Source organism: Onychomys torridus, chromosome 21, assembly GCF_903995425.1.
Source record: "Onychomys torridus chromosome 21, mOncTor1.1, whole genome shotgun sequence".
NCBI lineage: Eukaryota > Metazoa > Chordata > Mammalia > Rodentia > Cricetidae > Onychomys > Onychomys torridus.
Window position 1 is genome coordinate 40,666,146 of NC_050463.1, and position 72,089 is coordinate 40,738,234.

Here is a 72,089-nt window from a genome sequence, read left to right on the forward strand (position 1 = left end):
TGCCCATGAAAACCCTAACTGGAAATGTGACATTTTAGGACAGCCTAAATTCAAAGAAATCCCGAGTCCTTAAGGACCTATAAACAAACATTTGAACTAAAAAGTGAAGGAAGAGAGCACAGCAGAAATTCCACAGAATATGCACAAAGGGCAAAAGCAGGGGTGAGCTTTTATCTTAGAGACAGAGTATCCCAGTTTGCTTCCTGTTGCTGTGGTAAACACTGACCACAGACAATGTGGGGAAGAACAGGTTCATCTGACTTACACCTGGTAAGTCACCAACTAGAAGGTAAAGACCAGAACCCAGGCAGGAACAGAGGAAGGAACCATGGAAGATTACCCATTACTGGTTACTCCGAGCAGATAACTCAGCTTGCTTTTTTATAAAAACCAGGACCTCCTCCTGTTCAGGCATGGTGCAGCCCATAGTTGTCTCTCCCACATCAATAATCAAGAACTTACACACACACACACACACACACACACACACACACACACACACACACACACACACACAAAAAAAAAAAAAAAAAAAAAACTTGCTTACAAGCAAATCTGATGAGGGGAATTTTCTCAATTGTTATTCCTTCTTCCCAAATGACTCCTGTCTATGTTAAGTTGACAGACAGAAAGAAGGAAGGAAGGAAAGAAGGAAGGAAGGGAGGGAGGGAGGGAGGGAGGGGGGGAGGGAGGAAGGAAGGAAGGAAAGAAGGAAGGAAGGAAAGAAGGAAGAAAGAAAGAAAGGAAGGGAAGGAAGGAAGGAAGGAAGGAAGGGAGAGAACTAGAACACAAATGGGTAAAAGCAAGTAAAAAAACAAATTGGAAGATGAGGAATTGAGGTATGAGGGCAAAGATGAGAATATATCTTATCCTCACCTTCCACTGTTTTTCTGTTTTGTTTCTGAGGTGGGGTCTGCTTTGTAGCCCGAGACTGAACTCATTACAGAACTGAGGGAAGCTTACCTGGACCTGGGGACCCTCCTTCCTGAGCCTTCCCTGTTCTCAGATTACATGTGCCATCATCTCCACATTCCCCTAACCCAGTTCATATGGAAGGAGCTGAGGCCTTTGGCTGGTAATTCTAGATCAGATAATGTGCCACTCTCCTTGCAAATATGGAGGTGACACTTACCAGGCAGGACCAGTCAACAAGCAGGCATGCTTATTGCTCAAGGACCATCCTTTGTTTCATTTTAGTCCTGCTCAGAGCAGGAACAAGCTTCGAGAGCAGGATCTCACAACTATCTCCAGCAAGCAGACCAAAGCCAGGCCACACATAAAGAGCAGAGGGAACCAGAGAAGTCTTTCTGTAGACTTTATTGAGGAGAGGTTGTCTGCATCCAGGCTGCTAGGCCCCGATCTCAGTCACTCCTCCATCCTCAGGAAGCTAGAGAGAGGAGCTTGGAATGCTCCCCTACCCTCTCTCATTCCCTATCCCTATTACTTATGCCTCTGTGTGAAAATAGGGTGGATAGGCATTTCTTCCCAAAATAACTGTAGCGGGCAGACATTCAAGAAAAAGAAAATCCAATAGAAGAAATGGAGTGCAGGGGACTGGATGTGAACACTGTAACATATACACATGCAGGAGGGTGCAGCACAGTGTCTGACCCATCACGAATGTAATGTTGTGGAGAGAGAGAACGCAAGAAAGCTATTGCCAGATCTGGGGAGAGAGCCTTGAATTCCAGGCTTAGGAGCTGGGCTTTGATCGGGAGGCAGTGCAAATCCATGCCTCTTATTGGAAACATAACTCTGAGCTCTGACTCCACTAGCCAAGAACACCATACAGTGCAGAGTGGCTGCTACAGAAGCCAGTTTTATCATCCTGTCCATATCACCTGTTTGTGAGCGGTTTCACACTGGACCTACTGGGTTCCCAAACCACCTTGCGTACTTAACTCAGATATAATGGGGGCGGGGGGTATCTGCAATTAATGATCAAAGATTCAGAAACAGCAGAAATACTACATGCATCAGACTGGGACTGGGACCCATCAGTGGTGTTACTGGGGTTTTTAGCATCAAAGATTGGGCCTAGCACCCAACAAGTTAGGCTCCATTACCTGTCCTCAATATATCAACCACAGAGATTTAAAAAAAAATAAGGAAAAGGAAAAAAAAAAAAGGATTATTCAGTATGGCTTTGTTGGGAAGAGAAAGAAATAAAGGGGTCCAGTTACCCAATGGTCCAATTTGGGGGTTGTGACATGGTTAGTTTTAAATAGAGTACAAGGGATATGCATAGCTCAGCAGTCTTGGTCAAGGTACAGTCCTGTCTCTTATGGGCTTGGCTCCCATCTGTTCTGAATGGTGGTTTGATGGATTGCCAGGACTATGAGGTCTCTTCTTGGTAGACACATCTCTTCTCCAGCTGACCCCAGGACCCCAGGCTTTCTCTTCCCTCCATCCAGAAATCCCCATAAAAATTCCAGTTTCTTGGGGTCTATTGTCTCAACAACCTGGTAGTGGGGGAAGATCTTCACACCTTCCAGGACGGTCACAGTGTGAGGTGGCAGTGACCCCTCTCTGGGTGACACCATTCTGAGGACAGAGCAGAGTTGCAGGTGAGCATGAGCATGCCATGAGCATGGCATGAGGCTCTGAGGCAACACTCATAGATGAGCTTTGCAAACATTACTTTATGAGAAACACTGTGAAGGGAAATGGCTTTTGCTTCAATGGTGGAATCTCATTTAGCTACAGAGATAACCATGCCTACAACACAAGGTTTTTAAGGGCATAATGACCTACTGTGAGGATGCTGTCTCCTCCCAGACAAAAGAGTGAATTATGCTGTGCACAACGCAATTCAGAAAATGCTTCCACATAACACAGTTGGATTTTGTTTTGTTTTGTTTTTTGGTTTGGTTTTGTTTTTGTTTGTGCACAGATGCAGCTTGGAAAGGGGTTGCATAATTTTCAAGTTAGGAAGCCAAACCAGTTCCACAAGTCAGTCTGAGATGAAACCAGCCTTCCCTCTGGCTCCATTAACACTGTGTAGTTTTGTTGTTGAAGAAACTGATGCAATGGGGTGACATAAGAATTCATCACCAGCTCATCAGGCTGTCCTCTTCATGCTCAGCTACAACAGAAAACCTGCCATGATCACTTCCTGAAGGTGGCAACCAAGTAAGGTGACAGGATTTACCTCCTCCAAAGTGGTCAAGTAGACGGAAAGGTAGAGTTCTACTCTGGCTCTAAGACAGGAAATTAAACTCAGGGTTATCTGGGCAGATTTGAGATGTTTTATACTAGCAAATACTTGTCTCCACTTCATCTGTCTTTTAAGTAGTTCTAAAACATAAAAAAAGTAAATAGGAAGATACAAACTGGTAGCTCCAAATCCAGAGGGTATTCGTATATGTAGGTTGAGTATACGTGTGTGTTTGTGTGTGTAGGCCAGAGACCAACTTATATGTATTTCTTCTGACTCTATCCACATTGTTCTCTGTGAGAAAACATGGCTCATTGGCTCATCAGGTAGACTAGGCTAGCCAAGGAATCCCAGGCAGCCACCCATCTCTTTCCTCCTCTATCCTAATCACTGGGCTTACAGGTTCATACCACCATGTCTGCTTAGGTTTGGGGGAACTCAATGACTCATGCTGGCAAGATAATTACTTTACTGACTGAGCTCCCTCCTTCACCCCCAAAGTGTGTTTCAAGGGCAACACTTTGAACACGTTAAGAATAGGGTACCTGCTCTCCAGTCTGATAAAGCTCCCACCATTTCTATGGCCTCTGAGCAATCCCACTGTGTGAGTCAATGAACAATAAAGGCCTGTTGTACACTTTCTCTCGACCAAGCTTGCTCCATAAATTCCATTTCCATTCCTGCCCAACCTATCAATATTTGAATGTGTGACCTCTCTGCTATCACAATATATACAGATGGTACTGGAGCTAACACTTGATGGAAGTTCCTTTGTTCATTTTAATATAAACCTGCACCTTGACTCTGATTCCTTTGAAGCTGAGAAGTTGTAACTAATGTCTGCCTCTCCCAGTCTTCAGCAATTGGTTTTGTGGGGACCGTTGCATTCCTTATGAGACACCCACAGCCAGGGGCAAATGTCAGGTAGCTAATCATGCTTCCCAAGCCCAACCAGGTAGCTGAAGCCCAGGAAGTTGTGCGAGTCTCCAAAGCTAGTGAGAAGGCTTGCAGAGAGGACTGGCCCACTTGATTCAAGGCCCAGGGCTAGATCCCTTGTCCTTGAGGTCTTTGCTTTCAGACTTTGCCTGAGAGAACAAAAGAGATTTCAGTTGTCACATCTCTGCAGCCCTGAGCTGCTCTGTTTCCTAACTTGGCTGCCTTTCCTATGTACTGTTTCCTATCAAAGCCCCCCCCTCCCTTCAGATGATTGGTTGAAATTAAATATCCTGAAATTACACTGGAAGGGAGAGGGAAAAAAAGAAAAGGAAAAGCTAATATGAAATTTTAATCAAAATACAAGCTTAACAGTTCCCAGCCTTTGAAATGCGAAGCAGACATGGGGTCCATGGGGATGCCCCCATATGTCTCAGGTGTGAAGTTAGCCAATAGAAGGCACAAAGCAGAATATAAAGGAAAAGAAAATGGGGATTTCTAAAAACAGTGGGATCGTCTTTCCATTTCCACAGGACATGACTGGAGGACTCAATTCCCCAAGAAAAGAGGTCTGGGGGCTTCTGCCCATGCCCAAGCACAAAGGCTTTAAATGCTTTGGGAAAGACCAACAAAGAAACTTGGTGGACCGCCAACTTTCTATGAAAGAGGTGGACATGGGCGCCCTCTGGTGGTCAGAGCTCTGTTAGACGGCACAAGACACTATTTCTCCCTGGATTAACTCTATAAATAGACAGATGATTTATTAAACAGATTTGAGGCTCATTTGAGGCACTGGGCCATGATTGCTTCGGGGCTCAAATAAGGGAGTGCTTAGAACCTCTCTTCTTCCGCAAGCACCTGGATTTACTTAGCGTGATCTACATTGCAAGTGCATTGGACACTGTTGGCTCTGCTGCTCCCAGCCAGGACATGCCAAATTCCTCCTATATAAAAAGAGCTTTAGTAACTCAAGCAAAATAAGCACACTTTTCCCCCACCGTCTTCCCAGGGACTGAGGCGGCAGGGTTGCTGGGAGGATACACAATACCTTGTTACAAACCATGTAATGTTTTAGAAAAGTATCTATCTGACAGCCTTGGCTACAGCTGGATCTTCTATCTCGATTACTTCAATATGTCAGGTCCATATCGCACCACTGCGTCCAGGCTTTCGGAGCCAAGACCTCTGTCTTGTCCAACCTTCCCATCTGGAAGCAATGACCTTAATATTCTGGCTCTCCCCCATAAAAGCTATGCCACAAAAAAGTAGCAGCCTGTGAACTGCTCCCCTCCCCCAAGACACACCGGGACTTCTTCGTGGCCTGTATGCTCTATTCCATTATACTTAAAGAGCAGCCTACCTCTCCGGTCCCCATAAAGCAGAATCCACCTGTAACAGCATAGTACCAGGAGAGAAGGAATGAATTGGTAATCATTTACACTTTAATCCCACTTTTGACATTTTGAGAGATGCAGCTTAAAATATACTTGAGGCTTAGGGATTCCCTCTCTCCAGCTGTGCTCACTAGAGAAGAGACATCCCCCTTTCGTGGATCCTACTGTTTCTGATGTCCCACTGGAAACCCAATTTGGGGTCTGTTTTATACTGTTTCTCCCACAGACTTGAGCTTTTCCTTCTGTACTGCAATGCTCCCCACCACCACCACAACTGCAAGTTCAGTGTTTGGTAGTTCACAGTGATGATGACCTTTCCTGTTTCATGTGTTAGGTTTCATGCATCTGTTCACTTTTTTTTTTTTAATCCATTTTCGATTGAATACCTAGCAGATTCATTTGCACGCCCTCTGTTATGCTGCATAATCATACGGCTCCCTGGTCCCCAGTGCTTGTTGTGAGAAAGGACAAACTCAGCTCTAGAGCAGTTAGATGGGCGGTCCCCTTCAACCATGGCTGCATTGGATTCTCTGGGCCCTGGCTAGATCCTGGTCATCTCAAACCTACTTGTTGAGAGTGGGCAAAGCCAAGCCTGGGATTGTGCATGGTTAGTCTTTCACCAAGAAAGAACCATGTACACATGTAAAGTGGAGGACTGGAAGAGTAAGATCAGCGGCAGCAGATGATGAAGCGCACAAAGCAAGAAGAAAGCATGGGAACTGTACGGAGAACTCAGGGCCTCGCCTGGAAATGATAGAATGCTGCTGTTCACCCTCCAGTGAATCCGAGGCCTGGAGTTCTGGAAGATTAGCATGGCTGGAAATCACCCTCTTGCTGAGTCTCTGGACTCTGGCTACTTTTCTGTTCTCCTTCAGCTAGAAGCTTCTGGGGGCAGAGGTCAGCTTTCCTGTGTTGAATCTTTAGAGAAGGGCCTCTGGATCCTGGGGGAGAATTGGAAGATCAACTCATCTGGATGCCTTGTTTTATATGGAGGATACCTCACTTGGAAGGGGAAGTAGATCGCCCAAGGTCATCCAAGCCCTCAAACAAATTTATTTAGGCTAATTCGGGAGACATCCGCAGCATTTGGGTACGAGCCAAGCTCATGTTTGTTAAGGACCTTATTCTCCAATGTCCTAAAGCCTTGTGCATCCACTCACATACACAAAAGAGTTTCTCAAAGTGCTCATCTGAGAGCCATTATATAGGCAGGAATTCCAGTGGCCCAGACTCCCAGGCAGTGTGTGCAAAACCTGTTTCCTCAATGTGGCCATGCTGCACTGGAGTTAACCTCTTTTTTGGCAAATTAGTTCACGACCTGGGAACAGTTGAACGAAACTGTAAGCACATCAAGAGGACGTTATTTGTGTTCTGTCTTTTTTTAGACTGAGTCTCTGATGTGTTTATTTGCAAGCTTGGCTCATAGTGGTTGTCCTACTACTTACCGTTAATCCTGTGTTTTCTTTGAGCTACCTTTAAATCCATGTCAGATGAGAAATACTGCCTGATTTTGAAGTGTGTGGTATTATGAAGGAATCCCACGGTTTATGGCCTCAAATTTGTCAGATGTATTTAGTTCTAGTTTTTTTCTTTTCTTTTCTCTTCTTCTGGCTTATTTTTTTTTCACCCTCCCACGCCACGTTAGCTCAAGTCAGCTGAGAAGTTTTTTGGTGTGAGTCATGAAGATGCAGGGGTGTACGACACTGGACAGTGTTTCCTGGAGAATGTTTTGTCCTATAAAAGGGTTGCTGATGCAGAGACAGCCCTCTTCAGCTGCAGCCTCTGTCAGCTACTCACTGAGGGCATGGACCACGTCTGCTTCACCTTCTGTGTTGTGCTGACACTGGGTTTGGCACAAAAGGCCATTTGGGCGGTGGTGGTGCACGCCTTTAATCCCAGCACTTGGGAGGCAGAGCCAGGCAGATGTCTGTGAGTTCTAGGCCAGCCTGGTCTACAAAGTGAGTTCCAGCAAAGGCACAAAACTACACAGAGAAACCCTGTCTCAAAAAAACAAACAAAAAAAAAGGCCATTCAGTGAGTGTTCGCTGGATTTGGGCTGCAAATAAGAGCCTCCAACCAATGCTACCACCATGCTACTGGCCATTGCTACTATTAAAATGAGTGTTAAAGTATTTTCCTTATTTTCTTAGATGTTCATGAGGTGAAGAAACTTAGTTTCAGGGGGAGAAAAGAGGAATTTTTTTCTTTCTTTCTTTCTTTTTTTTTTTTTTTTTTTTTTTTTGAGACAGGGTTTCTCTATGTAGCTTTGGAGCCTGTCCTGGATCTTGCTCTGTAGCCCAGGCTGGCCTCAAACTCACAGAGATCCTCTTGGCTCTGCCTCAGAAGTGCTGGGATTAAAGGCATGCGCTGCCACCGCCGATGCCACCCGGCTGAGGTATATGATTTTGAAAGCAATTCAATATTGAATTAAGTATTTTGGAGACAACTCAAATTAGATAAATAAATATGTGACCTGACATTTGCTTCCTGCCACTTATAAAGCAAAGAAGAAAACAATGAAGGTTGCATTTTCCAGTAGTGTCTTAAACGAAGCTGAGTTCTATATTAGAATCATTCTTTCCCAACTGTTTTAAAGGCTTGGATTGTTTAACCTTTCAGCTCTGAAAGGTTCTCAGCAAGAAGGAAGGTTTGGCTCTGGGGCAAATCTAGATGCCTAGGGACTGCACAAATAGCAGAAGTCACAAAAGCACCCCAATCAAGCCTTCTTCCCTTGGTTCTCTGGTTTCATCATCTTTCAAGGGTAAGCTGCATGCCAAGGATGGAAGGTTAATAAAGACAGTGGCAGCAGCATACCGGGTACCTTCAGGTTTGTGTACCACTTCCCCCCAGCACCACACAACAGCTTAGCTCGGGATGAGACGTAAGGATACACCAAATGCTTCCCTTGGATATAAGGAGACCTCTGGCCTCAACTTGTGCCAGTGAAGGATTATTTGTAGCTACTTAATGCACCATGTTATATGAAAAGGAAGAGGAGAAGGAAGAGGAAGAGGAGAAAACCTTATCATAAATGTCTCCATCTCAAACCTCCTTTGATGGCTGGACATCTGGCTGTGGCATATACTTGTGAACATCATGTGAATTTTCTTCTGGGAGTCTGTTTCAACTCCCAGTCACATTAGTGACCACAACCTCCAGAGCTAACGTGTATTTAGGTCCCATCTGCCATCTAGCTGAGAGGAATGGATGTGGATGTTTTCTAAACCCTCAATAAATCAAGAGGTCCCTGCCTGCCCTCATCATGCCCACTGCCTTCTGTAAGAATTATCTATAGATGTCTCCAGAAAGGAGATGGCCCAGATATACTGAAAAAATTTAGACATGTTTTAGGAACCTATGTGGGCAGGTTACTAACTGACCTCTGAACTGGCTGTACATTTTGAGTTCACTATCAAAATTCACAAAACTTCCTAGAGATGCTGTTGGGCTGTATTAGGAAGATTAGCAATAGAAAAGTAAACAGCTTGTATATTCTACTCCAATTTTCTATACTTTTTGCCTTCTGGGACTATGCTATTTAAGAGGCTTCCACTCCCACAGGGTTCATTGTGGGGGACCTTCCCTCACTTTTTCCAGAGTTCTCTTGAGGAGAGAGAAATAAGAAAATATCAGAGAGAAAGAGAACAAGAAGAAAAGAAAGACAGAAACACAGGACAGCTTCAAGAGGACCTGGGTCAATATCCATTGGCCCACTTTTTATAATAATGCCAAGGGGCAAGGCAAAAGACCTCCCCCTCACTAGATCCAACCAAGTGCCGACCCTTCCAAACACCTAGTAACCACACCTGTGGTCAAATCATCCCCTTATGCAGTCCTGCTGGGTAAAGCAAGCTCAGATTCTCTGACCCTGAGTCATTTGGGCCTCCATACTCCACAAGCTCACATTCCAGCTTTGCAGCCTCGGGCTTGCATGTGCAAGGTCCTCTGCACATCTCAAGGCACCTTTCACATCCAAACCGTCCATCAGACATTAATATGACGAAGCCATCACCACGCGAGTTCGCCGTGCCATTAATATCTGGAATAAGAATGTCGAATATACACATCCTGAGATTTAATCTGTAAACAGAGCTCTGAGCGTCTGGGAGCAGGAGATGTGTTTATGTTTCCATGTGCTACTTTCCTAAAGCTCAATGGGCCTATCTTTATCACTAACCAGAGGTACTTTCTCAACTGCAGGAGAGTCAAATCTGAGATGGCGGTTCACCTGAACTCTATGCATGCCCTGTGGCTGATCCTGGGGATGGAGTAGTTCCATCCAGCCCTTATAAGTAGCCATAAACCTCCCTCTGAACGCCCTCAAGGACAACAATAGTGCAGCCATGGTGCTTAGCATTTCTGTTTCTCTCTGGCTACCTTCTCAAGGGAGGTTTGTCTTCCCTTCTTCTAGAAAGCACTGGGTCCAGTGGCCCACCCTCTTCTTCTGTCTCCTGACAGTGGCTGTGCCTTCAGGACATCACGTCCAAAAGGAAATCTGAAAAGCTTTCCCTGATGTTTCTGAAGAATCCAAATTTGGGAGCGACTCTGACCAGAAGAGCGGCGCAAATCATATCACTCCCAGCTTCATTTTGTCCCGAAACCAAAAAACTAGCTCCTCTCCCACTGGCTGTGGGGAAGCAGCTGCTAGGTTTGGATTGCTTTGTTTTTTCCCTACCCAGCTCCATGTAGACTAGTTGGGCCTTTGCTACTATGCTAGTCCAGGGTCTGAAGACCTGAGCAAAGAAAGGGAAAGAGACATGTTTCCTCTCTCAGAAGGATGGGGTGGAGAAAAAGTAAAGAATCACGGAGCAGCGGTCGGATCAAGAGTGCAACCTTGCCTTACAAGCTGATCCTTAGCAGACCTCCTTTCACCAAGAGGAGATGATTCAAACTAACTGTCACAGCATACATCCCAGCTCTCAAAAGTATTTTGTTTGGCACCATCAAAGTTGACCTGGGGAGTCTCTTTGAAACACAGGCATGCATTCAGCTCTGAGAAACGTATTATTTCTACACATTGGTCCTCTACCACCCAGAGGGAAACAGACTGCAGCTTGGGAGACCATATCAACTTTTGGTGGCAGTGTGGTGGCACCTTTTTGATAAAGGCAAGTCCTTGAGGGACACAAGACAGTCACTACTAACACAGCTATCACTAGTGTTACCTCTGTTTCTGTGTCTGCCAGTACTGTGGTTGTCTGGGTCCTGTGTGCCAGCCCCATCCCCCAGCCCCTAATACCCATTGTGACATGTGACAAGGAGTTACAGTGAGTGGGTTTAATCATCAGTGGAATATGATCTCCTGCTGGCCATGATTTCAGTTCATTGACCTGCTGGGTTCTGTTTGCACTGGATTTTATAAGCATCCCAGGAATCTGCTTTAATTTTTAGCCTTTAAATATTGCTGTTCTCGCTTTATTTCTAAGAAGACCCCAGGAGCCCATGGGGCAGCAAATTTGGTGTGATCCCAAGGCTGATGCAGCAGGAAGAGACCCACCCTCTAATCAAGTCTCCTTTGAATCTTCAGGGTCTGATGCATGGGCACCCTGTCAAGGGTGGACACTCCATAGTTAATATCTCTTTTTGTTCTTCTATGATCAAAAGAAATTTCAGTATCCTCAAAAATGCTGGAAGTTTCCTATGGAGAAAGAAATATTATCATTTCTCTCTCATCCTTTCGCGCTCATGGGCTGACAGTGTCTCTGACCTCGGGGGGCTCTGCTTACAATCACCAATCCAAGGGAAAACAGCTGGGAACACAACCCAGCAACGTGTTCCCAGAAGTTTAGACTCTGGCTCCTGTGGACTGTACCTCACACATGAACACTCTGTCTGTGTACACTTAGAGCACGTCCTCCAACAGAACAGATCTGATTCTCACAAACCCAAGTGGCCATAAGGCCGGCGTTCTTATTTTCCCACAGTGGGAACGGCAAGGTGGGAAGATGTGTCTAGCTCAATCCAGCGGGGTAGCCATAAGGTTGGGACAAAGAACCTAGGCTAGCTGGTTTCTATCATCTCTTTGCGATCTGCAATGAAATGTGTCACAGTCTGAATCCCAAACAAAGAATACCGTCTAATTTCAAGCCCAACTGGGTTCAGAGATACAGAAGAACACTCTGCAAAATGATTATGTCAATAAAGGCACTAATGTTGTAAATAATTGAAAAGAGATGACTAGCGGGGTGGGAGTCCTGACTGGGGTGGGGCAGCATAGAGAAGTGACTCAGACACTGGAATCCAGTTACTCTGGCCTTTTTAAATCATTACAATTAGATATGCATCACAGAACAGGAGTGGGAATTATTGCAATGCTATGATTATGCAAAATTGATACCGAACAAAATCCCAGCCCTGCAGTTCTATCTAGGCTGTTACTGTTAGTTATTATTGACGCTCTTACCCCGCGAGGAACACGTCCCGAACACGACACATCCACAGAAGAGCTGTTTATTAATAGAGGATAGAGGAGACGTGACAGGCCTGTGTGAAGCACACGTGTGAGTGAGGAGAGGAGAGAAGAGGAGGAGAGACCTGTGCAACATGGTGCCGGCTTTTTAAAGAGTGAGCCGCGCATGCGTACAGGACCACATGGGGCTACTCCACGCATGCGCGTAGATTACATGGCCACGCGCGCTTTACGCAACCATGGAGTCCTAGTCACCGAGATGTTCTGACCTGGAAATGGCTATTTTGAACTGGAAATAACTAGACGGTCCGCCGGGAAAGCCCAACCGTGTGGACATGTTGTGATTTCCTATCAGTTACAGTTCTTCCAGTCTCACATATGTGTGATGAGATATTAGTATTTCTGTTTTATAGATGACTTTCATTTATTGGGGGACTATATTTTAACCTGCCAGGACGCATCAAGAACATTCTAAACACCAAAATGAATTGTTAGCAACCAGACACAAATGAAGTACTGCACACTCTCAACTGAATTTGGAATCTAAAATTATCAAACCAAGTTCTCGGAAACAGAAAGTAGGAGAGTCACCAGAGAGCTGGAAAGGGATAGATTGGGCACAAAAGATGGGAGCCAAAGGGACCGGATTTGGTTGGACAGAAGAATAATCTCTAGATGTCAACTCCACATCATGGTTACTGGTATTAGAAATACAAATTGAGGGGTTGGGGATTTAGCTCAGTGGTAGAGTGCTTGCCTAGCAAGCACAAGGCCCTGGGTTCGATCCTCAGCTCTGGCAAAAAAAAAAAGAAAGAAAGAAAGAAAAGAAATACAAATTGAACATATATTTGGAAATATTTTTTATTTAGAAAAGGTTTAAATAGATTTGAAGTGTTCTTATCATGAGGAAGTAATAAACATGAGATAATATGTATGTATTAATCTAATTTAATCATTTCACAATGGATACACATATAATATCATATCATAAATGCATATATATACATAATTATTTCTTGTTGATCAAAATAAAATTTAAAAATTCTTCTAAAATTTTGCTCTGGAAAATAATAATAAACAGGGAAAATGTTTATGTACAAAATATTAATTTTGTTTCTTATTATACTAAAACTTAGAAGAAAAAAATAGATGGAAGGGGAAGTGGGGGTGGGGGGTGGGGGGGGGGGGGGGGTGGCACACACCTTTAATCCCAGCACTCGGGAGGCAGAGACAGGCAGATCTCTGTGAGTTCAAGGCAAGCCCGGTCTACAGAGCAAGATCCAGGATAGGCACCAAAGCTACACAGAGAAACCCTGTCTTGAAAAAAAAAAAAATAGATAGATGATAGACAGATAAATAGATAGATAGATGATAGATAGATAGATAGATAGACAGAGAGACAGATAGATAGAGGGCCAAGTAAGCCCTGATAGAATGACAGCATATAAGTTTATCCAAGTCAGACAGAGTGAGGTGCATGGCTCTTTCATGTCTAATAATGTAAGCATAAGAGTGTACAACCCCAGGGACAAATAGCCAAACGAATGGAAGCACATGAATTATGAACCAAAGGCTATGGAGCCCCCAGCTGGATCAGGCCCTCTGGATAAGTGAGACAACTGAATAGCTTGAACTGTTTGGGAGGCACCCAGGCTGTAGGACCGGAACCTGTCCTTAGTGCATGAGCTGGCTGTTTGGAACCTTGGGCTTACACAGGGATACTTTGCTCAGCCTGGAAGGAGGGGACAGGACCTGCCTGTACTGAATCCACCAGGTTTAAATGAATCCCCAGGGGAGTCTTGGCCCTGGAGGAGATGGGAATGGAGGGGAGGGGCTGGGGGGAAAGTGGAGTGGGGGCGGGAGGGGGGAGGACAGGAGAACCCATGGCTGGTGTGTAAAATTAAAACACAAATATAATAATAATAAAAGAAAAAACTGAAAAAAAAGAGTGTACAACCCATGTGCACACTAGCATGGGTGAGTAAGTAAAAGTGTGCACTGTGAAGGTGTGTCAGTCTGATTTAATAAAAAGCTGAACAGCCAATAGCTAGGCAAGATTTGGGGGGCAGAGCAGACACCGAGAAGGAGACACCAGGAGACGCAGACCAAGCAGGATGGGTACTATGGAGATGAGGTAACAAAGCCATGAGGCAAAAAGTAAATGAACAGAAATGGGTTGATTTAATTAAGAGCTAGTTAGCAATAGGCCTAAGCCAAATGAATGGAACTAGAAAAAAAAATCCTGAGTGAGGTAACCCAGACCCAGAAAGAAAAACACAGTATGTACTCACTCGTAAGTGGATATTAGAGGTAAAGCAAAGGATATAATCCACAGACCCAGAGAAGCTAGGCAGCAAGAAGGACCCTAAGAGAAGCATGCATGGATCACCCTAGGAAGGGGAGAGAGGTAAGATCTCCTGGGTAAACTAGAAATATGTGGTGTATGGCGGGGGGGGGGGGGGGGGGGGGGGATGAGAACATGAGGGAATGTGATGATCAAGTTGGAGGAGGACAAGTTGAGTGAAACCAACAACTGGGGAACATGCACTGTGCCCTGGGAATGTGGGTGACAGTTGTGTGGCTCAGTCTATTTGAGGGGCCCCTGGCAGTAGGACCAGGATTTATCCCTGGTGCATGAACTGGATATTTGGAGCCCATTCCTTATGAAGGGATGCCTTGCTCAGCCTTGATACAGTGGGGAGGGGCTTGGCCCTGCCCCAACTTGATATGCCAGGTTTTGTTGACCCCATGGGAGGCCTTACCCTCTCTGAGGAGTGGATGTGTGGCAGGGAGCAAGAGGAGGGAAGGAAGGGGAAACTGTGGTTGGTATGTAAAATTTAAAAAAAGAAAAAACGCTGGGTGGTGGTGGCGCATGTCTTTAATCCCAGCACTTGGGAGTCAAAGACAAGCGGATCTCTGTGAGTTCAAGGCCAGCCTGGTCTACAGAGCGAGTTCCAGGATAGGTTCCAAAAGCTACACAGACAAACCCTGCCTCAAGCCACCCCCCAAAAGAAAAAACTTTTAAATAAAAAAAGAAAGAAGCCTAAACTATAGGCCAAGCTTTTATAATTAGTAAGTCTCACTCATGTCATGATTGGTGAGACAAGTCTCGGTGAAAACTCCATCTATAGACAAGATTCCAAAACATCGAAAATGAAGCAGTAATTACCTCTGGGTTTTAGTGACGCATCCCATCTAGTTTTTTTTTCTTATTTATTTATTTTAAAGTAAAGATTGGCTTTACTATCTGAAAAAGAACTCGATGAGATTTAAAATGAACCTTGCAAATTGGGACCCTGACTTCTTCCCAATCCTAATTGTTGGTATTAACTGTGGCATCAGGCAACATGTTCCCCCTTCCTCTGAGATCTTGTCCTTTGCTTGAGGCACCAAGGTAAGAAATATCCCCTGGGCACATACAAGATCTCAAGAAACAAGAAACTTCAGGTTCTTTGGCAGAAGATGTGTAAATGAATCCTTCTGAAAGCATATTAAAGGCTGCCTATAATTGTATTTTATGTATTACATATTAAAATATTTATATTATATGTTATATGTGACACACATATATACATACATATACATATATACATATATATACATATACATATATATATATATATATATTGTACTTTAAACACAAAATCTTTGACTATTCTATGTGAAGGAAGAAGGGATGGAGAAAGGTAATGAAGTCCCAGTGAAGCTTTTTCTCTCAGGACATTGACGAAACAGATGAGACTCAAGGTGTGGAACATACACACTAAGTCCATCTGTCCCATGAGGAGAGTCACAGTCAATGCCTACCTACAAAACTGGAAGCAGCCTGCTTGGCCTGATCTCCCAGAGTCAACCTGTACACTTCCCTTTCTGAAGGGGCCATAATCTAGAGATGTGAAGGGTCACTGACAAACCATTAAATCTCTAAGTTATAATTCAAGATCTGTCCCTCACACACGGGTCATCCAAATTCACAGCAACTATTTAAAACAAGGCTTAAAACCATGAAAGTTGTGGAAGCAAGGGTTAATATTCTCAAGAGCATGGCATTACCTCTTTTTACCATTGAAACAAGGGTTAATGCTCTCAAGAGCATGCCATTACCTCTTTTTACCCTTGAAACAAGGGTTAATGCTCTCAAGAGCATGGCATTTCCTCTTTTTACTCCTGAAGCAAGGGTTAATACTCTCAAGAGCATGGCGTTACCTCTTTTTACCCCTGAAGAGGGCCACACATAGTATTCGAGGCAAACTGAGCAGCTCACAGTCAAAACTAGTATATAGGAAGGCTCTGGCATTATCCTCAAGGGCCAGTCAACACCATTCATTCTGTGCCAACATGCTGGAAGAGATGGGCTAGCTTTGGAACCTGCTTCATGAGGACATTACTCCAGTGCATAACAGAGAAGCCCCTGACCTAAGTCCCACTGGCCAGCTGCATCTCTCTATAATACTGAGGTTAAGTTTCCACACAGGGCTTAGGTGACAGGGACATCAGAACAGGGCAGATATTACCTGCTTATATTATAATAATTTATGCCAGTTCACAGAACAAAGGGACAGGATGGCTCAGTAGGTGAACCAAAAAAGAAAGCACCCACCATGCAAGCTTGACACTCGAGTTACATTCCTGGAGCCTCATAGGGAAACAGAGAGACAGAGAGAAAGGGCAGAGGGAACTGGGGGGAGGGGGAGAAGGGGGAGGGAGGTTGGAAAGGAGGGAGAGAGAGGGGCAGAAGGAAAGAGGGGGGAGAAGGAGGGAGACAGAGGTGGGAGGGAGGGGGAGAGAGAGACAGAATAATAAATTAATTAATTTAAAAATAAAAAGATTCCAGCAACTTTCATTATATATATGTGTGTGTGTTACTTGTAGCAAAACATTAGGAAATGATAATTAAAATATATAACCTATAATAACATCAAAAATAGGAAATATCTGGAAAATCTGCAAAAGTTATATGAAATTCTATGGAAAATATCATTAAACTTGGGTATGAGTTATTGCAGAAGACAGGTAATTGGAAAAATAGGGTGTTTATAATATTTGGAATATTTTAATATTTTAAAGATGTTGATTTTTCCCAAGTTGGTTTATAGGCTCAATGCAATGTCAATCAAAATCCTAAAAGATGGATGTGTGTGGTAGTTCATGGACTTATTCCATTATAAGAAACACAGCCTTCCAATAAACAATGGGTAAATAATTGACTCACAGTATGGAGAAAGGAATTCAGCACTCTATTCACTTTATGCATAAAAATTATTCCACATTGCCTAGAGACCTAAATAGAGAACTATGTAAGTATTTTAGACAATAAGTAACAAAATATAAAGTCCTGATCTTCAAATTAAGGCAACATGTTATAATAAACATGAGAAGAAAATATAACTAAGCTATATCAAAACAAGAGGTTCTGTCATAGATAGGATATCTAAAGGACAACATAAAAATAATTAAAACTCAAGCCACAGAACAGAAGAGTATCTGCAATCATTCTAACTGACACATATCCACTATCCAGGATATAAAAGACATTGTATGTGTCCTTCAAAAAAAAGTGCTGTAGTCAGAGTTTTCCTGCCTGGCCCACAGTCAGGACAAATCTCTCTCACCTGCCAGGCCCATAGACGCTCAGAACCAACCAAATAAACACACAGAAACTTATGTTGCTTACAAACTGTATGGCCGTGGCAGGCTTCTTGTTATCTACTTCTTCTATCTTAAATTAAACCATTTCTATTAATCTACACTTTGCCATGTGGCTCGTGGCTTACCAGTACCTTATGTCTTTTCTGTCATGGCGGTGGCTGGCAGCATCTCCCCTCAGCCTTCCTGTTCCCAGCATTCTCCTCTTCCTTGTCCTGCCTACCTTATCCTTCCTGCCTGGCTACTGGCCAATCAGCACTTTATTTATTTTAACCAATCAGAGCAACACATTTGACATACAGAACATCCCACAGCAAAATGCAAACACTAAGTACTCACGAAGACCTGAGTTCAAACCCCAGGCACACATGCAAAAAGCCAGGTATGACTGTGTATGCTTGTAACTGTTGGTTAAGAGGCGCTGCTTGTGGCTGGCCTCCGCCTGTGGTGGCCATGCCCACGGAGGAGAGTGCTGGAGTCACAAGCCATAGTTACCTTTCTAGAGCTTTATTGGGAGAGAGGGGGAGAGAAGGAGAGAGAGAGAGAGAGAAAGAGAGAGAAGACCAGAGAAACAGAGAGACCACGTGGAGGGAAGAGAACAGGAAGAGAAAAGGGAGACACACAGAGGGCCCGCTGCTTTTTAGGCTGGGCCATCATCCCAGGCTGATGATGTAATTAAGGATAGAATCCTTACAGTAACCCCATAATTATGTGACAGAGACAAGAGGATTCTGAGAGCTCAGTGGCCAGCCACCTAACCAGAACAGCAAGCTTCTGATTCAGGGAGAAGCCCTGTCTTAAAAAACAAGATTGGGGAAATTAGAGGCAGACACTGAATGTCCTCAGATGACCTCTGTGAGTATGTGTTCTACCTGCATGGACATAGGCATGTGCAGATAAATACAGAGAAAGAGAGAGAGAGAGAGAGAGAGAGAGAGAGAGAGATTGAGATTGATTACAATGTTAACTTGAGTATCAAAAACTTTAAAAGTTGGACTGCATCAGCCTTTGTAAGCTATTCGCTGATGCTCGGGGTGCAAATTAGAACAATAACTTGAGAGAACAGTTTGGAATTACCTCCTGAAGTTGAAAACGTATGTGGCCCATGAACCAGTCTTTCTACATTAGCTGGATATTAAGGGGGAAATTCTTGTACATGTGTACCAGAAGGTATGTACAAGCATACTGCAATAACCCAAACTGTTAATATGCCAGCTGTGCAGCGTGGTTAAGTGAGCTTTAGTGTATTTACACTGAATGAGTCTATGTGGAAAAGCAATCCATGAACAACAGCTACATTCAATAACAGAGAAGTAAATGTTCAACCTTATCTTGAAGAATGAACAATTCACAAAACACACATCCACACACATCCATTATAATTTACTTTTCAAGAAGTTGAAAAATAACATATGTGCAACCTAAACAAAATTTATTTTTGTGTGTTATATATGCATATACTTATTTGTGTACATGTGCAGGGGAGTGAGTGTGAGTGTGTGTGTATGTGTGTGTGTGTGTGTGTGTGTGTGTGTGTGTGTGTGTGTGTGTGTGTTCATGTGCCTGTGTGTGTATAGAGACCAGGGGTCTGTGTCAGAGGTCTTCTTCCATCACTTCCCATCAGATTATTTGAGACCTGATCTCTCACTTAAACCTAGACCTCACTGCTTCAGCTAGACTAGCTGGCTAGAACCCTCTAAGGTTCTTTCTGTTGCTAACAACCAGGACAAGGCTTGGAGGCACATGCCACCATGCCTGGGTTTTCATGTGGGTACAAGGATCCAAACTCGGGTCCTGGCTTATACACCAAGCACTTTACAAATTGAGCTATGATGTTAGCCCTCTTTAAATTATATTTTAAGGAATATATACATTTACAACTCCTCAGAGGAACAAAGCCATAACTCTGGGGAGCAGAATTATTGTCTTCCAAAGTTAAAAGACAGTAATCATAAGGCTGTCTAGGATTTGACAATCTTTTGTACAGCCTGGATGCTGTTTTTGCAAGGATGTTCTTTTGCTAATTCATTCATTAAGCTCTGCATACCTATTTGTGTATCTATGCCCATATAAATATTTACTTTAATATGTTTCTATGTATCACTACAGCCTGGAAAGTTCTCGATGGAAAAAAAAATGGAGAGAAAGGAGAGAATCTATCATAACTGATGCCCACACCAGATCCATGTCCCCCCCCCCCAGTGCCAGTGTCCAAGCTGTTGGGATGTGCATGTGCTTTCTTGGATAATAGGATGTGTCCTAATCATTCTGGATGCCTTTCACTGGCACCATGAGGAAGGACCATTCCTGGTTGCCAATATATTGATAACATCAAATGCTGGATTTCACACTAACCTCAGCCTTTCACCTCTGACCCAGATAAACTCCAAACCCACCAGACCAAGCAGAGCCCTGAGCCTACACTTCACCTCTGTGAGATACTGCCTATGTTTTGTTCTCCAGTAGAGAAGAAACCGGACTGCCTTCCCTGACCATGTCTCAGGGTGTCTGGTTCTAGGCATTCTAGTCTGCTAATGGAGAACAGATCCCAGCATCCTCCCGCCTCGCTTTCCCCCTCTTTCATCTCTCCCTCTCTCTTTATCTCTCCCCTTTTCTCTCTCCCTTGCCTTGTTTACTTTTTCTTGTTCACTCTTCTTTCCAGTCTCAACTCTGAATCATTGTTCTATTTTGTGTTATAACTGAGCAAGACTTAACACAATTAAGGAATGCCACATCTTTTCTCTTGATTCAATTCTTTACTCCCAGAATGAGAAAAATACCATTATCTACCAGAATGACAAATGTAAGGAGGGATTTGATTTTTTTTAATAGGCTCCAAAGGACTGAAAGGATTTTGTAGACTTTGGAAATCACATTCAGAGCAGCTATTTTCTTAAGAACATCAGTCAATCAAACACAAGCAGGGCAAAGGTGAACAAGACTGTAGTGTTGTGGGTGATAGTGGGGTTTATAGCCTTAGAAGCAGTAGGAGAACCAATTACTCATGCCTAACTCTGGTTTGACCACATTGAAGGAACGAGTGGGTGAATGTTCCTGTTCCTAACACATAGATAATATAAACTTTATTTTGGGACCTTGTGATGTATGTATTGATACATTTTGGATGTTTACCCTTGATAAACTGAAAACTATAATAACCTCACTACCTATGTCTTAGGCTTAAAAGCCATCTAGTAGTAAAGACAAACTAGATTCATTCCTGTTTATGATTAAATCTGTTTCTAAAGGATCGGACTATGCTCCACCTATAACCTTAATTACAAATGGTTTTGCATTGCCTATTCCAGGAAATAGAAACCATGCCTTTGTTTCAAAAGGTTATTATGACCACCTGTTGTTATGACCACCTTGTAATGACCACCTTGTTATTGCCTTATTATGACCACTTTGCAACTATATCTTTTGTTTCACAAGAGGTTATGACCACCTTGTTATTCTTATGTTCTGGTAAAATCCTGCCTATTTTTGCCTGCCAAATCTCCCATTTGGAAACCCCCTACCCCTGAGCTATAAAAACCTTATCTTCCCCACATCCAGTGCTGACCTCTTGAACCCTGACTTTAGGGGGAGACAGCTCATGTACACAAATTTACAAAAGCTTGGTTCAATGGATTACTTGCTTTAATTAATTTAGCCATGCTTTAGGTCAGTGGTCTTTCTCCCTGCATCTATGGGATTAACAGCCACTGTTCACCAGGCACTGTAGTCCTTGTTTTTGTGAACAACTGTCTTGAAGATGGAAGCATACATTGTCTCTTTGCACATGAGGAAACAGACTCAAAGAACTGAACTGAGCTTATAGAACAGAGTGGCTCTCTCAAAAGGGGGCTAGACTCCCTCCCTTCCCCTCGGCCCATTCATTATTTCTAGAACCTGCTCATATTACATAGACCATTGGATTTTCTTTTCTTCTACAAAGAAAATTCTTATTGCACTACCAGTAGCTTCGGGGCTTTTTGGGAATCTGTTTTCACAAAACCTGTAAAACTGTTTTCTCCTCATGCACATGTTTTGGTTTTTTACCTGTTGGACCAGCTCCTGTCCTATAACATGGCTGAACGAAACACCAGTCAGGCACATCTCCAGCTCTGTTTCCTCCCATCTTTGAACTGGAGGATGGGCACAGGTTAGAGAAACAGTAGAGCTTTGATGCAAAGGGGAATTCGTGCAGGAACCAAAGACAGCATGAAAGGGTAATGGAAGTCCAAAACCATTTCCTCAGCATCCACAGCAGTTGTAAAAGAAATGGGTGGTGTGGGAGACAGTTTCCAAACAGCTCAATCTGCAGTGAGTTCATGGACAGATGCTGTGCAACCGGTAAAGGCTAGTGTAAACTGTCCTCTGTAGGATGAATGCAGAAATAGGAAATTTTACAATGATGCCTTGGAAATTTAACCAAATCTGGAATATTAGCTTGAACAAAAATTCAAACTTAAATAATATAAAAGTAAATAAATGAATGAATAAGTAAATAATAAAATAAATAAATAAAATAGACTGTGTAAGTCACAGGACTATGGAAGAGCACAGTGTTGTGGGAGAAGAAAGTCAATTGATGAGGCCTGGAGAGATGGTAAAGGGGGAAAAGCCTGGACACACTGGTATGAGGATATACTCATATCATGGATTTGATACTGAGTTCAAATCCCCAGAATCCTACACAAAAGCCAGATGTGGAATGCAAGTCTCTATCATCAGAGTGGAGTTACACGGAGATGGAAGGTATAGAATCCCCAGAAAAATAAAATCCCCATAAGCTTGAGGTCCAGACAGCCTGGTGTGCACAGAAGAAAAGCAGAAAGGAGACTCTGCCTCAAGCAAAATGGAAGGTGAGGACCAAGACATGAGGTTGTCCTCCAACCTCCGTACAAACACCTCAAGACGCACAGGAATGAACCAACATGAACACACACACACACACACACACACACACACACACACACACACACACAGTGTGTCAACAAAATCCCTTAGGTCCCTATAGGTAAACCAGTAAAGGAACCAATTATAACTTTCAGCCTTAGTAGCTCCGTTTTGTCTTGATCAGCCTGAAACAGGAAAGTAGGTCTTTTGTGCAAAGTCAATGTTAGTAAGGATTTCTACCAATGGTGTTTCTCATTTACTTTAAAATTCTATCACTTTTTCCAAAGTCCCTCCAGAGAATCTCCCACACCAAAAAGGAAGGACAGGGAATTGTTTCACTTTTTTTCTTTTTTTTCTTTTTGCAAGTGAGCAGTTTGGAGTTTTTCGTGCATGGGCACAGCTCCACCCCATCCCACTCCATCCTAAATTGAGTTTGAGGCTTTTTTTTTGTTTTCACTCTTGCATAACATGAAAACAAGTGAACACATTTTACTCAAAATTTCCATCTCTGAATCCCCTAAGTGGTGTGAAAAATCCTGGAAAATCTCAAACCCAAAGACGACGACGCTAGGAAAAATCGGGAGAAGTGGAAACAGCAGTGAGGAATGTACCCCAGAGTCTGTGTCAACACAATCAACCTTCCCTGAAGATGCCTTCTCCCCAGGGAGGCTGGGCTGCTGGGAGCTAAACCAGGGGCTCACCTCTGCACCTCAGTCCAGGCCAGGGACTGTGTGGTGCTCACTATCCCTGCTACTACCCCCACCTTTGCCTACAACCTCTCAGGACCCTGCGAAAATAATACCCCCAAAGAAGTATTGGCTGTAAAGTCAGCAAGAAAACTGGAAAATTGAAATTAATATGGTCAATTTCATATGCACAAAACAGAACAGCATGTTAACTAGTGCATTAGAATTCACTTCACGTGCATTCGGATGTGTGCATAGATACATACATATTAATATTATGCAAATGTGAGTGCGTATGGGGAGGTGTTCACAAGCAAATCTCTGTGTGTATGGTATTTAATTAAGATATGGATATGCTTCAGTATGCTTCCTATAGCATGGCTTGGGTCTTTTAAAGGACTGAAAGAGATCAGAGGAAGGCAAGAAAAATGCTTTCAAACAGGCTCTGCCTGTTTCTCTGTGAGATCTGCACAGGCAGATTCTGTGTGGTTATCTTACTAGGACACATCTGCACACTAGCAGAGCAGGGGTCCTGCTGAACTTTCTACAAGCAGTGGATACAGATGCCAGTGGCCCACAAGCTGTGAGTTGTTCAAATTTAGTTCAAATTCTCTAAGTTCAGCTTAGACGCCATGTCATTTAAAAGGCCCCGACTCCGCAAGATAAAAGGGTGAACACAGGCTTTTGCTCTGATGATGGCGGGACACTGCCCTTGCTCTCCTTCTTTCGGGGTTTTTCCCCCCCTTCCATGCCCACATCCTTAAAATTCTTTGGGTGGGGTTCTTCTCAGCCTGCTTCGCCTACCCTTAAAGCTTATCCAACCAAATTCAAACAAAAGACTAACTTCATCTCTAATTTACATCTAAACCCCTGCCAATCAGGCTCAGGTGCTGGGTAGTAAAGAGCTCAGCCATAGCACCAGGCTGGCAACACATTTTCAAGTCCCCTCTCTTACTGCTGGGAGTTGCTTCTCTGCCTTAATAAGCTTTGTTTTTTTCTTATTCTACTGTGTATCATTCTTCATCTGTATGAGCTAATGAACCTGGGAGCCACTGGCTCCCAGTGGTTTTGATGGACACTGAGTTCCCAGGATCCTGGTTCTCTAGTATAAGCCTGCCTGAGCCTGGTTCCACCAGTCTCAAAGAATCCTACATTGGGATGGTCTTAGCCCTCCTCGTCAGCTGACTGCTGTGCTTCATTATTCCTTCAAACGAATGGGAAAAATGGGCCAACATAAGGAGGACAGACAGACATCTGAAAGCACGATCTTTTCTCCAAAAAGCACAGCAATACAATTGAGGTAGTCACTTCAGAACAAAGTTCTGATGTTTTATGAAGATAGCTAGATAATGAGCAATACAAAAAGAAGAAAGGGAAGGGTCTTTAGGGTAGCACTGGTAAAATCTACCACAAAAACCTGGGGTATGGGTTGGGTCTTGGGGTGGAGCTGAGGGTGTGGATAAAAGAGTCAGGCTAGAACTTTGAGAGGAAGCAGCAAACAGAGATGGTATGTTGAGAGCCCTTTCTACAGTTTCTTTCATATACATTCACAGAAGGTGCTAGAAAGGTGCTTATGCTCCAAAGATGTGTAGTATTTTCACAATATGAATATTTGTTTGCTAACATTTGATTGCTAAAGTTTCCTCGACACATCAGCAGGATGAAGAGAGTGAATGGATTGCAGAAAAAGGAGTCAGTATTGGGCAACTATTGAAGAACTGGCTAAAAGTATGGGACTTAATTTACCCAAAGGATAATATGACAAGATATTCAATCCCAGTGCTAATTATGACCTCTATTTTGGGAAGTCTTCAGAAATCCTTAAGTGACTTCTAACAGAGGGCATTATTGTAGGAAGAGGATATTTATTGGTAAGACCTCCTTTCTTGTCGGTGGACCCTTTCTTCCCACACAGAACCTTAAAAAGATGAATTCTTGGGCTGGAGAGATGGCTCTGTAGTTAAGGGCACTGACTGCTCTTCCAGAGGTCCTGAGTTCAATTCCCAGTAACCACATGGTGTGGCTCACAACCATCTGTAATGAGATCTGGTGTTCTCTTCTAGCATGCAGGCAGAATATTGTATATATAATAAATAAACCTTTAAAGAGAGACAGAGAGAGAGAGATAAATTCTTGTCCTAAGTTCCCATAACATTATGTTCATATCATTACACAATTAATATTTCCTTCCTTGAGATGGGGTTGGGGCAATGGGGAGGTGGCGCCGGCGCCGGCGGTGGCTGCGGCAGTGGCGCATGCCTTTAATCCCAGCACTCGGAGGCAGAGGCAGGCTGATCTCTGTGAGTTCGAGGCCAGCCTGAGGCAGGCTGATCTCTGTGAGTTCGAGGCCAGCCTGGGCTACAGAGCAAGATCCAGGAGAGACACCAAAACTACGCAGAGAAACCCTGTCTTGAACCACACACACACCCCCAAAAAAAGAGAGAGAGAGAGATGGGGTTGTGCCAATGCACATTGGAAGCCCCCTATGGATAGTGGGATCCGTGACCAGGCACTGGAAATGGAGATGCTTCCTGTATGTATATTTCAGCATCCCCAGGACCTGGCCCAGTGTCTAAACAGAAACGGAGAACTGGTGAGAGCAGCAAGTGCAAACAGTCGCATGAACAAAGCAAAACATGGGCCTAAAGCATGGCTTATGTGCACGGATGAAAAGAAACAAACAAATGAGATGGGAGAGAGGAGAGGAAGGGAGAGAGTAGGGGAGGAAGACAGGAAAGGGGGAAAAGAAGAAGAGATGCGATGCATGGGTGTGTGGAGAAGGTAGGGTAGGGATGAGGAGCAAGACAAAAAAAGGAGAAGAGAGGGGAGAGTGAAGGGGAGAAGTAGACTTCAGGTTGATACACTATGCAGAAATAAGAGATACAATTGCTTGCATTTTTATATAAATTATAGCAATTGGTGGTACTGCCACGTAAGAGGAACTGTTACTATAACCCACCATTCCCACATGATGTAACCATGAACCCTTGGTTCTTCTGATGCTTAATCTTGCTTTTCAACTTGACTGGATCTAGAGACAGTTTAAAGGCGAGTCTGGGCACCCCTCTGAGGGAGTTCCCTAATCAGATTATTTGAAACAGGAAGTCTCACTGTAAATGGAGGTGGTATCATCCCATGCCACCCCAGAGTGGTGGTGTTGTTGTTTTTAAAGGGAGGTGGAAAGGGGAATTTTTTTCTGCTTGCTTGCTTTCTGTCTCACTGGGACATTCATCTACCTAGCTGCTGCTGCTGCTGCTGACTTTCTCTGATAGCAAAATTTACATTTTTTGAGCTTCCAACATGAACTGAAGACCAGTGGTTCTCCAGGAATCCTCCAGGCTTTAGACCTGATTGGTACTTTGGAGATATTCAGCCATGTGGACAGAGAAGCTACCAGGTTCTCATGGTCCCCGTGAGACAAGTATTGCAGGACTAACCAGACCATATATAATTAATATGATGCGTCCCATTTTAATAAATAATTGTTCTGTTAGTTTTGTTCTTCTAGGGAATCATGGCTATTACGGCTCTAAAAGTCACAACGAGTTTATGTTTTTGTTCTCTGATTACAGAAACAGTGAAGATGCTATTGACTTGGAAGAGAACTGGACCAAAGAACACATCCTTGTCCAAATCTGGCATGCTTACTGATTAGTTTTGTAATATCAGTAAGATGCCCATTCTCCCAAAATGTCTCTATCTCCTTTGCAGATTAGAACATTATGCTAGGACTGTTGATGTTCTTAAATTAATACCTATGGTGACACCTTATTTATTATGATTTATTATAAAAATAGCATGTCTGTTCAAATTTAGGATTCCCTAATTCAAATTCTCTAGTGTAAATTTACTCTGTGGAGAGAAAAGGAACACTCCCCACAGATTGAAGTGTGGAGAGCCCTATACATCACTGAGATAACGTCCTTCCTCTGATGGTTTCATCTGGAACTTTCCCTTGCCATGAGTACAACTGGATGGATTTGAAAAACAAAAGATCTGACCTAATCTAACCTCAGTCACTTTCCCATGAGGAGCCAAAAGGTTTTGAAAGGAGAGTAGCTTGCCCAGATTCAAAGAAGCGAGGTCCTTGTCTGGAGAGCAGCACATGCCAGTTCTTAACACATTTTGCTCTGGGACCACACAGTCCCCATGAGGAAAGAATGTGCCTGCATCTGAAGATATCCTTGTTCATTTTACCTTTCTTTCTATATAAAGAACTTGGGCTGAGGATTTGGGAGGGGGCGAAGTTGAGGTCAAGTGATCCTTTTTTTGTACCTTGAAACAGGGACTCTAGAGATGAGCTTCTGTAGACTCTCACAGGAAAACTCTGAGTTCTAAAGTGAGGTCTGAGTGTAATTCTGACTCTCACTCATGTCCCATACCTGCCTCTCCTAGACACTCACAATTTACTGGTTTTGAAATCATAGAAAATTATTTAATTTTTAACCCTTGGTTTCCTATGTAAGACCCAAGCAATAGGTACTGACAATCGAAAGTTGCTATGAACAATTAACCATGTTCCCTTTAGCAAAGTACTTACTTAGTGTGCTGCCTGGTCCACAGCTAGGGTCTCAGTGCAAGGAAGAACATTCTAGATGAGTATGTGTCTATAAACAAGATAGAAAAAGCAAATAAATATCAGCAAAAAAAATTACTGTAGTAGTCATTGTACAAACTGAGAAAAAAATCAAAATTTGAGTATATGAAATAATATTCTACATACACACCACACAATGAATTTAGTCAGTATAAATGCATGATGAATGACTTTGGGTAGACCAGAAGGAGTCGTTGAGCGTCTCCATATTTCTTCACAGAAAGCACATGGAACCCAAATCTCTGAGACAATCCATCCACAAGGTTGAAATACAAACACAACATAGTGAATATTTTGTATTCCAAGGGACATGTCAGGGTAGCTCACAGCATGAGAGGGAAAGCATTTTATCTGACTGACTTCAGTGGGGGCCTTGGCTTGGCCAAGTAGAACAGCCATATTTAAAAGACCAGTAAAGAGAATGAAAAGGTAGAAAGCAGCTGCTACATAATCAGGTGTAAGCTTTGGTTTGTAGTGGCTGCTTTGAAGAAGAAGAAGAGTATCTTGGTGGAAATGTACATATAATAATATCTTCTGGGGTGGACAGATGGCTCAGTGGTTAAGAGCATGTGTTGCTCTTGTAAATGACCAATGTTCAGTTCTCAGCACCCACAAAGGTTGGCTGGGATCCACCTATATATAACTCTAGTTCTAGAGGATCTGAGGCCTCTGGCCTCCCCAGGCACCAGTACTCACAATACACACTCGCACACATGCACATAATTAAAAACCAAAAAGCAAATCAAAATCATTTCCTTTCCTCAGCAGATTAATTAAGATTGTTTATCTGTCAACAAAAAAGCACAGTGTCAAAAGTCTGTAGGCTTACAGATTTATAATTTGTGAAAAATTATCTCAGGAATTAAATTTTTTAGAACCTCCCAAGACATTGCTATCACCTGGGAGCCTAGACGTGCAGGTGTGAGCCTATGGCTGACATTGCATATTCAAACTCTAACACTTAGACACAAACGTTGTCCTTTTTTTTTTTTTTTTTTTTTAATAGTTGCTGCCTTTTCCTCCACAGCTGTCTGAATCAGCAACTGCAACTCTACCACTACCAGCAACAGTTAGGCTGCAAGGGCCAGAGCCTGAGGAAAGCCTGTTCCCTCAGGCTCCAACTCTCGCAAACCAGCGAAGGGAATTTAACTAAACCTCACTCCCTCTAAAGAACTCAAGATTCAAAGGTTAAGGTGGAACCCTGCTCTTCAGCAGCTGAATGGCAAGTAGTTCACCTCCTCTCCTTGCTTGCATCCTCCAAAAAGCCTTCATGGGGGCTCCTAGCCCCTCCTTAGAAACCCTTTCTCACCTGGCTCCTCCCTACCACTTCCTGTCAGCTAGTTGCCAACTCAGCCTCCTGACTGCAGGTGAATTTCGTTTAATCAAACACATCTTTGCATCATTAAACAAATATTCCAGGGCATAAACAAAAGTAACACACCGTGAAGCAATATTCTACAACACACAAATGTGCAAACACAGACATATGCCTATAAGAGAGAGAGAGAGAGAGAGAGAGAGAGAGAGAGAGAGAGAGAGAGAGAGATTATTTGTTATATAACAAATGAATTGTTCAAAGTGGATGTGCTCTAATAACAGAAGAGATATAAGGTAGAAACTGTGTCATTTGAATAGCAGAATGTCTGAATAATGGACTTTAAAAATGACAGACTAAGAGGCTGTAAAAATTTTGGATGAGCTCTTTAGGAAAACCTCAGAAGGTTCTTCATCCTGGGAGCTTACATATCTATTGGCTTGAAGATGGATGCTGCTTTTGGCTTCCCCAGCTGACTTTTTCTAGTTTAATTTTGAAATAGCAATGGCTGCTGCTGAACACTTACAATGCTTGAAAAGCCCCACTAAATACTGCATGGGACCTAGTGACGCTTCTCATAGGGCATACTTATAGTGTGCATGTCCCTGCGTGTAGGTGTGTAAAATTTAATTTTTGTAGCAACTGTTCAAACATTTATTTAAGGCTCAAGGCCTTGAGAAGGATTAGCATGGATGTCACGAAATCCTGTGATGTGATTCATACATATGTGTATCTGCTCCATACTCTCTGGCTCTAAAACATTTTCTCAAGGACGACACATAAAAACAACCTTGACATATTCTAAAATGCAAAGAAGTTAACCATTGATTGATAATCCTTTAAGAGGGAATGGAGCTCATGAAAACTAAAAAGACTCCCAAGTCTGTCTCCCAAACAATGGTTCAAGCATGTGATGTTTTTAATGTCTTCCAGATCATTAAGGAAAAAAAAAAAAGCAAAGATGTATCCTCTCTTAAAAAAATCATTAGTGCAGCGGTTTTCAACAGGGGGTGATTTTTGTACCCAGGGGACATTAGGTAATGTCTGGAGACATTTTTGTTTGTCACAAGAAGGACCACTAGTGAAATCTACTGGAAGAGAAGCCAGAAAGCCAAATACTCTACAATGGACAGGGACAGCCCCCACAGCAGAGAATCCTCCCGTCCCCAAATGTCAGTAGTGCTGACTTTAATTTGGGGTTGAGAAACCCAAAATTAAAATAATCTGTTTGAGTTTTTAATGTTTTCCTTTTTATTTTAAGTCATGGAACTTTGTGCAGAGGACTGGAAGAGGGTGGAAGTATGGTGGGGGGTAGAGCGCTACACAGGATGAGTTCTGGGTTCCAAACAGTTACAAAACCAAAATCCCCTCACAGAGTTCAAGTGAGCACACAGGAAGGACTAGATAGGGCCCTTTGGAACCTGGAACCTCTTGGTGCCGCAGTACCTAGGGCTGCTCTCTGCAGATCTGTCCTTCTTGCGCTTTTCCCGTGGCCAGCTTTTCTTAGAACTGACACTCCTATTGCATTGATTTGCAGGCTATTCTGGGAGCTGAGGCGCTGATCCAAGTATGTCTTATTCTGGTACCCCTCAACCATCTTGGCCACATGTGATAAGCACAGAGCCAGCCTGGGATCCCAAGTCTTGCATGTTTACATTCTATCTTCCTAGCCTTAGCCATAACTGTCTTCCTACATGTTCTGTTTGTCTGAATGTAATTGTGATAAGGAGAGAGATTACAGTTCAAGGGCACCAGATGACTACGGAAAGCATAGAACAGAAATTAGACAAAAGCTAAAGATACTTTCAGCTCATCTGTCTTTTGTCTACTACCAGTTGGGCAGTTTGGAAAGTCCCATGAATAATACCAGAGTCAACAATCATCAAATGAAAATAAATAAATAGGTAAAAAAAAATAAAAATAAAAACAAGTCTGTTACAAGGTAGCTGTGTGTGCTGGGGTGGGGTATGAATATGTGTTGCTATGGTTGCATGTGTACACACACAAAAGCATAGAAGCTAGAAGTTAACCTTAGGTGCCATTCCTCCTGAGACATCCACCTTATTTTTTTTTTTTAGACAGAGTCTCTCTTCAGAGCTTGCCAGGTAGCCCTAGGGTGGCTGGCTGCCCTGTCTACCATTCCCCAGTGCTGGAATTACAAGGGCATGCCACAACTGGCATTTTTGTAAACAAGTTTTGTGAAAGCCAATTCATGTTCTCATGCTTGGGTGGTAAGCACTAGAGTGAGCTATCTCCCCAGTCCATGACGAAGTTTAAATAAGATAAAACTCATTCCATGATTTCCAAAGCATTGCCCAAATAGACTAAAGTTCTCAGCAGATTATTGGCAAGGAGAGATGTGTGTGTGTGTGTGTGTGTGTGTGTGTGTGTGTGTGTGTGTGTGTGTGTGTGTTTAGGTTAAAGCAACTATCTACATTTGCATTTATTCATGCTATTGACAAAATCCATTTTAGGTACCATGTAGCAGAGGGCCTGCCCTTCCTCAATGAAAGGAACAGAACTGTTTTGTGAAATTTGTTTGTTTAAACAGTCTCATTTGTTTTTGGCCTGGTGGGTGGTTAAAGAGAGCAAAATAACTTATTCTTCAAACAAACAAATGTAAGAAATACTTGATGTTGCTTGACGGGACTTGTTGAACAATGGCCAGTGCTCGCTGGTGATGGCCTTTGGGTCCAATGGACTGTGAGTGGTACCTTCAACATCTCTTGACAGATGACAGTTTGTACAGTGAAAAACACCAGACTGACCTCTGCTCTGTGTCGCAAACTCCAGAAGACACCGAGGGTAAGAGCGCTCAGCTTCCAGGAGGCCGAGCCTGGCTTCAGGGCATGGCCCGTCGTCGTCTTTAAAGTTCCTTCGAGAAGAAGTCACGGGAAGAGTGTGATTCCTTTCATGAGTTGTTAGTTTATTCGGTTTTATTTTCCCTGCTTTGTTGGAGTTGTAGAACACGTGGAGCCAGGGGACGGACAAGAATGGAAAAACCATAGTTCGATTTAAGATTCCTGTTCTGTCTCTTACAGCTTGCCACACCGTGTTACATTTTGTTTTCATGTCAGTCTTGGGTATGGGACCGTGGGCCTTGCATCTCAGTATCCTGCAGGCCATGTCTATTATAAGCTATGTGTTCAGTAAGTAAGATGGAGAGGGAGAGACAAATAAGGAGGCTGAGAAGGGACAGGAGGAATGGTCACGTGACTGTGTTGACTGACAACAATATAGCTTAGTGAACCAGGTCCCTCAGGTACATGGCTGTTTACTGGAAGTGCTTGCTTTTGGTAAAGAAGCAGGACACAGACTCTAGTTTTAGAGTGTTTGCCCAGAACCTGGATTTGCCTCACCTATAAGTCAAACCTACTGGCTTCATCTCCCCACGTACTTCTCTAGTCTCTTCTAGAACCAGCCTCCCTTCATTTCTCACTCATCAACACTCATTCCTACTATCCCTTCTTGAATATGACTATTCATCTCTGGACACTGTTTCTGTCATTTGGTGGGAAATTCTGAGGGGTAGTGCACCTGAGAACAGACCCACTCATATCACTGGGCAAGAGAGGTCTACATACATGCTAAGTCCAGGCAGAGTTACAAGCCAGAGCTGTGAGGCCCACATCTCTACAGAAATGAAACCAGAAGGTATTTTCAAACAAGGGTTCTCACTGGGCAAGACTTTATAAAATGTCAGTGGTACACCCCTGCTGGATGGTAAGAAGAGCACAGACCTGGGAATAAATTTGCCTTTGTAGAATCTGAGTTCCTATACCCCTTTAATGTCAGTTTGGGTCTTTTTCATCCATTGACCAATAGCCTTTGCTCATTAATGACAGCCCTGGGGTTTGCTAGATCGGTCTCGTCCACCATAGCAGACACTGTCCCTGTAAAGTAAGTTGGATATGTGGCTTCTAACTTGCCAATCTCTCTGGATGTTTCCTCAAAGTACTATGTGGTGCTGAACAGCCAGTACCACCCACCACACTGGTATCTTAACTGAAGTAGGTTATCAAACTTCCCCAAGTGAAGGGTTGCCATGGATTGAATACAAGATGTGTTATCTCTGGGTGGATGAATCTTACTTGTACCTGTTTTTGCATAAACCTGCAATCCTAGGGTTACCACCAAATGTCATAGTCCCATCATTGGTCAGCTGGTCTTACATATTGCAGGTTCTCAGATGACACAGTAGTAAACGGTTAAATTCATCTGAAGGAAGCATTGAGGCCTACATGATTTTTTTAAACTTAGACTAGACTTAAGCAAGAAAAAAAATCCAGAGGGCTGCATATCATTTGCTATGGTTTGGGTGTGAAATATGCCCAGAATTTCATATGTTTGAACACTTGGTCCCCAGAGAGTGACACTGTTTTTGGCATGCTGTGGAGCCTTGTAGACACAGGGCCTAGTTGGTTGACATAGCATGCAAGCAGCAGGCCTTGAGGGTCATAGGTCATCCACTCTTCCTTGTAGCTTTCTGTGATCCTTTTGCCATTTAAGACATCTCACTACATCCTCCAGTCACCATGCCCTCTCTGTCATAATGGACTGGTATTTCACGAATTATTAACCAAAGTGAATCCTTCCTTCTTCAAGTTTCTTCTGTGAGGTTATTTCATCTTATGATTAAGACATTATTCAGGGTTGGGGATTTAGCTCAGTGGTAGAGCGCTCACCTAGCAAGCTCAAGGCCCTGGGTTCAATCCTCAGCTTAAAAAAAAAAAAAAAAAAAAAAAAAAAAGACATTATTCAATATAGTAGAAGTTTGTTTCTTCATTAATTTTTTTTCAATGCTGGTCTTAAAACATACAAGGGAAGTACTTTCCCACTGAGCTACATTTCAAGCTCTAGACATTTATTTAACTCTGAATCACTTACTAAACCTGTATGGCTGCAGGATTGAGGGTTGTAAGGGAGGGAACTCTGCTCCATGGAGCCATTCACAGAGTCCAGGGTGATGGCAGTTCAGTGATACTTACAAAGTGACCCTGGGAGGGAGGGGCAGTTAATTCTTGCCAGTCTTAAAGGTTAAAACAATGAGAAAATGAAATTGGCCGATTCAAATGGGCCACAGTTGGGAAGGGTACCCACAATTCCCTTGGCTGGGGTTTAGTCCTGTGCTCACACCTAGTGCATGGGACTCTGGGATGTACCGTCTAGTTCTGTGCTCAGAGAAAATAGGATAATGGGCTTGGCTGTATGGCAAGTGATCCTCACCACAATGTTCAAATTTCTGCTAAAGGCAAAACATAATTAGACAATTTTTAGATAAGCAATGGTTTCCTAGGGACTGTGTGGATGGCGGTTAAGGTAGGTGTGGTAGTAGAGATTACAGGAAGTAAAAAGTGAGTAAGGTAAGACAGTAGCCCAGTTCTGTCCCTTCCTCAACTGCCTGATCATCAGCTGGGGAGTAAAATCAGCTCCCTAGCTTCTCATTGCTACAAATTAAAGCCAATTCAGTGAATTTGGGTATAGCCTTTGCAATAAGGCACGGAACCAAAGTTGCATCTTCTATGGAGGCAATCATAGCAATGACTGGAATACATGAGAGAGGGTAGTGGTTAGCAGATCCAGGATACTTCCAAGGGTGCTAGTGGGTGGCAATTTCACAGACAGAGACCGGCCCCTTACAGATACCTGTGCTAAAATAGAACTTATGGCACTCCATGAATTCCTATTACCACTTTGCAAGCCATCTGTGCATATCAGAGTTCAAATAGGAAACTGTGATTTGGCCATTGGAAAACAGTCAAGTGAATACTTGTAATCAGCTAATGATTGCACAAAAAATCCATATAAAAGGAGTGCACTTCAAAAAATCTGCATGCACTTGCATATTTTTCAGCTTTCTTTCCTATTTTCATTCTAAAACCAAGATGTAAGTGGAAAATGTTATTAGCATCTGGGTAAGGCCCCTTGCCAGTCTTGAAAACCATCATCAATCACTGAGTTTCTCACTCCCAGGTTTTGAGGGAGGGTGACTCATCAACACAAGGCCATCGGAGAGGTAGCTGGATTCTGAATTCTCAGGCTTTCCTTGCCTCACATTTTTTTCCCTTCTGGAACGTAAGACAACTTTAAGTGAATATGCATGTGTTTATGAAAGAGAAGCGAGGCAAACAAAATGTACTGTAACTGAGAAGTGATATTTATGTTTAGGATTTCCTGTCCTTTGCAGTGTGGGGTTTAGTTTTCAAGCACATTTTGCCCAAGGGGAAGGAGGTCTCCCGAGAACTGCTGAGGCCCCTTCCCATGGCTTGTACTTTACCGTATACTCGTAAGTACACTAGGTCACATGCTCTCCTATCCTCTTCATCCATAATATTCTCAGTGGGAGGGGCAGTAAGAGAAGTGGAAGACGTACTTGGGAAGCAAGAGAGAGATGGCTTAACTACATCCCTTCCTCAGAAGGAACGTTCCGACTTAATCCTTTGTCTGTCACAGCACATGTCAAGTAAATTTGACTTTAATTCATGTCAGCTGGTACTGAAGTTACTCTTTAAGAGAAAAAAAAAATCAGTCAACAAAATACCTAGGAGCGAAGAGATATTTTTGCAAAATTCTTTAGTTTTCTCTTAAAAACTGTGGAAATGGGAAAACAAAATTATTGGCAATAAAATCAGCTAAGAGCTCATGTTTCCTCCCTCTTAGCTTTGTGTCTCTTTGAGGGAAGAGTCTGGCTTTCATCTGAATGCCATCATCAGCTCTTCCCTAGAAATGTAGCTGTTGGTGGGTTTAATAGTCAATGAACTTATCTATACTTGCATTCAAAAGGACAGATTTCTGTAACTCAGTTTCCATACACACGAGAAGACACCTCCTGTTCTTCTGCCAATGGGCCCATTGCATCGCTGACCTCAGTCTTCTTTGGCTCAGGTGACCAGGGAGTGATCCCCTTAGCTTCCAGGGCCTCAGAGGCTGCTTCCTCTCTTCCGAGGAGGTAAGCGGTCTGACTTGCTCTCTGGGGTCGGCAGCTGCAGGAAGAAGAGATGAAAACTCTCCTGGCTGTCATCAGGTCTCATTCACTGCCAAAGAGCAATTGAGCCCTGACATCGCTAGCAGAGGGATGAGGCTTTCCAAGGACAGCAGAGGAAGTAGACTAGCCCAAATGATCAGCCTCCCTGGGGACGGGGAGTTGTCTAGCGGCAAACAGAAACAGGAGCAAGCTGCAAGCACAGCAGGCCTGGGGAAGAGCAGAATGTCCTGGTCCAGCCCAAAAAGGATGGAGATCGTGGGGAGGTCTGGGAATCCCCAGCAGACGCCTCTACACTTAGTAGGGCTTTTTCTGAACATGTTGCCTAAGTGTTAATGAAGCCAGACAAAATCTAATTCCAACAAAACCATTCTTTCCAGGACAATACGTACTCAGAGAAACAATCACCGAGATGGGTAGTTAGTGCTGGTCTTTGATGGACAGTAATTCAACTTGGGAGTTCATGAAAGGACTCTGCAGAAAAGGTCTCTTACAAACTGACCTCGCCCACATGAAAAAACAGAAAGCATTCAATGAGCAAATGAAAACCCATGAGCTATTGACCAAGTTTACTAGCAAAAGATTCATTTTAGAAGATACTAAATCATGCATTTAAAATGAAAAGGAAGACAGTCTCTGAAGGATGGGATACAGCCCAACATCACTATGTTAGGAAAGACGATGGTAAAATCTGGCAGAATGTCAAAACCCCTTCAACTGGAAGTCACCAGTAACATTGGGGTGTGGTTTAATTACAACACAATGAAAAAAAGAGAATAAGAGAAGGAAATTGAGAGGCAGACAAAAACTTTATAAAATCTTTCTCATAATGAGAAAGGTGATGAGATACCGACTTTGACCTGTTAGAAAGTTATGAATTTTAAGTTTTCATATATTCATGCTCCTCGGTAACTCCTTTTATTTAAAAAAGATTAAAAACAAGACTCCAAACCAATTGTTGTTTAAGATTAACATAGTTTCTGAGTCTTGAGTACATGCAGCTTTGATATTTTCTACAACTAAAAACATGTGCTTGCCAATGATATGGAAGCTCTCTGATGGATGACCTACTGATGTTTACTAAATACGTACTTCTCCCATCCAAGTACTAACCAGGCCCGACCCTGCTTAGCTTCCGAGATCAGACAAGATCGGGTGCATTCAGGGTGGTATGGCTGTAGACCTAAATACGTACTTCTGTGTAAAAGAAAATATGCTTGCCAAATTTAAGATATAAGAGTAAGGAATGAGGAAGAAGGAATTAAAGGAAGAAGAGAAGGGATGGAAGAAAGAGAATAAGACAAAAATCCCAAGGAAAAGACAAAGTACTCAGATACAAAAAGAAGATTTTTGAGACCAAATCCCAAAGGAAACAATGGCCTTGTGTAGAGCTACTTGAAGGAAGCAAATCTTTATAAAAAACCAATCAATAATGAGTTATCTTATGACAAAAATAGGTCATCTCCTTAGTAAAAGTGGTTAATTTTCTACAAAGCATAACAAAGAATGTGTTTAACATCACATGAAAGACAATGAGCTGAAACTATGAGGAATCTGGAACTTCGTGGTTCCTTCAGGTCTCTGGGTGACTCCAATAGGAATCCTCAAGATATGTACTGCTGTAGTGCATGACCGTAGTGAATGATATACCAGGTTCTTGAAAAATCGCTAAAAGCATGGATTTCACATGCTTCTCAGGAGTGTTTTGCTGGAGTGTTTCCCAGAGGGGTGGTTGGTATTGAAGTGGCTGAAGGTTTAAGTGTTCGGGGCTAAGGGAAGAAGATTAGACCTGAATTCATGGATGATTCGCATTATCTTGGTAGGTCAGGGCTGATAATGTTGAATCAGCACACTGTAATAAAAGGAGAGTGTCCTTTTATTACACTTCCCAGTCTTTCCACTTCCAATCTCACCTTCTGACCTCATCTGCACAGGAGCCTACCATTGTTTGGCCATAAGGCATGAGGGGAGAGTCAAGCAGATACCATTACTACACACCTCCAGAACTGTGAGCTAAATTAACTTCTTATCCTATAAAATACTCAGGTCCAAGTATTTTGTTATAGGAACACAAAATGAACTAAAAGAGTAAGTATGTGAAATAATGCTATACATTAACTTAACTCATCCAGTCCACAATATGTGCATGTTTTAAACAGTCTATATATACTTTTTATTTGTTAATTTAAAAGAAAAAAAGGGGGACAGAAAGAAGGGATGAAGAAAGGAAGGAAGAAAAGAAGAAAGGAAGAAAGGGAGAAAGGAAGGAAGGAAGGAAGGAAGGAAGGAAGGAAGGAAGGAAGGAAGGAATTACAACATTCAGAATCTTAAGGCTCTTATTAGAATTCCTGATGCTTGTCAATGAAATGTGATGCATATATAATTATATTACTTGAAGCTTTTCAATCATATCCAGTCTTACTTAGCATGCAGACTTGTCTTTTAAATATTTTCATTTTCTTTATAATATCTCAAGCTAAAATATTTTCCTGGGTGTTCCTTTAACATCTACTGCCTCTTAGGTTAGAATTTAGTTAGACTTCTAGTACCTACATGTGGCTCCTCAGTGAAGTCAGGTGGTAAACACATGAAAAGATACAACCTGCTTTTCTTGGGTTGATTCTTCATGTTACACAGAAAACTCTTGATCTCGGAAACACATTTAGGTGCTGAGAAAGAACCTATCTTCAAGACAACATGGCAGTTTCAGAGAATTAGAGATATGAGATGTGCTAAACAATACCAATATAGGAGATGACATTTTTCAGAGAAATTCACCAAGTACAGTTGTAAATGTGATCTCTCTTGAGCATTCATTGCACAAGATGCAGGGCATTTTACAATGTGTAGCCACCCCAAACCTGAACACCTTAGCCATCACTGGGCATTTTACATCTGGTTTGCATCTTCTCCCTGAGATTTTCTTTGGTTGGCTGGCTAGGATACATTTGGAATACAACTATTATTAGGGAATTACTATTATTGGATTCTCCATAGGATCACTGTAAAGTGTAGCTTGGAGGAGAATCTCATTGGGCATGAGCACAGGGGAACCCATAAACCCACCCAACTGTCTCTGCTATTGAGAAATAAAAATGAGAAAGGCAAACCTCTGGAGGAAAGATGGATTTTCCTTAAATTCCCTTTGCTTTCCCCATGCATGGGTCTGTGTGTGTGTGTGTGTGTGTGTGTGTGTGTGTGTGTGTGTGTGTGTGCTACATGAAGGACATTTCACACATATGTAACAGAGAATAACTGTCACCTTTGTAGGACCTGGAATGGAACACCAGTCATGAAGCTTGGATGCCACCATCTCTGCCTGATGAGTAATCTCTCTGGCTCACCACTTTCCTCTTCACTTTGTAGCTATTCACCACAAAGGCAACATAAATAAGAAGCTTCCTTGTTCCTGAATTCTATTTAACCCATTACATTTCATAACTAAGTTTTTATTGCCCATTTTGTGGTGGGAAAAGCATATATTGCTTTGTAAGTTCTTGGGAGATACATCTTCTGAGAGATGACTTTTTTACAATTCAAATTTGATATGACTTAAGACACATTTAAACACTTAATTTATTTACCCTCTATGTGCTAAGATCAGAAAATAACTTTACTGTGTCTACAAATATGTGATCTTCAAAGCCCTTTCTCAGTACAGTAACTCTGGGATACCCTCTAGGGTAAGCAAGAAAGACAATCTTTCATTAGCTTTAATAGGTAGGGAAAGTTATGACCACAAAGGTTGCTTGGAGGGCAAACAGCCAGAGAGCAACTGGAACAGCACATTAGGGACCCCGGACAGGATGTGTTCTACTGAAATAAAGTTCTTTATCAAAGAGCTTCTAGAAAGGTTAGAGGTCGTGTCTTGGCAATGGAACTTAAAAAAAAATGATTGGCCATTTTCACATGGTAAAGAACACCATTCTCCCAAAAGTGGACAGCAGTCTCTAAATGTCAATGCAGGTTGACTACCCAGCAAGAAAGGTATAATAGGACCCAGTCCACTCCCTCCAGCTAGTTGGGGGGTCATTAAAAAGAGGGTACATCCTCTTGAGCATTCTTGTTTTGAAGACAGTTTTGGAGTGAAGGAGTCCAAACAAAAACCTTTCTAACATGAGATTTGAACAGAGAGTGGCATCCCAACACTGACTGAATACACCAAGAAGAGTGGAACCATAGGCATGCTACATAGCTACCCCCTATGTGTGACCATCACTAAAGTCAAGGAAATTTGAGTACGTGCATGTGCAAGCCTGTCATGGAGCTTAATCATTCACCATTTTGATCTGTCTGAGGAACAAGGATGGACAATAGCTAACCTTTCAAGAGAAGGGAACAGAGAACCTAGAATGGAAATCCACACATCTTATCAAAGGGTACCCACTTGTGAATGACCAAGCTGGCCTTAGAAATTAGTCTTGTCTTCATCTAAAGCTTGGCCATCATACTCACTTGGAGTTCAGAGAAAATCAATGTGTTAAGGCAACAGTAAGTATAGTGATATTTAATTTGTATTGAAATGTGATTTTATTTGTATGTCAATAAAGTTGCCTTGAGGTCAGAGCAAACCAGAGCAGAAGCCGAGCAGTAGTGGGGCACGCCTTTAATCCCAGCACTTGGGAGGCAGAGCTAGGTGGATCTCTGTGTGTTCAAGGACACAGCCAGCATGGCAGACACACGCCTTTAATCTCAATACCAACCATAGACGACCTGGAGGTCTGTACAAACAGGCAGTGACAAGGAGGTCATGTGGCTGGGTTTACAACCAATGAGAAAACAGAACAGAAAGTCTTTAAATAGACAGGACGCACAGAAGTAGGTCTCTTGCGGAGAGGAAGAACCGCAGAAGCAGTGAAGGGTAAGGTTTTCCGCTTTTGCTCTGATCTCGTGGTTTTTAACTCTGCAATCGGTTCTGTGTTTCTTATTTAACAAGCCGGATACATCTACAAGTAAGGGCAGAAGTCCTAGATTGTTCTGGGCTAAGACAATGGCTTTAGACTTAGTTTTTTTTTGTTTAGGTTCAGAGGGACATGAATGAATCTGAAAGGGACAGATGAATAATTATGAGGTAGGAGTAGGCCAGGAAAATGGTTTTAAAATGCTTGTCTGTATAGCTATGTCAAGTGCAAACAAGTACTTTTATCTATTTCTCTGATTAAGCATACTTTAGGCTGAAGGTTAAACATTATCCTGTTAGAGCCAAGAAGTCACTCTGTAGGGATAAACTTTCACACGTTTTCTTGTTTCTGTACATTGCTGTGGAATTCAAAAAAAAAAAAAAAAGTGTCTCCTTCTTGTTCAGAGCTGCCAAAGGGACAGGCATAGAGAACTTTCTCGATTTTATCTGGAAATTAGCTTCGTACTAAGGTGAATGAACAATGAAACATACTTACTTCAAATTAACTCTGGAGATGGGAACTAGAACCCAGATGTGCCCGCTGGACCCATCTTCCACCCCAGAAAGATTGGATTAAATGGATTCAGGCTTTATTATACTATTCTCAGCCAAGAGAGATCTTACTTATTTCTTCACACCCCCCCCCTTCTGTGGCAATGCCTTCAGGTAGGTATCCCAGCTGTCTCAACAGAAGGATGCTAGTGTTATACAGATAACAGAGGATGGAGACTCTGGTAAACAGCCTTCAGTGAACTAGACAGTCTTCCACAACAAGGGATGGTCCCATCTGAAATATCAACATTGTTAACTTAACGTAAACTGCCTCACTGAGTGAGAGAAAAAACAAACTGGAGTTAGAACTTGGCATACAATGATAGGACACAGATGTTCCAAGGGACCAACATTCATCTCTGTTGCCTTCTAGGTATCCCAAAATAAAGTTATCAGAGGAGACAGTCAGGATAATACCAGACCCAAAAACACAATAGGAATTTCACTGTGTGCTTTTCAGTTTGACCCCTGATCAAGCTTCATGTGTTTCTGCAACACCATAAAATCTAAGTGGACAAACCCACTTTACTTTAAAACAGCTCATAGTTAACCGTGCATGACCATTTACGATGCATTTGAGTTCCTGGCTAATAAGTTTCCACACAATGAAAATCTTAAAAGACAATGACATTTTGTCCCGAGAGCTCTCATCTCAGTCATAGCTTACAGACGGAAAGGAATAACTTCTCTGGGCAGATGGTCTAACCACCGACTCCAAGAAATGATATTTTAATATTAAGCTGAAGATTACTCTCTTCGGGGAAAATAATCTCTTTAAAATTGTCTACTCTCTGGCTTTCATGAGAAAACTGGCTATTTGAGAGCTGAAGGCAAAAAGAACTAATTACTTCTCATGGTCTCCTTCAGGTTAGAAAGATGTTTCAGGATTTACAGTATGTCTGTATCTGGTGTAGGGAAACTTCTAACTACTCATGAGCAATAAACCTAAGGCTTAATGTATGAGGTTGGCTTAAGGACACTTCTCAGCTATTCTCTCTTTTTTTTTTTTTTTTTTTTTTTTTGGTTTTTCGAGACAGGGTTTCTCTGTGTAGCTTTGCACCTTTCCTGGAACTCACTCTGTAGCCCAGGCTGGCCTCGAACTCGCAGAGGTCTGCTTGCCTCTGCCTCCCGAGTGCTGCTGGGATTAAAGGCGTGCGCCACCACCGCCCAGCTCAGCTATACTCTTTAAGAGCCTGCTTGACCGCTGTTCCCAGAGCTAGAAGACACTGCCCAAGAATCCCTGTTACCTAACAGCTTGGTATAGCTTCGTATAAACATCTCTTCTCATTTTCCTTCCTGTCACACAAACACACACACACACACACACACACACACATACACAGAGAGAGAGAGAGAGAGAGAGAGAGAGAGAGAGAGAGAGAGAGAGAGAGATTTAAGTCTAGACTCCACATATAAGAGAAGATGTGACATTTGTCTTTTGGGATCTGGCTGATTTTGTTTATACACCAGTCTCTATTTCCATCCATTTTTTTCTGCAGATATCATGATTTCATTCTTACTTTCAGTGGAATAAAAGCCTACCGTGTGTATATATATACATACACCATATTCCTTTACCTACTCCTCCACTGAAGGACCCTGATGCCGGTTCCATCCCTAGTAACTGTGAAGGATGCTGCAGTAAACAGGAACGTGCAAGCAACTTTGCAGTGTGTTGAGTCTGAGTCTTCCAAGCACACACGCAGAAGTGGTGTGGTAGGTCACACGGCTGCTCTAATTTCAAAGTTTGAGGAACCTCCACACTGCCTGCTGAAGCAGCTGCACCAGCAGTGAGTGAACCAGGGTTCCTCTTCCCCCACATCCCTACCAGCCCTTGTGGTCAAATGTTTTCTTGATGATACCCATTCATTCAGACTGGGGTGAGATGAAATCCAAAGACAAGTTTTAATTTTTATTTCCCTCATGGCTAAGGATGTTGAAAACCTTTTCATTGGCCATTCACACTTGAGCAAATTTAATTAATTTGGAACAAATGTTCTGCCACGCCAGTGAGCAAGCGCCTGAGTCAGGCCCAGCAACTAAGTGCATACCTACAGTTAACACCATGGTTGGGGCACATTTGGATAGTCAGAGGCTTCAAAGGCACAGGAAAGAGCCCCAGGGTGGATGTCAGCACCTTTTCCCAGCTCTGCCCCTGACTTGGATTCTGCCAGCTCTAAGCTAGATTCCTGACAGCTTACTGGGTAGGGAGGGCTGAGCTGCCCCAGGTGTCATGTTCAGTCAATCCAAGGGGCAGCAGAGGGACAAAACATGGGTTTACCACCTTGGGCTGGCTCTCCCTGTCCATCTCAGAAGACTGTCTCTGAAGGTCTTCTGATGGGTTCTGGGCCTTAATGTGAGTCTGAGCAATATTTCAAAGATTTCAGAAAGTGTCAAGTAGAGAACTGTATGGGAGGATGACAGGGGGACTTTGCTTAGAGAATGTCAAGCAGTCAGCGAGGTGAGGCATGCTAGTGTGCAGGGTGAGAATGGGAGTTATGTTAAAAAGCCAGTTTAGCTGGCCAGTGGTTGTGCACACCTTTAATCCTAGCACTCGGGAGGCCAAGGCAGTCAGATCTCTGTGAGTTCAAGGCCAGCCTGGTCTACAGAGTAAGTCTAGAAAAAAAAAGAAAAAAGAAAAGAAAAGACAAAGTCAGTTTAAGTAAGATTGTACAAAATGTTGATTCCCCAACAACTGAAGAGTGGACTTGGTATCGCTTTGCCCTTTCTCATTCTTTCAGTCTTAACACTTTTCATGAAAGACTGAGATCCTTGACAACACATCTGTTCTCTCACTTTCCCACAGGTCGCCATCATAGTTGAAGCAGATATGCTCTCAGAACATTCTCTATGAGCTTTAGACAGTGGTCCTTGAGAGGAGAACATCCTCAGCCTGCCGCAGGTGCTTTATTAGCTGGGTTCCATGTTGAGAGGGCACAAAAATAGGCTGCCAGCTAATTAGAGGAACCATGAAGGAGGTGAGATGGTTGTGAATCACCACATCTCTGCTCCACATTATAAACTTTCAGTTTTCATCACTCTCCCTAAAATACAGCTGCCAGAGTGAACCAAGGAGCAATTACTAACACTTACAGGCAGGCCCACACCCAGATGAGATGGTGCCTATCATCTGTAATCTATTTCTAAAGTAGTATTGGTGCCCATTGTTACCAGATCTGGACCTACATGGGGTCCTGGTGCTCTTCCTAGGGTGGCATCACTGGGAAGTTTTGTTAGGGAATAAGGGCAGACCAATGGAAGGTCAATCAGAGGCACGATGCCTGTACAGAGAAACAAAGACACTTAATTGACTCTTTCAGTACAAAAGCAAGTTACTTTGCTCAGAGCCACAGATCCCTCAACAGGGACCATAAACTTAATGTGCAAAGAAGCTATAAGAATCGGGTAAGTGTCGGTCGGTGGTGGCGCATGCCTTTAATCTCAGCACTCAGGAGGCAGATGCAGGTGGATCTCTGTGAGTTTGAAGCCACCTGGGCTACAGAGTGAGTTTCAGGAAAGGCTCCAAAGCTACACAGAGAAACCCTGTCTAAAAAAACAAAACAAAACAAAACAAACAAACAAAATCGGGTAATACCACATATGTAAATGACACTGCCCCGGGTCTGACAAAAATGACCCTGTGTGGATGCCCTGAAAATGTGCAAAAGAGACAAGAAGGTTATCAGTTGAACACTTGATAACCAAATAGAATACCCAGGCAGATCTGCCTGAGTCCTCTCCACCTCACCCTCTTTCAATGTCAAGGTTACCAGTTGCATGCCCCATTAGCATAGCACAGGTCCACTCATCCATCGTCTTGTGTATCCCAGAGTCCTTAGCTTCTACCACAGTATTTGTATCCAGTAAATTACAAAATGATCATTCAAATCAAGATTACTCTGCTTTTCTTCCTAAATATCTCCTATCTATCTAGCCACCCCTGTTTAAAACATTAATGACCTATGATTCTATGGTTATCCTTCTCATTGAGTCTCTGAGAGTTTCCAGTAACCCAGGCAGTGCCTAACATCTGGCACCTGACCCCTCCCCCACTTCCAGGAGGCAGTCTCCCCATCTTGATGACTCCTGTCTGGTCTTGCAAAATGTGTTTCTGTCCCTTTTACAAGAACATGTTGAAGCAACATTCTTGGAGATACCGACTCTCAGAAGTAGCGGAACAAAAGAACATTGAGCTCCGGCTACTTAATTTTTGTGGGTCACAGATGACTTTAGGGATGTCATGCAAACTCTTAGTGCTCCACCTGGGAGGCTGCATCAGCCCTGTGCAGCTCTGCACACGGTCTTAGGGTCTTCCAGGCTCTCCTGAAGCTTGCCGAGGCCTCCAGAAAAAGAACTTTGCATGTAGGTTGAGAAACCAAAGCCAAGAATGTTTTATAAGATGACACTAAGTCTGTGATGATTCTTTTTCACTCTTGCCTCATTAAACTATGCAGAAAGTTCTCCAAGTGTAAAAACCACTGGATTGTGCTTTCTTTGGACAAGGCAAGCTAGCTTAACACTCCAAAAGGTTGCCTCTGAATCAGATGTTCAGATTCTAGAGCTGCATTTACCAGTTGTTGGTGTTGTTACCCAGTGTTTAATCTAAGCAGAAATGTTCCATAACATTTTCAACAAATTCATGTGACATGAAATGTAGAAATCACTTGGGTCTCCTATTCACCCTTCCCACCTTTGGGATTGATTAGCTCTTCTTCTCTTTGTAAATGGCCCCTAAGACCAAATACCTCCCAAAAACAGCTTGAGGGAAGATGTTTTTCTTATTTTGGCTCAGGTTTCAGAAGGTTAAGTCTGTGGCCACTTGATTTGTGGGATTGGACCCATTGTAATTCAGAAGAGCATGCAGGAGTGAGCTGCTGTTCAAAGCAGAACACAATGCAGAGAAATCAGGAGTCTTGATGCTCAGCTGGCTGGCTGCCCCTGTCGCCTTTGCTTCCATCCGAACCATCTAGTCGTGATGGTATTGACAGTGTTTGGAGTCAGTCTTCTCCCTCTCTCTTTATCCTCTCTAGAAACCACCTTCATAGGTACAGTCAGAGGTGTACCTTATTGATCAAGCGGGTGACTAAAAATTCATTTGTCACTGAATATTAACTATTATATGTGGTTAAAGGAAAAACAAATAAAAATAACTTGAAGGCTTAAAGTGATCTTGAAGCTCTTTATGACTCTCTAGATCCCAGTATATTTCAAATAGCACACAGGTTGGGGTGGCTGGGACAGTAATAGTCACTGTTGACATTTTCTGTCACCATTAAAGCAGTTTGATTTTCTAGAGGCCTCTGTGCTCAGAGGTGGCCAACGTTAGCCCAAGTGGAAAGAGTTGCACTGACAGCCCTGGAGTAATACAAAGAGAAGGGAGAAAGACAGACAGACAGAGAAGAGAGAGAGAGAGAGAGAGAGAGAGAGAGAGAGAGAGAGAGCGAGCGAGCCCATAGCAAGTCCCAACCGGCGTTCCATTGGCCACTCCTTTTCTAGCTGTTGTCTTTACGTGTCCGTAGGCAGACCCCATTCCAGAACCATCCAGTCCCCACCTTTCTAATTAATGAGTTGTAAATACATGAGCAGTGATACTTCATGCCATTAAGTTTTGTGATGATCGATTGAACATTCATAGAGAATCAAAATAGATTTTTGTGTTTCACTTGAGAATTTTGTCCTTTGTATATGCCTACAAATTAGCTGAGAAAGAGATAGGGTTTACTTAAAATTATTGCCTCTCTTTAGACACTTTTCCCTCAAGAGCAAGGGAAAAGAATCCCTTATCTAGTATGACATTGTAATCTCGTCCTCAACTGAAAAAACAGGAGAAAACATACAAAATTCTGCTTGCAGTTTTAAAATGAACAAAATTAAATTGCAGTTTACCACTGGGGAGGGTTGGGCTATAGGACCCAGTGAAATGTAGTACATGGCTCATGTGCCCAAGCAGGGGAGTCATGTGTCTCCTTATCTTCAGTCAGCAAGGAATGGGGGCTAGGTGGCAGCGATACCACTCTCCCACAGTCTTTTTCCAAGTATCCCAGAGAAGATTCTGATGATAATTGTGCCCTGCATTCTCCTTCAGACCCCTTCCCAGTTTGACAAGCCCTGAGGAGGCAGCATATAAACAACACCGGAAATGCAAGCCATCTGTACCAAAGCCTGGGAACACTTTCCCCAGTCTCCTTGCTGGTGTGGTCCTGGCATGGGGCTGGGGCCTCTGGAGAAGAGAATTAGAGAAACAAGTCCAGTGGAGAACATGGGATTCCACTTCCATTCATCTTCCTTATTTTGCAAACACCGCATTCTGCAAATCCCATGCCAGTAAAGCTCTTGGATCAATCTTCAAATTCTTCTGGATCCTTCAGGGAGGAGATGTCAGGACTGGCCAAGAATCTAAGTGGAAACTGATGACAGAAGCTGACATTAATCAGCAACACAGTATGTTCTTCCCAGCAGGTTTCTTCCAATAAATCAAAGGCCAGCAAATCCGAGGGGTGTTTAGTCATGAGAGAGAGCAACTGTTTGCTGTTCTCTTCTCTTGCTAAAGATGATGAATCTAATGTTTAATTGAATCCAACACTGGTGGCCATGGGGGTGTTTGCTGTAGGTGTGGGATGCACTTACCACATAGGGTCACATTTCCTTGTAGGTGCCCCATACTGCACATGCCTCGCTGTTTACATCAACATTTCCTTGCCAAAGGAGACACCTCTCTACCTAGTGATCAGAAACAGACTCACTCACTTGAGTTGAAATTGGAGGCTGTTTTGGTGACCAAATAATTCCTTTTCTTTCCTATAAGAACTAGTTAAGGCATATACGTACATGGATGTGTTAATGTCTGTTTAAAATCCAACAGAGACCAACGGTGTTCAATATCAATAACTGTGATGGCAACAGTGCTGGATTCAAGGTCTAGGAGAGTCTTGGGTGTGAAGGCAGATCTCCCTAGGGACATATCCTGTGATTAACTACATTTGTTTGACTCTCTGAGGTCAGCTGAAATCTGCATCTGTGATTTGTGATGAGGAGTCATGAAGAAACTGCCTGGGAAGGAAGATCTGACAATGTACGGGTGCTATGGACGATTATATTTCTCCTTTAGAGATCTCTCTGCTTTGTTCCATATCTCAGTGCTTAACAGAATTGCTTATTTTCTTGCTGTTTAGGCTTTGGGTTTGTTAGGTTTTTGGTTTGTTTTTTTTTTCCACTTCTTTATATATTCTAGGCCACTAGTCCTCAATCTTCCTAATGCTAGAATCTAGAATCTAGACACTAATCCACTGTCAGATGGATAACTGGTGAATAGTTTTCCCATTCTGCTCGCTGCCTCTTCTGATTGATGCTGTCCTTTGCTATACAGAAGCTTTTTAGTTTCTTGAGATCCCATTAGTCAATTGTTGGTTATAACACCTGTGACACTGGGTCCAGCCTTTTCCTGTGCCTACGATTTTGAAGCATATTACAAACATTCCCCTCTAACAGATTCAGGTTTCCCAGCCTAATGCTAAGGCCTTTAATCCATGCGACATTTCGTTCTGTGAAGGGTAAGGATCTTGTTTCATTCTTCAGCATATGGCTATTCAGTTTGACCAGCACTGTTCACTGAAAAATACAGGTGACTGGCAAATACTTTTAAAACTGGTCAATATCTGCAGCCATCCATAATAGGCATATGAAAACTATATTGAAATTTCATCTTACACCAATCAGAATAGCTAAGACTTTTTTTAAAAAATGCTGGTGTGAATGTGCAAAATGGGAGCACTTATTCAGCGTTGGTGACAGCTCAGCTGGTAAAGCTCCTATGGAAATCTCAAAAAGTTAGAAAGAAATCTACCATAATGATAGTTGAGCTTTATCATCCCTGGGAATATTCTCAAAGGACTCTATATCCTATTAGAGATGCTTGCTCATCAATGCTCACTGCTGCTCTATGCAAAATGCTAAGAAATAACCTATCAGTTGATTAATGGATAATGAAAACATGGAATAAACAATGAAATATTATTCTGCTATAAAGAAAAATTATAAAATTCTCAAGCAAATCGAAGGAGATAAGAAATAGTCATTCTTAGTGAGGTAAGCCAGACTTGCAAACATAAATGACACATGTTCTCTATCATATGTGGATGGTAACTTTGAATCTTTAGATATGTGTGTTTAAACTGGAGTGTCCATGGAAGGCAGGAAACTAGGGATCATGGGGGTTATGTCAAGGAAGGGGTATAGAACACAGTTGGTATGAAGGAGTAAAGGGAAATAATGGAATAGGAAGGGTTAAACGGGGTCAAGGATGGGAAGGCAGGGTAGATGACAGAGTATGGTGATGGATAATTAACACTACAGACCTTTGAGGATGCCATATGGAAACCTACTACTGTAGAAGTTTCCTAAAATGTGTGCATATGGATTTTTCTTACAATGGGGAGTAGACAATGCCTCTCGGAGACAACTAGGCTCTCAAATAAAAAGTCCAATGCCAAGTATGGGTTGCTTCTCTTTAAGATGTTGTTCAATGGGTTCCCATAGATGCCCCCAAACATAATAGAGATTATAGTGATTACTCTTGGGGATACTCCAGAACTTGATGGCAAGAATCTATTACTGAATACAATGCATGTTTGAATCATATGACATGAAGAAATCAAGCTGGTACTAACCAGACAGCTTCCCCCCTACTGGCTGTTCTTTATCATACTGAAAAGTTCTGTTGACGCCAGCAAGGAAGAAAAGTACCCAATGGTCTTACCCAGCTATGAAAACTGCAATCTACAATAGTGATCAATCAGGAAAAGTATGCCCATTGGTATAGTAGTTGGCACAAATATTATGGCAGTAACCAACCACTTCCTGAATGGATTTAAGACCTGCACCACAAGATGAAGTTCATACCTGGTACCATTAACTCAGCCAGAAAAGCATGGATAATTAAGTCATAGAACCTAGGAAAATATACTACGATTATTCTGGTAAATACTAATCTGCCCTGTAAATTTTTGTATTTATACCCATAGATTAGTGCATCTTTCAGTCCTCATCAGAGAAGCTTCTTCTTCTAGTACATGGTATTACAAATACTATAAATAAACAACATTCAGAAAATAAGAGACTATGGAGCTTTAAAATGGACATCTAAACAAACCCAAGGTACAAGGATTATCATGGAATGTTTTAAGAGTCAGAGAAAGTGTATATCTGCAGTAAAACAGTAGTTGATGTTGCAGTAGCGCCCGCACTACCACCACCCACCCATTCACCATGTCCAAGGGAGGGGCTGTGGATCAAAAGAAAGAGACAAAAGACAGCCGAATGCCGCTTATTGAAGAAGGGAAGAAACCTTAAATACAGGCTTACAGCACATTGGAAGAACCCCTGGAGGGCAGAAGTTCTCTATTGAATGTTCTACATTCTTGCCTCTAAGCTGCTTACACCAAATGCAGGATACACAGACAAAGAACCTCCGGTGATCATTCAGGAGGGTGGAGACCAGCAGGGAATCAGCATAGGGAGGACACCTGGTTAAGGTCAGCAAGCAGGGCTGCAGTTACCCAACTTGGGAGTTCCAGGGCCCTACATCTGCATGCACAAGACGCCTGATGCACAAGGTGCTCATGAAGTTCCATCCTTAGCTGAGGAACTATTAGCAATGAAAAACTGTTGATGAGAGAGTCAGTTTTCTTCAGGAATGCAGTCCCTGATAGACTGCCCATGCTCCAGTATACATTCCTATAGCCATGAACATACTGGTGGTCCTCAGTGGACACAGTAGATTTGAAACTAGATCACAGCAAGCTGAGAAGGAAAACTGGTGGGTGGGATAAGGGAAGGACTGGCGGGGAGGGGTGTGGGTTTGATCAGAACATATTATATGCATGCATAAGACCCTCAATCAATTAAAAACCTCAACAAAGTGCTTTGGAAACCTAGAGTGAGATTGGTCTAATTTCTATCAGCAATAAAGCATGTGCTGAAGAACACAGAAAATGGGAGGAGCTCACCCAGTGGGAGATTCTGAGTATGAGAGTGAGAAAAACAAACCCTGGGGTCTCAAAAACATCCTATCCAAAACTCTCCTCTAAAATTCCTATCTTGGTTTGGATAAATTTTGTTTCCAAGGCAAGACTCATAACAGACCCATACTAGGCCCATGATTATGGAAAAAAGTATGGAAGTAATTCAGCTACTTAGAGCCAGTAACTATTCCAGGATAAGTTACTTGGATAAGCAAGGGAACAATGTTCCTTGGGTGTAAATGATGATTTAATTACAAATTTACTGCACATGGTTATACAAGATAAACCTGGCCATGCTAACATCGTTCCAACTTTTTTGGCTTCCATTCCCCCAAAATGTCTTCTAATGACAAGAAGTGGAATATGTTGTTTTGTACTCTTAATGAGTATCAACATAGCGAATACAGTCAAAGTTACTTGTGTTTGTATTTTTTAGAAATACTGATATATCGATCATGAAATTTCAGTCTTACACTTGTCCTGGCATGTGAAGGGCAATTATAATATACCCTAATTCAGACACAGCCAATGAGGTTTAAGGAGGAAATGTGAATTGCCCAATGAAGCATAGATACTTGGTGGCTGACTTTTCTGACTCCCATCAAACACACCTGCACCTATGCTTTTAACTTTCACTTAGTTTGAGCTTAAGAAGGATGGGAAATCTAAATTGCCCACTACAATTCTAGGATATGCATCAGTGTTAAGAATTGCATCTTCAGCATCCCATAATAAGCACTAAAGGATGTTGTCTGTAGACTAGAGCTGTGACCTCTGCACTTTATTTATCATGACTATAGTACTTCTTTCTTTTGTTTTCTCCTGTAAGACCCAGGGATAAAGAATGTTTGAACACAACTGTTAGGGTTTGATTACATTCAGGCCACTTAGTAGTTGCGTAACTTTAGACAAAGTTGCCTCGAGCCAGGATCTCAACTATATGAACTAAGCAAATACACCTAGACAGGGTAATGGGATGGTGAGAGGCGCCAGTGTGTGTACTTCAGATTCACCTTTTCGAGTCTTCTCCAGACTGCAGGTGCAGATTACTTCCTCACTCAATATCCACTGCTCTTTTTGATACCATTCAACTTTATTTTGGGTAAAATATTTCATGATTTGCATTTAAATTATGTATTTGTCTTTCCCCTCTGACTCATAAATTCAACTGATTAAGGACTTGATTGTGTCATTGGCTGCTTCTCAGTGACACAGGAAACTATTCAGGCACCAATTTGAGCTGCTCATTTTCAGTGTTAATAGCACCACAACCAATGTGCAGTGCCCAGTCTCTCTCACCAGGCCACTGGCAGCTCTTTTGCTTTCCTATGGATGCCAGTTGTTGATCTTCAGTATCCAAAGTGCAATTGTAAAGTTAAGCATCTCACACTGGTCAGGTCTTCTGACAGGCAGATGATATATAGAGATATCACAAAGATACTCTCTGCTCTCCACAGGCTCACAGCCTGATGCTGAAATTCTTATTATATTATGATTATAGAGGTTAAACACAACAATGTTGCTAACCTCATATGGTTTCCTATATAGAAAACTAATCTACCAGCCATTTTACAATCTTGTATTGCTTAATTGTTTTAATTATTGGTGCAATGGAAGTCCTCATCCTCAAAAGGAACATGGTTTCATGACTTCACCTAATAAAGTTCTGTATTGGTTACCATTGACAGAAATAACCAAAAGTCTGGTTCAATGCTTACCTTATGCTAAAAGTGACAGTACTTAAGAGTTCCTCATTGACTCATAAAGGGTAAAATGTCTATAGCTTCATGGCTCCTGAGGTTGTATGCAACATGAATATTAAGGATTCCAGGGTGACAGGGGAGGCTGAATGAAATTTATCATCTCCCAAGTCTTTATTTAGAGTTCTGCATCTCAAATCATCCATTAACAAAGGTGGGATACTACTAGTACAGGGGAGATTCCTCACACTGCAACATTCAGCATATTCCCATTTTCCAGTTAATTCTCTGTTCTGTTCCAAAAGACCCAATCCAAAAGCCTCCAAAATCCAATTCAAGTGGATTGACTGCTGGTTTACAAGACTGCCATCAAAATATGTGTTCATGTCCAGGAGTCGTGCCTCAACCCCTACATTGTGCAATTTGAAAAGAACATAGAACATGACCAAAATGGACTATGTTTGTTGTCTTTTTAAGGCACATGTTCAAGGACATTGTGAAAGGAGAGAGAAGTCATATCTTGAGAAATATTCTAATGCTTTGCCCAAAATTCTAACTCTCCTCTAATCTCAACTGTCTCCCACTCAAAGCATCCTCTCCCTGAAGCATATCTGTAAGAGCTTGACTTTGCCTTCATCCTTCCTTACACTGGACCAGTTTATATGCTTCAATCACAGTCATATTTTCACAAGTTTATACCAGGTACCTCAGAGACCATCATATCCAACCCCTCCACCAATAGATAGTCCTCGGAGAGAAGAGTTAACTCCTAGAACTGATATAGAGGACGTCCTAGAAGACAGGACTCCTCCCACCAGGAATAGGAGACACTAGTACTTCCCCAAAAGATAATTGAAAGAGAAGGAGGGCTGTGAGAAACAATCCAGAGGCTGTATAGGTATCCTCAAAATAGTAGCTCACAGATTTACTTATAAGTCATGTGAATTAGGGTAGCAAATTTTTGTAGTAGTGAATGAGAATGCCAAGTGAGTGAACAGGGACACATAGACTCTTTAGCTGAGAGTTTTAAGGGTGAGGCTTAAATTCATCCTCGTCCCTTTCTTCATCTCTTCTTCCTCCTCCTCCCAAAAACCATCAGAAGGAGAACTATGATTGTGGCTGAGACAAATTGAAAAGTACAATAATTTAAGTGGAGAGGGCTAAGAATGAACATTCAAGAATGACATCAGGGCTAGGGAAACAGAGATAGTATACTTGTCAGAGAGAATCAGAGACATTTCTAGAAACAAGGGTTGCGGAGCCAAAGGGAAATTGGATGAATGTGCTGATGTTTACTTTCCCAGCTTTTCATAGGAAACTGAAGATGGTTTTGTGAAAGGTTAAGAGGGAAAGGTGAGCCTCTACCATTAGCCTCTCAAAGCTTTGACTCAAAACATTTGTTTTCAAACAATCTAAAGATTTGATATCTAGCTGTTAAAATTTGCACAGTGGATTTTTTTCACAAATTATTTGAAGAAAATGCCTTGAGGACATGGAACCATGCCAAAAAGAAATAAAGAAAAGAAATCTAGCATAAGAAACGCTGCTGGAATTTTAGGGACTATCAGCCAGGTTCATCCCCACCCAATAACCCCTCCCCCCTTCCTTCCATCTGATCCTCCTACTCTGAGATGGCAAGGATTTGGCTCTGGGTCTACAGAAAATAGATGCCATGCCCTGAGGGTCTGACTTTAGAATATCTTGGATACATTTCCATGATTAGCTTGCCTCTTCCTCTTTATGGAAAAGTGACAGCAGGCAGGCTGTAGGGAAAGGGATTTTTTGTTTTTTGTTTTTTGACTTGGAAGATGCTCACAAATAATCCTGGATGAGGCAAGGCAAGGATTGGCAGAGGCCAAGGCCGAGCATGTGACCACCCCTGAATAACTAAGAAATGGGTTCATTGACAGAGTTCATGGACAATCTGAAGATCCATATCCAAACCATGGAGGAAAGAAAGCTCCTACTTGTTCTCCGTCATCTGGTGGGGGCAGGATCCATGAGGTTCTATGGGTCCTAGAGTTTGGCACAGTGAAGTTCCAAATCTGTTTTGTTCTTGGAGACATAACAGGAAAAGTGCAGGGACCCAGAGGGCACCTCTGGCTGAGTAAAATGCAGATGACTCTCAGTGTTAAAAGGAAGAAAATCAGTATGAGTGAATGATGTAGGATAAAATGTGGACGTGTTTAATACCTGTAGCTACAAGAATTGTGGGATATAGTTCATTCCATTGCCACTCTGGCCATGACACTTGGTGAGACTTTTTAACCACAGGACCACTACAGGAGGACAGTAAACAGAAGGAGTCTGTGGTCTTAATAGCTTTTTATGTCCTGTTACCAGTGCAGGATGGTATGGCCCACAGACAATAAGAGCAAAAGGCCGCTTACTCAGCATTGAACCCACAGACTGACCACCAAAGACCACTTGAAGGGAGGTGAGGCATGGGAAAAATGGGTGAACAGAGGGGAAATCAGGGAGATGAAAGACCGTCTATAACAGGCACAGTGAAGTATAGACATCACATCTCTCTCATTGCTCGGCCTCTTTTCTTCAGTCCCTAGGAAATGCTACCATCTCCATAGTTCAGATCTTTAAACCGACTTGTACATTACATTCCTCATAATGACCAGGCTATTATGAAACAGAGCCACACTGATAACAAGTAGAAAGAAGTCCTCCCTACCCCTGCTCCACTGCAATAGGAAAGAAGGAGACTGTGGTTCGTCTAGAAGCTCAAGATCCCCGGGGAAACAGCTGGGGGAAGAGAGACACATGCTGAGTTCTGTGGCAAGCAAGTTGGAGGAAAATGCCAGAGAGACAGGCAGTGAAGGGAGAGGAGGTGTGAAAGACAGAAAGCATCCATTTGCAGGCACAGCCACCACACCATCCTGTTTCACTTAGACTGTGTCCTGGACTGGGATGAATGAGAAGATAAACAACTCCCACATAGGCTGACTAAGGGCGGCTGGACCTTAGTCCTGGGGAGGGGGAACCACAGCCTGATGGGCACCCAGACCATCCAGAGGAAGGAATGAAGCAAGATGCTGATGGAGCCCTCCGTTGGGGTCAGAGGTAGGCGGGAGTTCGAGATGCACCAACTTCTGGGCAGAAGTGATGGGAAGGTGGGAACAGTATCGGTGCTGATATCTTCTCTCCAACCCTGACCAGCTGCCTTGAACTTCGCACTCCTAACTGAGTCACTGTCTACACTTTTTCTTGCTGTGTATCTAATGTGCCTGGGGAAAAGAAAGGAACATGGCGCAGATTAAAGCCTTCACCCAGGTGTGAACAGGGCATGGGGGACTCCCAAAGTGCTGTACTTTCGGCAGGACCCTGCTATGGATATCGCTCTGTGTAAATAAAGTTCTGATTGGCCAGTGGCCAGGCAGGAAGTATAGGCGGGACAAGAGAGAAGAGGATTCTGGGAAGTAAAAGGCTGGAGAGAGACACCGCCAGCCGCCGCCATGAAAAGCAACATGTAAAGACACTGGTAAGCCACAAGCCATGTGGCAAAGTATAGACTAACAGAAATGGGTTAATTTAAGATAGAAGAAGTAGATAACAAGAAACCTGCCACAGCCATACAGTTTTCTATGGGCCTGGTGGGTGAGAAAGATTTGTCCTGACTCTGGGCCAGGTAGGAAAACTCTAACTACAGGACCCGATATCCACAGGGATCTATCTGTGCAAGCCCAGGTTGTGCTAGGACACCCCTCTTATAACAAGACACATATTAATTAAGTCAGTTGTATCCCTTCATGTATTCAATATCGTTCAGTACATGTTCTTGCATAACCAGCACCTTGCTTGACATAAGAAGGGACCAGCTTTGAAGGTCTCAGCCCATCGGGAGATCATGGCCTGGTGGGGCAGATGGGTAAGCCAACAAGTGATTTCAATTTAATGTGGTTATGGTTATTTCAATAGGATTTTGTCCAACACTAGGTAGAGCTGTATTGAAGCAAGATGGATGGTGGGTGGTAGGTGGGAGAGGGGTTTGAGCAATCCAGGAATTGCCTAATAATGTCACAAACCAGTAGGGATAAGACTCCATCTCCCAATTTACTGTTAGTTGTCAATGAGTAGCCTCTGTCTTCTAAGCCCAAGATAGTTAATACTGTCCCAGTCATGACCCCTGCACATAATCATGATTTAAGCAAACATCTGGGAACTAAAAAATAGCTTTGTTCTTTTTTGAACTTAATTTTTCAATTTATTATTAATGTGGGATGTGTGTGTGTGTGTGTGTGTGTGTGTGTGTGTGTGTGTGTGTGTGTGTACATACCACAGCATATGTGGTCCTTTCACTATGGCATCTAGGCATTGAATTCAGGTTGGTAAGCTTGCAAGTGCTATTACCTACTGAGCCATCTCACTAGTTCAGAAGTATCCCTTTCATACATGTCTTTTTTCTTCCAGATTCAGTGTTCCTTCCATGTCTTACTTTGAAAGTGGAGTATCATACCACACAAGGGATACCTGCTATAGACCTACTGACTTTCTCCATCCACAACACAGGCACATGCACATGAACACACAGAGAGAGAGATGAACTGAATTAGCCATACCCCTACCATCACTCTTACTGAAGCCCTACCTTACTGAGGTGGGGGTAGCTTTTAAGACAGGAAAGTTACTGTCAAGGAAGGTGAGTGGCGGAGGCAAGACTGGTCCAGTGCAAGGCTCTGTCTGTGAATTCACATTCTTTTTTTCTTTACTTGCCTCTAGGCTTTCTACTTGGAAAGAGCCCACTAGAACTTAGAAGATTCTGGATCTAAGCACTCAGAGGACTGACCACCAAGCAAGCCTTTGCTAAGCTGTGTGGTGGGAGATGAGCCACTACCCCATCCAACCTGTGTCTTGTAAAAACAGAGCTGGTAGTGATACCTGCCTTGGTATTTTTTTTTTTTTTATGAACATTAAATGCAGACAAGTCTGGTAGAACCATTCAACAAAAATGAGTTTCTTTTCTTTGAAAGGGGGTTTTTCTCCTCCAAAATATTTGCAATTCTAAGAAATGGAACTGTTCTAAAAAAAATAAATACAAATTTTTTTTAAAGGGAGGGAGTAACTCAACCACAGAAATCAAGTGTGAGCCTGGATTTGCCGAAGCTCGCATAACAAGAACTTAAATTTCTTCTTCCTTTGGCTGATGGAGTTGGAGGCTTGTGTCTGATACTTACCTCCTTCCATCGGTTTCTCTGCATGCACTTATAACTGTCAGGTGCTTTCCAAAACAGTGGCCTTCCTACACACATGTGCGAAACATTTCTCCACAGTCCCTAGCTCTTTGTGCTCTGGTCCTAGCTGGATCATTAAGCTGTGCTGAGAAGACAGCCTCATTCTGACACCTCTGCTAAGTGAGAGCAGAGCAAAGAGCAGGGCTGACACAAACTCTAGAGAGCAGAAGAGTGATCTGCAAAGACCTCCATTGTTCCCTATGTCCTGGGTCCCCTCTGCATCTGTGTGAACAGCTCAGCAGAAGCCGGATAGGCTGCTACCTTGGTGCCTAGAACAGTCCTTTCCAGCACTGGACTTTAAGCCTGGTACCAGTTCAAATGCTCACCTTCACCATCACTCCTTACTGAAACCTGGCACACAGTTCAAATGCTCACCTTCCCTATCAGTCTTACTGAAGCCTGATACCTAGTTCAAATGTTTTCTTTAGAGTTGTTCTGATACCCTGTCTACAAGCTATCCTCTTTGAATTTATCACAATTCTGTCTTTGATAGATGTCAAAAAGGCAAGGGCCATGTGCCCCTTGGCATTATTGGTTTCAGTACCTATATATGATATTCCAGATATCTCTCACCCAAAGAAGCCACCTAGAAGAGCTTGGATAGGAGTATAGGTCTAGGCTCATGTGTGTTCTCATTCCTCTGTTCATTTGTGAATTAAGGAAGATATATTAGTTCTTCCTCAAGTCTCTAGAACAGCGAGCGGTTCTGAACCTGTGGGTCTCGACCCCTCTGGGGAACAAATGAATTTTTTACAGGGGTTGCCTAAGACCTTCAGAAATATCAGGTATTTTCATTATTATTCATAATGGTAGCAAAATTACAGTTATGGAGTAGCAATGGAAATAATTTTATGTTTGGGGGTCACCACAACATAAGGAACTGTATTAAAGGGTTGCAACATTTAGGAAGGTTTGGAACCACTTGATCTATAACATCAGAGGTTTGTAAATAAAAATTTCTGCTGAACCATTTTTAGCCAACAAACTGACCCCCACACGACTCCGTGGAAGAATGACATCCTTTCATGTGATAAGAGTTCTAACTTCATCTGTTACCAAAAGCCCTACTTCCTATCTTCTCTGTCCTTCACAAACCCACCCAATCTCCCCCATTTAATGTGTGGTTGTGCTTCGAGGGTGTTTCAGGTCAAGTCCAAGGAATATCTGGATGGACCAGAACTTGAGTACCTTCTTGTACCACAGGAACTTGAAGTTTCTCCACAGGCACAGGCAGGTGCCAAGGACGACTTGTTAGCAACTGATGGAAGAAATCTGCCAAATCCAGCCTTTCCTGGACCATCTGCTTCTCAACACCCTTCATTCCTTTAGAAACGCAGCTTTGAAAGTGAGTGCATTGAAAACAATGTGTCCTCCCAAAAGTCATTAGTTGAAGCCTTAGACTCCACGCAATGGCACTGGAGTCGGGCTCCGGGAGGTGAGGGAGTAGAGACAAGATTATGAGTGTAGAAGCCCTTGACTAGATTAGTATTCATCTAAGAAGAGGTCACAGCTCTCTTCGCCAGTGGTGAAGACACAATGACAAGACAGCTGTCTGAGAGAAGGGCCCAAGTTCTGATTCATCGGGCCCAAGTTCTTGAACTTCCAAGACTCTAAACTATAAGAAATAATTGGTGACTTCATGAGCCTGCAGCATTTTGTAACAACAGACAAAACTGATTATGACACTGAGAAAGACTGAAGGCCAATAGACTGCTCTCTTCAAATTGTTCAGCAGCCACTTGGAAGCAGCACACTCATCCTGGTGGAGCACCTTGAGCTTAGCTTCAGAGCCCAGGATCTTGTCTTTTGTGCAAATTTGTCCTTTTTGTTTGTTTCTTTGTTTGTTTTTTTAATTTTTGAGGAAGAGTCTCATGTACCCAAGCTACTCTCAAGCTTCAGTGAAGCTAAGGAGAGCCTTGAACTCCTGATCCTTCTATTTCTAACTCCACTTTAAGTGCTGTTAAAATATATAGGTGTGTGCCACCACCCAGAGATCCTCCTTTCTCCATCTACTCAGCTCTGGTATTACAGTTGTATGCCACAATATTGAGCTTTTTACATGGGTGCCATGGATGAAACTCTGATCCACATCCTTGCCTAGAAAACAACCTCCCCAGACCCCACTAACTACACTTTACTTTTATTTTCTACTATAGCATGCAGATGCCTTCATCATGGCATCTATAACATTTCGACATTCACATATATTATATTACTTGCCAAGTAGAGTTAGAAAGGGCATTCTATGCAGTGGAAAATACCTTTGAAAGGATGGGTCATGGCTTAGTCAACACTACACTCAGACCCAGGTAAGGGTACCTTCCCTATGCCCTGAACCAATAGAAAATCCTAGGAACTTTCTAAGTTCCCTTCAAGGACCAAAACTCAGGTAGAGTGAGCTGATCAGGGACTGTATTGCCAGTCATGATTCAAAAGACCCTGAGAGGAGTCCCAGTGGCCAGTATAGTATTTTTGTCATTAAATAGATTAATGTAGATTCTCAGATGCTATAGACATGATGATTATTGGTGACTCAAGTAGCATTATGTATAGAATTATTGCCAAGAAGTTGGGATACTGGAAGCACCCATGACCAGTATGTCTCCAGCCCCAGGCACAGAGTAACTGTTCAGTGGTTATTTGTCAACTCAAAGACAAATGGTCTTCAAGTACTTCAAAATAAATCAGGGGCATTTTAGTTTTTCTCCTGTGGAGTTGGTACCATGCAATGGCAATTTTCAATAGACAAACTGTATAACACTCACTCCAGTATGTAGACTTTTAGAGTCTACTGAATGGCTTCCAGAGTTGACTGAGAAATGCCAATTGCTCTATTTAGAAAGTTCTCACACTCCTACAGAACAAAATGCTTTTGACTTTGGCTATCAATGTCCTTACATCCTAGGCACAAGAAATCTATGATCCTTAGTTGTGAACATTCTAGAAATATTTTTCAATGTTCTTATTAATTGCTTGAGAACTTTATGCAATGTATTGATCATATCTATCACCCTCCCCCACCTCATCCTGAATCTAAGTCCCTCTACCAACCATTCTTTAAAAAACAGATTTAAAAAATTCTTATATGTATGAGTTCCTACCTACATGTACGTCTGTGCACCTAATGTGTACTTTCTGCCTCCAGAGGTCAGGACATTGGATCCTCTGAAACAGGAGTTATAGACAGCTATCATCCACTGTGTGTGTGCTGGGTTTGGTTCCCAGGTCCTCCACAAGAACAGCAAGTGCTTTTAACCACTGAGCCATCTCTCCAGCCCTTTTTGGTGACTAGCTGCTTTTCCATATGATTATGTGTGGGTCACCAGAGAAAGCAGGGGATGTTCCAAGGAAACCAAAAACAAGCAATGAAAAATAATAATAAAGCCCATTCATCTCAATTTCATTCAGACATTGTTTTTATTATTCCTTCACTGAGTTGAAAATGAAATCTTCAAGAAAAATGACTTCTTGGTTGTGGAAATCCAGGCCCCCAGAGGAAAGAAGAAAATGAGTTTTCTGTACTAACGGCCGAAGCCACCAAGACTGCTGTATCCAATTGGCTGGTGCATTTTCTTTTGAGTGAGGACTGACAAGACCCTGTGAAACTATTATGTGATTGTATGGAATATACTTTCCTTCTTTCTTACCATGTGATTTCCAGAAGAACTGGGCCTCTTCTCAGAAATAACAGGCTTCCCGTGAAATACAGATTTATTGTACTTTGAAAAGTTATTTATGGTCTTGGGTTTAGGGATTTAATAACCTATTCTCCAAGAGAGTGTCTTGAGAAGGAAGGTGAAGCTTCTGGAGAAAGGCCAGCGAATCACACAGCTAGATGAGATAAAGGGAAGGTTACCTCTCCTATCCCACGGATGGCTTGTGCTGGCAGAGGTTCTAACTCTGTGTGCACAGCAATGCATTAGTACCAAGTACGCATGCACTCACAGACCTACTACTCACAAGGCCGTCTAACCAAATCATTATAAAAATCAAAACATGATCAATTATTTGATGGACAGCCTCAGATAAGTGATCACAGGTGAGGTGGTTTGGGCAGAGCCTGTACATTAGAATTATATATTAGGATTTTACATTTGAGGAAGGCACAAATAAAAGAACAAAAAAGGCAGAGTTCAAAAACAAGAAGAGGGAAAGATGAATTGCAGAGTAAGGATGTGGAATAAGCTCTAAGGAAATAAGGCTCAAAAGGCAGGTGTCCAGATTTTTATTCTACTGGGCATCTTTCTTTAAGGGACTAGAGCAGCCTACCTCTTTCTCAATAGTGTTTGAGACAATGTTTCAAAAAATATCACACTTTACCCTATTCCCAGTGTCTATCATTGAGTATCACATGTGAGCTTTCATGTACAAATAGTAGGTGGTCAGTGTGTGGTGTATAGATGAGATCCTGGGTGTGATACATGGCATGTGATAGCATAAGCATTCCATGGGCATATATACAATGTGTCTTCTGTTGTCTCCCACACTTACAAAGTATACTTTATAGGATAGCACAAAATGTGGGAGAAGGACACCCAACTTCCACACATGCTTTATGAGAAAAATACCCTTCAGTTATGAAAAGACAACTTGGGAAGAAATCAGCTTCAAAATGATATATTCTGCTATCTTTTTGCCACCTTAACCGTAGCATGTGTGATTTTGTATTTCTACTGAGCGTCCAGTGGAAGAAGCCAAGAGATTTGGCCCAGTTATTTGCTTTGAAAGCTGTGGCCGATCTCACTAAAATGAGCAATTCAGGCACCGACAATGAAATGACAGATTTAAGCTGTGCTTTTGGACCCAACAGTAGCCCACATGGTCCCAGCTCCCAGAGAATTTGCTGATGAGTAGAGCCTACAAAGAAGCTGGTGACATCCAGAAGAAAGGGAGGCGCATCAAATAGATACAAGCTAAATCCAACAGAAATGCACACACGGATGCTGGCTGGAGACTTAGGGTTGGTGAGATCATATTTGCAATTGCAGCTGCACATTAAATATGACTGTGGAGTGGACCTAAAGGAAAAGAGATTTATGCAGGATGTGGAATGGTCTGAGCTGAGAGATGCTGAAATTAACTGTGGGTGTGGAAAATCACCTGTGACTCCGGGATACTTAAGTCACAGGTACAGTACTGGAAGACAGCTGGGGCAGTAGCTGAGACAAGAATGAAAGTGGCAAGCTTGGTTTGCAGAAGGAGTTGTCCAAAGGAGAAATGATTGGGTCTCGGCTAAAGAGATGCACCTGACTGTGAGCTAAAAGGAATGGGATTATGACATGTCAGCCAGCCAGCCTTATGAGATATCCTTTAAATGTCTCCTCCTATTATTCCTGAAGCTATTGCAAAGCTTCATCTGAGCTTTTAACATCAGCTGTGCATTTGGAAAGCATAGGGATTTACCTTGGCTCTAGAGGACCTTCTGTTAGAAAGTGACAGAAATCTAATTGACCAGGTAACTGGGAACCCCTGAGATTGGGCTGAAGGATTTGACTGGGGCCGAGAGTTCAATAGAGCTGCTGAAATCTGTTTCTCTTCCCAGCCTTGGGTCTCAGAATCATTTTTTTTTCTTTTTGTCACTTTATATTTATATGCTTTCTTATTTAATTTATTTCATCCAGCAATGTGTTGCCTTTGTGTTGCCAAGGATGAGGCTACTGCAAGCTTCACTCTTTCATAACTTTTTGTGTGTATGACTTCTGATTAAGAGTCCATTTCTATTCCAGGAAGATTAAAATCAACCATCACGGCCAACCCAAAGTCATTCACTTGAGTGATGTGTTTATCCTTGAAGCAACTGCCATTGCCAAAGGGGTATATCTACTGGCACATGGAAGGGGTGGGGTAAAGAGAAGGAATCACACAGCAGACCACACAATGGGCCAAGAGTAGTTCCCCACATGAGAAAGCAACAGTGATTTTCCGGACAAAAGGAGAAGGAACTCTGAGTCACTACAAAGAAAATTTTTTGTTGTTGTTGTTTTACGAAGTCTCTTGTTCTCTTCAATGCATAGTCCAGAGTCCTGGGGAGGGAGCAATACTCCACAGAGGCCAGAAAGATCTGTAGCGTTGTGGCAACACATACTTGACTGACACTAGAAGATGAAAAGGTGAGAGATGAGGAAGTTTATAACTTCAATAAATGCCTCAGACTCTTTTCCTCGACACCAACGCCCAACTCAAAACGTGACAGTCAAACAACTGATGGCAGTTGAAACAGAAAATATTTGGGAGGGGAGAACATTTTTGGACAGGCATGTAAACTCAAAGTAGAGGAAGTAAAGGCATCATCCCTGACTATGCAGATTCTATACTACGTAACTACAGAAGATGCCATCCGTGCATACTAATCTCTTCCAGGAGGTCTCAAAGACATCTTCCTCATGCCAAGTTTTCAGAAGCAGCAGAAGAAAACCCAAGACCCACCCCCCAGCATCTTCCAACGTGGAAGGTAAAGGACAGTGACAGAGCCAGACAAGCACTGTGTCAGCCACTGCTCTCTGGAGGCAGACAGACGTAAGTTTCTGGGAGCTGTCAGTGTACATTTGAGATAGACCCTCCAAGCAGATTTCTAGTAGGGAAGACTGGACAGGCTTCTAACTGTGCAGTTAGTGGAAGGAAGAAAAGTACAGGTGACCAGAACAAACTGAAAGTTTGCAGGAAGTTATCCACACGTTTTAAGGGCTGGGGAGTTAGCTCAGTGGTAGAGCACTTGCCTAGCAAGCGCAAGGCCCTGGGTTCGGTCCTCAGCTCTGACCGGAAAAAAAAAAGAAAAGAAAAGATACAGGACGTTTTAAGTTTGTATTATTTGCGTTAAGCTGTGGTGCCAGAGATTGAGCAGGACCTCCTTGCACATTCTGCTAACAGCCTCCACCACCCAGGTATATATCAACTTCAACAGCAAGAATTTGAAAGCATAGTAGCTAACGCACAGTAGATTCCACTCCCAACAAGAAGATAGACCAGCTAGCTAACAGGTTCAAACAGAGAAGCCAGAAATGGGCTCGAACGTTGGTGTAAATGAATTTGTGAGTAATGTGACTGCACAGAAAGAAAATGGCAGACATTTAAATAACTTATATTGGGGCAATCAGTTATCCATGTAGAGAAAACACAAAGCAATGCTGAGAACAAATTTATAGCTGTAAAGAGGGACATTAGGCTCTTTCTTTTTCATGCTGCCTCCTAATTGGTAGGCTGTGTCAAGATGAATCTGAGTATCTCCTTCCCAGTTACTGTTGAAACTCTTTGAAATGGATGGTGGACTCAAGCTTTGAGCACCCTCTGAGATGTGCACAGACACTGACGCAGCTGCTGATGCTCAGGGTGAAGACCAGAAGGGTTATGTAGTAGGAGTCGGTAGAGAGAAAGACAAACAAAGGTTTTCCCATGAAGCAAGGTGTCTTGACCCACAGCTGTGAAGTGAGTGGCACTCTTCTCTTAGACCGCAGAGAACTGGAAGGAGGAAGTGCAAGTCTGTTCTGGGTGCATTGTGCGTACCAATCTGAGAGTTATGGGGGTGTGGGGGGGTGGAAAGTGCCTTCCTGGACAGACAGATCCTATTGTTTCTCCAGAGTGGTGGGCCCAAAGAACTGGTTGACTCCACAAACTTCTTAATCTCTCTGAGGAAGATGATATCCACCAACTGTTTTCAGAAAGCGCTTAGAAAGGGAGATAAAAGCACCCCAGACTCCATACTATGTTACTCCCTGTGTCCTGCAACACAAAAGCTAATGCATTGCTCTGAAGAAGCAATGAGCCACGGAAAAGAAGGAGGAGGTTGCAGAATATGCTAAAATTTTGACCAAGAGCACTCAGGAATCTAAAGGAAAACATCAGGAACAAATTACCAAGAGATGAGGGCTGTCCCCGATGAGAGCTTTTGTATATAAGTTTAGTAAAAAGGGGGGATGGGGCAAGAGTCTTTAAGAGTAACAAATGAAGAATCAGACCTCAAAAGAAAATGTTTACATTAAATCAGAAAAAAAATGTTTCAATTGGCAATCTATTGTTATACTTTAAGGAAGTAGGAGAAGAACAAACTACATCTAAAGGCCACAGAAGGAAGGAAATAGGAAAGATTAAACACGAATAAAATAGAAAATGGAAAGGCTACAGAAAATCCATGCAATTAAAAGTGTTCTTCAAGGATTCTTGAGATGGCTCAGTTGGTAAAGAGCTTGCCTTCTAGGCCTGCAGACCTGAGCGCTATTCAAAAGCCATACAAGAAAGCTGTTGGGGTGTCAGCAAGTGTAATCCAAGCACCAGGGCTGTGGAGACAGGTGAGTACTTGGGACTTACTGGCCAGCCGGCCTAGCCTACCCCTGAAAGGCCAATGAGAGACTCTGCCACAAAGAACAAGGTAGGCAGTGATTGAATAATGACAGCTCAGGTTTTCTCTAGCTTCTGCATGCATGTGAATACATAAATAAAATTGCACACATAGGGGCATTCACATACATGTGAAAATGATTTAGTTATTCTTTGTAAAGATCATTTATGTTGACAATATAAAATTAGTATGCAGTCTATATATAAAAATGAAACCTAAATAAGTAAATTCAAAATGAAGAGAAGCAGGTATATAATAATGGTTCCTGATACTCACCTCAACAGCTAGTTAAGGGTTTGCATCATTTCTAGTATAAATCATATTTTTGTTTGTGGTGACTCCCTGGTCCCTGTCTTGGACAAGAAAATGCTTTCTGTTTACTGAGGGACACAGTTCCAAGAATAAGTCATGGGTAGGCTTTCTGAGACTTACAAGGAGTAACTCATGAACTGTGAGCAAAGATGGAGTCACTAGAGGAGCCTCTGGAAACTCCTATTTCCCAAAGAATCATGGCTACTGCTTTCCTTTCCCTGGGTGGGAATATTCCAAGCACAGAGTCAATAAGATGAACCTGGAATATCCTCTATGCTGTTTTTCTTTATGATTGTGGTACTTAATGTGACTGGGGAGTTCCACGAGGGCTTAGAATGTGTTTCTAGGGTAAGAGGACTTTGAAGGACACATAAAGTAAAAGGTATCCATGCTGAGGAATGGCATGAAAGGAGAAATACAGTGAATAAGGAGGACCACAGTAGAGCCAGGTAGTCAGGTCACAGGTGCAGCAGTAGAGGAAGGCTAGGGCAGACAAGAATGAAGCAAGCTGGGTTTCTAGAAGGAGCTGTCCATAGGAGGAATGACTGGGTCTTGGCTGAAAGAGATGCATCTGATTATAGAGTAAATGGAAGGGATTATCACATGTAACGCAGGCAGCCTTATTAGATGTTGTCCTTGGAAAATTCCTACTGTTACTCCTGAACCGTTAGCAAAGCTTCAAGTTTTTCATATGAGTTGTGCATTTGAGAAGAAAAGAAGTGTGGGCTAGTTCTGAATCTTCTGTAAGCAAGTGACAGAAATCTAATTGGCCAGCTAACTGGGAACCCCTGAGATTGGGCTGAAAGATTTGATTGGTCCAGAGAATTCAATAGAGCTGCTAAAATCTGTTTCTCTTCCCATGCCTTGGGTTTCTGACTTTCCTTTTCTTTTTGTCATGGTATATTTTTGTGTGTGCATACTCAGTTGTGTGGGGTTTTTTTTTTTTTTTTCATTACTCATAGGACTAAATAGCATGGGTTGAACTGACACTAGATAGGAAATTTCAAAAATTAGATTAAAAAAAATTTACTATCTTTACAGTTGTGTGTGTGTGTGTGTGTGTGTGTGTGTGTGTGTGTGTGTAGCAGGTGTGTGTGTCTGTGTGTGTGTGTGTGTGTAGTGTAGTGTGTGTATGGCTGCATGCACATGAGCACAGATGCCCATGGAGGCCGGAAGCATAGGATTTCCCTGGAGCTGGAGTTACAAGCAGCTCTGTGTGGTCTGACATGGGTTCTGAGAACTGAACTTTGGTCCTCTGCAAAAGCAGTAAGTTGTACTCTTATCCATTGAACATCTCAACTGCCCCCAGTAAAGTTTTCACCCTTCCCTTTATTTCAAGAAGCATTAATTCATATTTCCAAGGCGTAAGGGAGTGAATTCTGCTGGTAGAAAAATAAACTTCATTTTCTATGCATTATTGTACAACTCCCAAATAAAGGAGTGCCAACGTAGACAAGATAATTTCAAAGGGTAGTCAGTTGCTCTGCTTTCTGTAAAATCCTGTTTCTTTAAACAACACAGAAGCCCTGAGGGATGGTTCTTCAGGATATTTGGATAAATTTCTAATCTGAGTTTTAGTGAATACTGTCCTTATGACTAAACAAAACAAAACTAAAGGAAAATTGAGTGAATCGGGGCACTGCTAAACACCAGGCATTTCTGGCACTCTCTACACCTCAACTTGACCAGGATTATACAAATATCTCAGTGAGGTTTAGTCCTAGGAATATACATATACCTTATCTCCAACATGCATGGCTGATTATGTCTTGATTCAGATTTTTTCCTGAAGTCAGTGGCAGTTGCTAAAGTGGTAGGGCTATGGAGCTCTCCTGCACGCAGCAAGCCTCAGAAAATATGTTAGCCAATGTTTTGAAAATCCCAGCAGTAACACTGTTCAGATAAGAAGGCCTCAGATACAAAATCCAGGCCATAACTTCCCAGGGGACTACCTCTTTGTAATAACAGGAAGGTGGTGTGTAATGTGACCTGATTCAACACCATAGTTTTCAGCAGTGGATCTGGGCTTTTATTGAATTATTGGAGGAGATATGGTGGCTTATGAAAGGATATTTTGGGAAAATCCATGAAAGGTGGACCGCCGATTTAACAAAGCCCAAAGCAATGCCCATGTTATGATCTCAGACCAGTTAAGTTCTCTAGCACACAGTCACAGCCCTAAGTAACCTTCTCCAGAATGTCTGGGATATATCCAGGTGTAGGATGTAGGAGGGAAACAAGCTGCCTGGACCATGCTTTGAACTCACGTTGATGGATTGTGAGTGGCATGTTTTCACGAATGACCATGCTTCTTTTTTTTTTTTTTTTTTTTTTTTTTGAGCTGAGGATTGAACCGAGGGCCTTGCACTTGCTAGGCAAGCACTCTACCACTGAGCTAAATCCCCAACATGCTTCTTCTTTTAACTATGGACCTGCTCTCTATAGTCTTATATCTTAAAGATATTATTTCCTGAGTGTCTAGAGGCTTATTTCGAACAGCCTTACCTTTTACTCTACCTTACAGTACATTTCCTACATTTTCCTCTAGCACTTTCCAGTTTCAGGCTTTAAGTTGGGGTCCATTGTCCATTTGGAGCTGATTTTTTTGGACGGTGAAAGAGGGGGATCTTTTTTTCATTCTTCTACATGTGGATATCCAATTTTTACAGCACCACTTGTTGGAGAGACTTTCTTTATTCAGTGTGTGTGTGTGTGTGTGTGTGTGTGTGTGTGTGTGTGTGTGTGTGTGTTTTACTTCTTTATCAAAAATCAAGTAGCTTTAGTTGTATGGGTTGATACCTGGGTTTCCATTCTGTCTGTTTATCTATGTGTCTGTTTCTGTGTAGTATTCTTATTGCTTAGAGTGGTTTGGGCTATGTGGAGTCTTTTGTGTTTCTGTATAAATTCTGGGATTTTTTTTTCTATTTCTGTGAAGAATGGAGTTGGAATTTTGATCCAACTTTCTATCCTTTAGAGCTCTTCCTCTATTCCTGTCTCCTGTGTTTTAAAGTTCAGGTCTTTCCCTTCTTTGTTTGGGTTTATTCCAAGGTATTTTAGGCTATTATGAATGCGAATGTTTCTCTGATCTCTTTCTTAGTATGCTTGCTTGTCATTGGTATATAGGGAAACTATAGAATTTTGCATGTTAATTTTGTACCCTGACATTTTATTGAAACAACAGAAGCTATAACCATGCTTATTTGTTGTCTACTGAAACTAGATGATAAAATCCCATGGCCAAAGATATCACACACTTTGAGTGTGATACACAAGGAAATCAATCCAGGACTGATCTGGAAGCTTCCTTCTTGCTGGCTAGGTTTCATAGGGCAGCTAGATGCCGTGCAGGATGCTGGAGATAAGGCATTAATGATCTTACCTAAGTATGAACGCTATGAACTGCAATGCCAACCTTCTAGGCAAGATGTGCCAACTGGTAACTGTGATGTGGTAATCAATCATTCTCAGACCAGATCTGGGACATACTCTAAAGGAGGGAATACATGCTTTGTACTATAAATCCAATAAAAATAAAACATGGCAAGAAGATCATAGAATCTAAGGGAAATCTCAGAAAGACTGTTTACTTAATAGATGTGGCATTAAACTTCATTATAAATATTTGTGTTTTTTACCTAAGGACAAGTGCAACTCCCATCTTTTGTTTTTGTTTTGACAGGGTTTCTCTGTGTAACGGCCCTGGCTGTCCTGGAACTCACTTTGTGAGTTTGGTCTTGAACTCACAGAGATCCACCTGCCTCTGCCTCCTAAGTGTTGAGATTAAAAGTATGTGCCACCATGCCCGGCTGCAACTCTCGCCTATAATCATAGATGCATCTCTTTGCAGTAACAGGAGTGAATGTGGAGACTAGTTGACTGCTCTAGGTACTTAGAATAAGTGATGACTGAGTGTTCAGCTCTAAATGGGGACATTTATACTACACCCTCAAAGGCTCACAGACGTTGTCGAAGAGGGAATGGAAAGAATAAGAGCCAGAAGACACATAGAACAGCGATGAAATGCTATCTTCAGGAGCAGACACATTCATTGCAAGGATGGTCTCACAGCGGTTGAAACTGCCTACACAGAATCTGCACAGTACTGGGCCTGTCAATATCCAATTATGGTTCAGGAATGGGCTCATTGAACCCTACCCTCCTATACTGATGTACTAGCTGTTAATAGATTAAAGGGAATGGACAGTAATGATCTTCAGTTGTGTATCTGATAATGAGGCCACCAGGCTTCACAGGATATTTCAAAGCCTGTTGCCACACAGGCAGTCATAGTTACAATCAGTGGGTCACAAAGCAAAAGGACATTAATGTGGGAGAGGAAAGTATAGGGCAAAACAGAGGGAAAGGACTGTGGTGGGAGGGAGATAAGAGAAGGTAGGGGTAAGAATAAATGTAATGCTCTACATATAAATATGAACTTGCCAAAGAAATTTAAACAACAGAAAAATAAATACTTTTAAAGCTATCGTTGAGTAGCTCCTGGACTCAATTGAGCTGTGGCATCTGAAGTAAGTTTCTATTTGTTCTGATTTATATACCTCTCGGGTTCCCATGTGAAGAATGACATTTATATGAAAGTGCTTTTCTTACTGATGCAAATTTACGAGTGCATTAGGCAATTCTTCTTTGAAAAATCCTTGAAAACTACAAAACTGGACATCTTGGGCTCTGGATCTGAAGCCCAAATATCCTTTCCCTCTTGATATGGATTTAATTCTATCCTTAAATCTGGAGGAAAAAAATCAAAAAAAAGGGTCTTTTCATTAAATACATTCTTTCTCCTAGTTTCTAACTTTAGTCAAACTTAAAGAGATACCTTATAACCACACATGTTTTGAGCTAACCACTCTCAGAAGTTCATTCCATTTCCATACAGGACCCTTTGACATCTTCATTTCAAGCTATATGGGTATAACTACACCTAGAGATTCCAAGGGAACAGGCTTGTTAATGGTCTTCATTTTCAAACTAAAGTCTAATTAACATTCACAACCAACAGGCATTTAATCT